Here is a 70,000-nt window from a genome sequence, read left to right on the forward strand (position 1 = left end):
AAAGGGAATTAATGCATATGCTTAGTCCTGGGGAAGTTGGGAGACTAAAGGTTTTAAAATTGGCTTAATTAATCAAAGCTCAGTCAGGATTTAATTTTGTCCATGAAAATTGTCTGAAAGAGGTTTTTAATAGAGCTGGTTTAAAAAAAAAGTACAGTTCAGTGGTTTTGTAGAACTGCTCCGTATCTCCGCTGGATTTCAGGGACTCTTTGGGAGAATCAGTAAGATTTTGATGGAGAGTCTGTTTAAAATTTTGTAGAACAAAGTTTGTGTGAAGTGTGTGATCTCCTTGCTAAGTGGAATTACAAAAAAAAAAAAAAAAAAAACTTTTCAAACAGGTTTCTCAAACACATCATCTGTCAATTGCTGTGTTCATACTTTACTGCCAATTGGACACAATACAGTTAAAGAGACTAATGTCTTACACTATTTGTTTAAAAAAATTGAAACGTACAATTCCAATTATTTTTTAAATAAGTAAACGTGCATCTTGCATCTTAATTTAGCTTTATAAAGTATCGACATTATAAAAAAAAAAAAAATATTACAATTGTCAAACTACATGAGGAATTCATGAAATGAGTCTAGAATAATCCAGATGGGGAACATTGAGCACATAAAAGACATTCAAGAACTGTCAAACACAGACTGAATGGAGTAGGGCTTATAAGGACAGGATAATTGGGGAAACACAGATGCAGGGAATAACTAAAGTGTCACGTGACACTAAAGCCCAGAGAAATGTCTGGATAGTTGCATCTTTTCATCTTAGGAATAAATTACATTAAAGTATATCATAATAAAAAAAAATGTCTCACAATAATATGGTTTTATTTTATTTTTAATCAGATAAATGCATCATTGGTTGTCATAAAAAACTGACTGATCCCAAGCTTTTCAACGGCAGTGTCCATATACATACAACAAATTAAAAAAGAGAAAATATGAGAGGAGAAAGAAAGAAACTGTGTTTATTTGTTGATATTAATGTCTGTCTAGGAAAAAAAAACTAGCTGATAAAATGGTATAAGCTAATGTTTCATCAACAAGAAAACAAAAACCGGCTGATATTTCCCCACTAAGCGATTGAGATGAAAATGTCAGTGGAGTCGTGATGGTGACTGTGGTTATTTTCATCGTAACAGGTCAAGCGCTCAACTGGGCTCTTTATTCACCCGGAGGCACCTTGTGTTTCTTTATGGGTTCAGTGGTTTGGAGAAGAAAACACCCAGCGAGTGTTTGGCATTTACAGACTGCATTCAGTGCGATTGGTCTGGGCACATACGGCAGGACAGGTGGGGTGGGAGTGGGAGCTGACCTTTCAGATGCATGGAGGGTGTAGTTATTGCACATTATATAGTCTGTAGGTTGCTATTTGTCAACTTTCAAAGCTTGTGGGCAACACAAAAGCATAACGTCCTTGTTTCTACAGCTAAAGTGAAGAAACACGTACTCATAGTGTCCACAAACTCACAAATGGCTGCTGGGAACATCGGTAAAGACCCAGCTGGGCTCCATCTTATCTTGCATTCTTTCCATTCATCTTAATGTATAATATTACATGTGTATTTGGAATCTGTGCCTATTACAAATAATTTCTAAGGACATATGACAGGGTAATCAATGTGTATCACAGCATGTAGAGTATCTCATTTCCTGCACGGAGAGACAAACTGATGAATTAATTGGGTTGAGAAAATGATTTTTAAAATGTATGGTACACTGGGGGATTGTTACTGCAGTTATGGATTTTTTTAATCTATAAATCGCGGCTGCTGAAAAAAAAAAAAAATTATATATATTTTTTTTTTTTTCAACTCTCAAGTCCTTAGGTTTTCCTTTGTTCGGATCAGAATGGTTTCGGAAAATATATATATATATTTTATTTATTTTTGTCCAAAGCTACTATAGTCTAAACTAAAATAAACACATACTTCTTTGTTAGGAAGAGAGGAATGGAAAGACAAAACATGGCAAAGACTACAGGATATAAGGTTTTATGTGTGACCACCAGACCTGCGGCTCTGAAGGGTTATTAAACTCCCAAACTGACATCTAGATTGTGTCTCTGGTGATTCTCTCATTGATCTGGCCGATTTAAGTGTATTCGAGACCCATTCCCAACTGGCCACAAAACTGGATGGAGGACACACTGTTCCTTTAGTTTGAATGCTCCGTTCTAGATTAAAAATTTTAATTCTGTAAATAAATCAGCTACTCAACTTCATGTCACCCCAAATAATGGAAGCAAGTGGTGACCAGTGGCTTTGAAGCTCGAAAAAGAACAAGAAAGCACCATAGTTCACAGTAGTTCAACGTGAGTTTTACATTGTTCCAAAGCTTCTGAAGCTATACAATGTTCAATACTAAAATTTAGTTCATTTTCATTGATACTTTCTTTTTATCTAGAAACTATACTATTAAGCTTTTCTGAACTATGTTTTATAGGATTATAGACAACACTGAGTACAGGATCCACTGTGACATTAACATGAACTTTCATATTTGGTGTACTTTAATAACTGATGAATTATGTATTGGACTTTTCTAAATGGTACAGTAGAGGCTCCTTTCCCATAAACCTGAGAAAACTTTAATGCTGTTAGATTACCGTGTTCTCTCTCTCTCTCTCTCTGTGCGTGTGTCTAATTTGGTTGTTTTTTCTAAACTCTCAAAGACATAATGATTAATTTCAGTCATTGTCTCTTGTCTGCCAGCCCTCCAGGGTCAGAGGAACGGTAAACATCCATTTAGCGATCTCCCCAGCACTCTGTGAAAACAGGGACATTTGATAATGTTTGTGCTGAAAGAGCGTGGGAGTGTTTTGTTGTTTTCAAGTACTAGCCATTTGGAGACTTAAAGCTGCTTTCCAGCATCCTGTACTGTAGGTTTTTATTGTTATTTATTTTCAAAATAACGTCTTTTTCTCTGCTTTGGGAAACCGGATTGTCAGCAGTCATTTCGTCGGATGGCTTGTTCCTCCCAACTTTATAAGCAATTTCAGACACTTTTTTTTTTTTTCAGAACTGCAGTACTTTATCCCCATGATGCACCAAACAGGAAGCCGACGGCTATCTGCAATGTTCTAATTTTTATTTAATTTATTTGTCATTTTTTTTGGGGCACTCCCAACACTGGAATTCTGGGAATGGTTGAACATATTATTTATGTGTTTGTCTTTCTTTTCTTTCTTTCTTTCTTATGTAATGTATATGTCGTCTTTATATGTTGTGTTTTTTATGTAATTGTAAGCATTTCATTCAGTACAACACTATATTAACGAAGTGTGGCGGTGTTGCAATCTGCACCATGGTACTACCACAGTACTTTTCTATAAGGCTGCTCTCTTTTAATCTCTCGTTCAAAGCACAAACCTCAATCGCTCCGTCGAGACCCAAGCTCATAGACCTGTGGTTACAAAACCAATTACCAGCAAACACTGTTCCCACGAGCCACTACAGTAAACTCCAGAGAAGACCAGACACAAACCAGCTGGAGAAGACAAGAAGGTTTGAATCCGTTCATATAAAGGAGGAGACATTCACACAGGAGATCAATAAATCACTGATCGAGTGTGGAGGGGAAGTTCATTTTCAAAGTTGCTCTCTGCTGTATTGCTGTAAGACTCACTTTATTTAATAGTAATGGCAATTGCAGCCTTACACCAAGACAGGTCATTATATTTTGTCTTGCATCAACTAACCACAAACAGACATGCTGTAAACAGTATCACCAAATGCAGAACAAACTGCTGACCCTTTTTTTTTTTTTTTTTTTTTTTTTAATATATTGTTATTTGTTAGATTTGTTTGTTAAATGTGATATGTGTTGGCAGAGGGCAATGATTTGAAAAAATGAAGTAAGCTTGAGGAGAGAAAGAGAGGGTGACAGAGAGACAGAATAGCATGGGGTTGAAGTACTGTATAGGGTGATTTGTATTTAGCTGTCACTCAGGTGGGTTTTATGGGTCTAGTACTTTCTATCACTGTTTGGATGACAGTCACACCCTATCAATCTCTTCAAGACTCTCTCCGCTCTTTCTGTCACTGCCTGTGTGTGTGTGTCTGTGTATTTATGGTCAAGGGAAAATGCAGACGCATCATGTTTCAGACTGATGGAGCAAGTGCAACCGTTTTGTAAAGTAACACCTACTTTTTAACAATGACCAAACAGTTCCTGATGGATAAAAACGAAGACCTGGGTCCCTTTGTCTCATTTAATGTCCTGTTTCACTTAAATGTACACTATTTCTCGATTTCAACTGATCTTAATTTTGATGAAACAATATTGATTATGGATCCAGCTGTAGCTCCACCCCTTTTCAGCACAGTGCTTGTTGTCTTCTGTCTTCCGTTTGCACTTACACCGCATGAAGGTAAGATCTTTGTGGCTTTTGAAACACACTCCACCACCTTTGGATTTACCGGCCTATACTGTCCTGTCCATCATTAAAACAGAGAAGTTATCAGACGGCGTTACAGCAATGTCTGAGACCGAGGTTGTAAGCCATGTTTCAGAAAAAGGATGTTACAGTCCTTAATGTCCCGTTTGAAACTTGTCCTGGCTTTAAGAACATCTGTCTTAGAGTGTACTCACACTAGGCACGGTTGCCATGAACCGGGCCCGAGTACGATTGTCCCCCCTCCCCACTCCCCCTCTGGCCTGCACTCACATATAGGGTTTCAGCATTCGTGCCGGAGCACGCTTGCGTCATTATGGTGCGACGGTTTCGGGATAAACAGGAAGAGTGGCGCTCTCTGAACACAATGGAGTCCATCGCTCTGTTTTCTTTGTGGATAATTTTGTGTCGTTTGGTCCACAGCCCTCTCACAGCCTGTTGTTAAACAGATGTGTCGCCTTAGTGGCGCGAAAATTTTCACGTTACCGTGCTGCTCGTATGAGGATGTTTGCAAGGTACCAGCTGAAGTGCAGCAAGGACTTTGCAGTTTTTAGTTTTTATGCCTTTTGCACCTCTGCCGTAGACCAAAGCGTCCCTTTCCCTGCCATGTTGGTTTTGGAGCATCGCAAAACAGTGACGCAACGCGTCCTTTTCCGTGCTCCAGCACGGTTAGCGCTCACTCTGCATGCGAACCGCGCCCGAGTCCAACTGAACCGTGCCCTGGCCCACCTCTTCCAAGCGGGCCAGGGCCGGCCAATCGAGCCGCGCCCGGGCACGGTACGGAGCACTCACACTAGTCAAACGAACCGCGCTTTGGTGGTCAAACGCACTCGGGCACGGTTCAAACTGGCTAGTGTGAGTACACCCTTATTTTCCAGAGATTGGACATTGGCGAGCAGAATGCTTGGCAGAGGAGGGCTGTATGCTCTTTTCCTCAGTCTCTTGTGAATACCAGCATGTTTCCTGCAGTGTTTATTGATCCATTGCCTCGGTGGGTTATTGTTCACCTCGGCGTTCCGGAGAATCTCAGATGTTTACGAAAGGGTCAGGGGATAAAGTGTCCTGAAACAAGTTAGTGGTGCGGTGTCCAATGTCCAAAAGTGTTCCTTTGTTGTAAGTGATGAGTGCAGATGATAAGTGTGCAAGAAGAGAGAGCAAAGTAAAGTACAAAAGTAAATAAAAGCACAATGTAAGTGTAGCGACCTGGATGACGTCCAAACCCAGCAGCGCCATCTTGACAAACAAAAGGGGGTCATCAGAAAATCATATTTCTTATGACACCAATGCACATACAATGCTAAATTTTGTTACCTCTACAATAAGTAAGCAAATTGCTCTTTGACAGCAATGCTATTGAGCTACTGCTCTAAGGCTACACACTTGTTTTGTGCTGCATAAGGTTTAAATCCAAATGAATCAGTGCTGAATTGAAATTGGAATTGAATCAAATTGCAAACTCATGAATCAAAATCAAATTAAATTGTGAAATGTGTGTCATTACTAGTAAATGTGGCATGAGTGAAAGAGCAGAGACCCGTGGAGAGTGGTGCAGAAGTTGTCTGGCTCAGGAAACTGTTGTTTTAGAATTCATCTGCAATATTTTTCAGGATGGAAGATTCCTGCCAGCTGTGAGGAGGAAACTGCTGGATTTTTGGCAGACACATGATAAACACAAACACACATTCAACCAGCGTGGAGTAATAAATATTCAGACTTTGAGAAGTATTAGATCAGACATTTATACTAAGTTTCTCTGAAGCAAAGCAATGGCTGAATGCATGAACAACAATCAGACAAGTGTGCTGTAAGAAAGGAATCATTTTAATCCAGTCAAATTGTTCCAGATCAGGTTCTTTCTTGCAAAATACAGTAAAAACTAAATAATTTATTTATTTGATAAAATTATATTTATATTATTAATATATTTGTTATACCGATTATTATTTATCTTTTATGTTTTGTAAATTATATTTTTATTTAACTTTATTTTTTGTTTTTATAAATTTATTGATTGTGTGTGTGTGTGTGTGTGTGTGTGTGTGTGTGTGTGTGTGTGTGTGTGTGTGTGTGTGCTCTTGTTTTTGTGACATATCAGGACACAACTCTGTATAATGACATGGGTATGACACAGGTATTACAAGGAGAGGGTGACTTATGGGGACATAACCCATGACCCCATTTTTCAAAACGCTTATAAATCATACAGAATGTGTTTTTTTGAGAGGGTAAAAATGCACAAAGTTTCCTGTGAGGTGTAGGGTTGGTGTAGAGCCATAGAATATACAGTTTGTAAAGTATAAAAATCATTACGCCTATGGGATGTCCCCACTTTTCACTAAAATAAAAGTGTTTGTGTGTGTGTGTGTGTGTGTGTGTTTAGAAGGTGGATCCTTTCCCAACATGGAGATTCAAAAACGGCAGAAAAGCAATTTCAACACTCGCAGCCTCTTTTTGCAGCTGTGTGTGTGTGTGTGTGTGTGTGTTTGTGTGTGAGTGAGTGCCAGTAATTGCTAATGTGGAGTAAAGACAAGCAACAGATCATGAATGATATTATGAGAGAGACTCAAATATTTTGGATACTTTGCTTGAGTCACCGTTTTAAAAGCATCAGATGGAAGTCTGGATGAAGTGTAGAGACAGTCTGAGAATGCTGAAGAAGACATTATATCAACAGCCTGTGAGCATCTGTCTTGAATGTTCATATACGGGTGTCTTTAATCACAGTTTTGTATAAGTAATAATATTTCTTTAAATTTTAAAAATATTTTGTATATATTATTATTAATATTGTGTATTATTTATGTTATTTAACTGTATAATTTTTTATTTTTTATTTATTTTTACTTTTATATTCTGATCATTAGCAATAATTTTTTTATCATTTTATATTTATAATGAGGACTTTAAGACTTTTTTGTTTTAAGAATCTTAATTTGTTTGTTTCCCTTGAGAAATAGAGAGAGAGAGTCATAGGAAATGATTTGTCTGTTTGTGATGTATGTGTGTGATGTTTAGCAGGTGCTAATGTGTATCTGTAGTCGCTTGTGAGACATCCGTATGCTCGCCTCAGTCTATTCACCAATTAAAACAGGCTGTGTGTGATGTTAAAACAGCTGAGTGTAGAGATGGACCACTTTGACGAAGCAATGAGGAGGAAGGGGGGGGGGGGGGGGGTTGGGCAGTGGGTAAATTTCGAGGCTGTGCATGTTCACTCAGGTGTGTATTCCTCAAAGACAGAGAGGCCAGAAACGCACGGTAGCCAATCAGAGCATTTGAAATGAATGGGCTTCCATTGCAAAGGGCACTTTCTCATGAAGCTATTGAACAACGTCAGTCAGCCTCTTTTTTGACTCTTTCATCAAACTGTGTGTGTGTGCGAGCTTCATTTCTGAAAGTGGCAGATCAATTCACTAGCCAAGTACACACAGCAGGGAAAATGGCTGTTTGGAATGATTTTATTTTTTTTTAACTTGGTTTTCCTTCTCTCTCTTTTGCAGCTCCGTCCATAGTTCCCATAATGCATCAAGTCAGTTCGACGATGAAAAGCATCACATTGTCATGGCCACAGCCTGAACAGCCCAATGGAATTATTCTCGATTACGAGCTACGCTACTATGAGAAGGTAAGACATGCGGGTGTACTGGACTTCTTCCTCAAGGTTTTTCAAATGCTCTTGACATGTCGAGTTTAATTTGAACACTTTTAATGCAGGATGTAATTGGGTCAAATGGAAGAAATTGCAATTCAAAGGTCCAATTCATTGTAGAATTGATTCATTTCATTAAACTAGCAGAAGGTAACTTTGTTTTTGGCAACTAGGAAATGAAGGGACATCTCGCAGATCCCGTTGTGATGTCATCATGAGGAAGTGCGGTACAGTGGGTTGCTAGGTGACAGCATTGACCGGCGGATGGTGGGCTTTAGTTGTTTTGCCGACCGGTTCTTGCAGAGAGATGCTGAAACACAAGACCCTCTCACAACTATTACACTTAATGATTCCAGAGCCTCCCCTACCGCCGCCACACACACACACACAGGCTCCACAGACATCACCCCTTTTAGAGACATCATGGCAGAGCATGATGGACAAACTAAATAACGCACATCTCGTCAGCAGTTATGCCCATATTCCCCGTCTGATGTTCCTTTGAAATGTTGCCATCATATACCGTATATCTCCACCTGGCTGTCTGGCATCATGTACTCGCCAAGGTCTGATAAAAACACTTTCACACACTATATTTTCCAGCCCTCCATACATATACAGACAGAATTGTATATTCAAAGCTGTCTGTACATTATGAAGGGCTTTAGTAATTTTCCACACACTGCTGTTATACAAACTAATTCAAATGACAGCCTTTACATCAGCTTTTCTATAGTGCATTAGAAAAGTGTTGATAAGAAGTCAGGTTTGAAGTAATGTGAAGTGAAGTAATCTGTTACTAATTATTAAAATGTTGATTATTTTAGATTGTTGGATCGTTTTACTAATTTATTAGACTGAACAGTCATACAGTACTCATTACTTATGTTCATGACATAAAACAAAAGTTACCTGCTGTTGCTGTACTTCAGTCTCTGTGCATTAGTTTACTCTTGCTGTCAAATACATGGACAGATTGTTCGATTCTTATATTGAGATTTTTGTAAGGGGAAAAAGTGGATTTTAAATTCTGATTGGACACTTAATTTAATTTAATTTAATTTAATTTAATTTAATTTAATTTAATTTAATTTAATTTAATTTAATTTAATTTAATTTAATTTAATTTAATTTAATATTATTTTTCCACACAAATAATCCAGACCTCAGTGTTATGAATATAAAGTTTGTATTTGAAATATTAATATTTTGTAACATTATAAATGTTTTACCGTCACTTTGATCAATTAAATGTGTCCTTGCTGAAAAAAAAGGTTGTATATATAATGAAAGTGAATTACAATCATTGTGATATTCACTTAATTTTATATCACCAACAAAATTATTGTAAATATTTGATGAATACTCAATATATCACGGAGCCTCAACCTCAATTATCAGTCAAATCAAAGAAAGCACTGTCATTTTTAACAAATCATTTATATATATATATATATATATATATATATATATATATATATATATATATATATATATATATATATATATATATATATATATATAATTTTTTTAATTTTTTAATTTATTTTTTATTTTTGGAGGGGCTTCTGTATCTCACCTTTTGCTGAGACACTCATCGGAGCATCCCGACTTTTTTAAATTTTTAAATTTAGCATTGTTAATTGAAAGCATATTTTGCTAGTTGCTCCACCCAAATCTGACTTCTGCACTGACTTTTTTCTGTTTCATGTAGTGACTGAAGTCTGCAAACACTGAACTGCTTATTTCTCTGGAGGACAAATCTTTGACTATTGTCTTTTCTGCAATGATGTTTGGCGAGATAAATGAGCTGCGTTATGAAAATTGGTTTAATCAAAAGCTTGGGGAATAATAATATCTATATCCGGGATAATTCTCTCCTCTCGACAATAGTTTACTCAAATGCAAATAGCACAAGTGCAGCACTTATTTCCTTATAAATATGCATGTTGTATAATCATATGCTGATTTATAAAACGGGAAAGAAGGAAAAAGGTACTTCAGAATCAGACACTGTACAGGAAATATCATTTATTCAGCTGTCTTCTGGGCATGAAAACATGATGTGGAAAGCGTGTTACAATGCAAGTTTGCAGTGCTTCAACCTCATCTGTTTTTTAACAGCTTGTAATTATAATTTAATGTGTGTTTCACAAATATATTTGAAAAATTGGTTTTATAACAGGTTTTTAAAAGGTTGTTTACATGGTTTTGATTTGTAGAGTGTGTAAAGAAACGGAATGATGGAGGAAAAGTGTTCAGACTGCTGCCGCAAAGTTGCAATGTTTATCTTGTTATGGTTTGCATGATAACAGGCCACGCCCACTCCACAGCTCAATGAACCAATCAGTGACCAGTTAAACTTGAAAATCCATATACACTTTTTTGCAAATTATGTTTGGTGAAGTTAATGGTACAGAAATGACACTGCAGCTGTAAAACTATAAAACCACAGTTAAAAAAAAAAGAAGAAAGAAATGGAATGTGGTCATCTGTCAGATTATAAATAATGAAAGAGAGCACCTGGTGAAGGAGTCATACGTGTGAATACATTACACTAGCTCGAGTCGATCTCCTTGCACTGTATCCGTCATGAGGAGATCAGCGCGATTCCGCCTGAGGGTCTTTTTACGGTTCGCTTGACAGCAGGACTGGCAGGTGCTTATTCTCTAAGCCATCGTGACAACCCGAGTTCCTTTTTCAGGCATTAGATCAAATTCAGTGGCTAAGTCAGCACAAATGTAAAAATGCGGTGGTGCGTGGGCACGCTGCAGGAGAGAACTGTGGGTAAGATTTGAGGTTTCAGCCCTGACTGAAGCCATCCCGCCATGCAAACGAGTTCCACAGCTGTACATCTGATTATGTTTTACCGCGTCAGAAAGGCACTCTGACTCCTGTTTCAGCAACCGTGTTTTACGGTTATTAGAATCGAATTATTCTTATTATTGTTATAATTAACAACAACAGCAGCGAAGAAGAAGAACAACATTGTATGATTCCAGTGAGATAACAGTAAACATTAATTATAATACTGTTTTTCCTTGCCACCCAATAATCCAACGTTAATCTAAATCCAAAAGCAAAACCTTTGGGAACCACCAGTTTAAAACAAAACTCTTCACTGTAACCGTGTCTTGCTGTACTTTCTCACAAGTCCCTGGAGGGGTTTCTGTATCTCACCTTTTGCTGAGACACTCATCGGAGCATCCCGACTTCCTTCGAAAGAGCTGCAGGCTGCCACAACATGGCTGTCAATTACCAGCAGAAGCTGTCACTTCCAGTAACGCAGAAGGCTGTGCTGCATCTCTCGTACTGGCTGAGATAACTGCCTGGACCCTTATAGATGTAGTGGTAGTTTTCTGGGACAAGGGTTCAGGAGTTTCTAACCTCAATCATCAAGGCTAATGGAGAACCGCCGAAGCTCTGGCCCCGTGCCGCCACACTTCCTGTGCTCTCCTTAATGCTGTAGTGTGCTCCGGTAAAATGAAGTCTGTGAGGTCTAAAATCAGCCACAGTGAACTCTTAAGACCCTGTCCGGCATTTACAAACAGATATGGGATGGGAAGTTGCATCTCATAAAAATGCGGGGTGCATCCGAGCAGTGCCATTAGTTGAATGTGACCGGGCTATTAAAATCATCGCTTGCATAAAACACTCTCTAAAAGCCTCTAGGAAAAGACGTTTCCACTATCGCCATGGTACCCTTCTAATGCTTTAAGATCAGGCACCTGCATGCTCTTACATCTGACCCAGTTCATCTGTGCTGCGATCTGAAAGCTGAGGGTCACAGCTAACCCATGTGCAACCATCAGCTTTAGCCCTTCAGTGCTAGCTTCTGTGTCTCTTAAACTCACACGACCTGGCAGCTACTACACTCAAAAAATGGCGTAGAAACAGTTTTCACCTAGTATTTACTAGTAGAGTTCACATTTTTCACAGTGTAGTTGTTTATTAGGGTCTTTTTTTGTGTAAAAGACATTTATACAAATAAATTCTTGGTGCATTTTTTTTATAATTTGTTCATGAATCTATTGTTATTGCTATAAGTGTGTGTGCGTGTGTGTGTTTGTGTGTGAGAGAGAGAGAGAGAGAGAATATTTATGTATATGTCATAAATTAACACAATCATGATAAATGATTCCCTGATATATTGATGTTTAAAGTTTAGGTATGTAATATATTGTAATCCACTCCCCACCTCTCGCAAATTAAAATTCAAATAATTTTTGAATAATTCTTTATTGGCCTGACTGTAAAAAATACAGTATAGCAAAAGCTTGGAATATATGTGGAGAAACAGAATAATAACAATAAAAGGTTCCCCACCTCTCGCTCTCTCTATCGCTCTCTCTTTCTCTTTTTCTCTGATCTCTGTGTCTCAGAGTTTCATGACACAGAAGATAACTTGCATTTAAAAGGTCAGGGCCTTTTTTAATTGCAATAAGAGTCTGCACGTGTGTGTGTGTGTGTGTGTGTTTGGTTACAGACATGTGTGTGTGTGTGTGTGTGTTTTAGCCCAGAGGTAGAGGATTATGAGTCATCTCATGTTGGCATCTATAAAAATACATTATGCTTCATTCAGAATGTCTCTGTTAACATACAAACATTAGTTTTCATAAACAATACTACAATATTACATTTCTCTAATAGAATGCTTCATAATAACAAGCCCACACATGGTAAAATCATAATCCATAAAAGCCCACGTATGCTGTTTGATCTCTGCCTACAGCGCTCTGCATTTCTCCTGTGTTTGCTGCCACTTTTCCATTCTCTCTCTCTCTCTCTCTCTCTCTCTCTCTCTCTCTCTCTCTCTCTCTCTCTCTATCTGCAGACACTCTGTCTACACTGAGAGCGAGCAACACGTACAGCTACATCCCTCCTAGTTCTACCACACACTTTGTCAACAGATTTGTTGATTTATAATGTAAGTGAGCTAGTCATGACAAAACTAGACTGCTCTCAAGGTACTTTACAAATGATTATTTGACTCAACAAAACTAGAATGCGCCCATTATAATCAACAAGTAATTCATTACAGTGGTCTTGTTTTGTCTCAACAGAATTACTTCCATTTAATATTAGAGTAATGAATGAATTTTTTGATAATACCAGGTAACTTCATTTAATGACTAAAACAGTTTTTGTTTGTTTAAAATTGATTTGTGATCTCGTCAGCATATAAATAATTATAATCGGAGTGATTACAATTATCATTTAAGTGTTTTTTTATTTTTTTATTTAAAGGTTATCCAGTTTGTAATGGGTTATTTATTTATTTCTGGAACAAATTATTTTTAACAATGCCCCTGTGTTTTTATTGTTTTTTATTGTGGAGGGTGTTTGTTGATCTTTTGCTCACATTTAGCTCACTTTCGTCTGTCGAAATGATCTCATGTATCTCACTTTGCAGGCTGAAGAAGGATTACTGGCTCGCAGCTCCACAGTTTCTCTCTCTCTTTCCTGTAGAACAACACTGCTGCAGATTAATAGCACACTAGCTCACTTTAGATGAGCAAAGATGGTTATATAACAGGCTGTATAGTAATGCAATTTAGCATATTAGAATGCACTTCTCTAGTTCTACTACTCGATTAAATTGAGCATTCTTGTCCCCCTTGCACAGGTGTAAGAAATTTTGATAACTCCCCTCCCATTCACTTCTTCCTTTTGCGTGTTTGCAGCTAAATATTTCTCTGAAGCTGTTAGTATTATGCGGCGTGCGTAGCAGGACGTGAAAGCCAGATGTCAGTACGAAAGCAATACTGTTATTAAAAAGATATGAAACCGTACACAAGGCCAATACAAGGTTTTGTTTCAGCTGAATGAATTCAATCTCGGCGATCTCTCCATGCTGCACTGAATGCAAAGTTGAACTCATAGCTTAACACATACAGTACCATCTCATAAGACTTCAAAGATTCTCAAAAACTGTGTTCTGGGTAACCAATGAGGTCTGTAATACCTATCTGATAGCATTTCCATTCGCTCAGCTTGCACAGGATTCCCCAGAAATATGCTTAGTAATTGTGTAGTTTAAAATCTGTTGTTATTTTTTAACTTTTAAAAAAATAACAAAAAATAATAATAATAATAATACAAAAAAATCATGTAAATAAAATTAGTGTAATTTGTATGTTTTATTTTTCAATTTATATAAATATGATCATATTTTACCCCTTTAGAAGATGCTAGTTCTCATGTATAATGATAGAAAATGTTTGTTAGACTTGTGAATGTGAGACACGTACAATATAAAGTATTCAAAACAGGTAAGTTGATATATTTGGAGTAAAGTTGAATTGAACTGATGCATCAGTCATACAGCTCTCCGGACCGCGCTCCCCATGACGAGCTCGACACACTGCCACAGAAACAAGAATGAGATGCATTCTGATATATCTGTGGCATTAAACTCCGTTAGTGAGGGCTTGTTTAAAATATTGCACATATATAGGCCGTTCAGATTATTTGTTAAATTGCAATGAAATACCTTATATCTGCAGACTATGTAGTTTGTGGATGAATAATTTGTAACGGCCAAAACTATGTATTTTGTATGCATCACATTAAAGTGCGGTGTGCATGAAAATAATAACAAGGCGGCAGAGCAAACATATCATCCATAGTGGTTCTCTATGTCATCACCACATAGTGTGCGTTATAAGTTAAGTGATCAGTCTTTAAGAGAAGGACTATGTGAGAACCACTATGGATGATAAGTTAACTCTGCTGCCTTGTTATTATTTTGTCTTTATTTTATTTTTTAATGTCAAGAAAGAGTTAATCTCTCATGTATGAGAAGAGCGTGTTGTCGTGTAGCAGCCATTAAATGTGTCGGACACCAACTCCTCATTTTCTATCGTATTCATTTCATTTCAAGGGCACCTCAGTCATGGTATTGAAGGTGGAGAGGGCGCTGTACATTCAGACCCCCACCTACAATCCCCATCTGGTATGAGACTCAAACCCACAACACTTGGGTTACGAGTCCAACTCTTTTAACATTAGGCCACGACTTCCCTGCAAAGGAGTTTCCCTTTAAAGGAAACCTTCTGGACAAATACTAAGAGACCATTTCTGAAATGACTAATGAACCAGTTCTTTTTAGTAAATCAAAAACTTGTTTGATTTAAAAAATATGTATGTTTTATTAACCTAAACATACAACATGACTAGTTTAGCTTGATTACTGAAGCAAATCACAACCGTTAATAATTTATTAAATCGTTTTAATCGTTCAAAAAAAACAAAAAAAGATAAACACTGCCTTATGTAATGTACAGTGCTGTAAAAAATATTTTTCAAAGCCGGAAATAAAACAAATATTACTTTGTTCAATCTTCTTCTTCTTGAAAAAAAAAAATATTTAAAAAAATAAATATAAAAATAAGTTATTTACAAAAAAATATATTTTTTATATTAAAAGAAAATTAATTCCACGTTAACGTTTCATAGTAAATCCCAAACCAATTTTTTATTTAGTGATCATGTTAGCAGAAAAATTATGTCTTGATAAATGCCCATATAAATCAAAATTAAAAACATAATCGAATCAGTGAATCAGCCTTAAAGCAATTATATTATCTATAAGTAATCTTCCCTAGTCTTTGTGTTTCTTAGGTCTTAACAGCTGGTGTTGGCATCCTGCAAGCAGAGGTAGCATGTGCCACCCGATTGGGGGAAGTGGCGCTTTGCCACGGCCAGCCATGCCATGTTCACTGAAGGATGTTTGAGATGGCGTGTGTGTATGAGGTTCATGGTCCATTAACAGAAGGACTGATTTGACACCAGCCTCATCCCCCTGTTTGTGTGATCATTTGTGTAAGTGTGTGTGTGTGTGTGTGTGTAAGACATGCGACTCCCTTCAGCAGGACAGATTGCTTTGCTGGTCTATGGCGGTGACACCTGCCTCTTGCCAAAACAGATCCACTGCTCACTGAGGACCTGCTGAGAACCATGTCTGTCTGCCCTGGCAGCCCCTCCTATTGGCTGCCTGCCACAAGCCCCGCCTACTTTCCACACCCTCTTGAAGTGGTAGAGTTTGGGAGGGACTTCCCATAATCCCCATTTGACTGACAGCGGGAGAAGGCCACTCCCAGCGGGGCATTCACTGCCGGGGGAACAGTAGCCAGATCAACATAGAAAGTCAAGTGGCACACAGGCAAACACTGGCTCTGTTCAGAATAGCACAATAATCTTTTTGAAGTATGCAAAGAAGATACATTTTCTTATATGTGTAACACCTGTAAAAGCTTTTTTTTTTCTGTGGCCCCAAAAACATTCTTCGCTCAAAAAAAAAAAAAAAAAAAAATTATAATAATTTTAAGAACTCTTTGCTGAAAGTGTCTGTGGCGATCCAAGTATGGTTGTTACATGGCATCACTGCAAAAACTCCTGTTTGGAACCTTGCAGTATGCGATAAGTGGTATGCTAGTATTTCGAACATTTTTCAGTTCCTCTCAAAATAAATTATTTGGGCATAATCAAATATAGGCTTGAGAAGGTGAGAAATCACACACAGAATCTGAGAGTTGTTTTATTATTTAATTATTTTTAAATCGTGTTAATTTGTGTCACTCAGCACCGTGCTTATTTAATCTCCAGAACAGTGTTTCTGACAGGTTTTAATACAGATTCTGATCTGTGTGCTACGCAAGGACAGTTGTAAAGTATGTAAATTACCTTTCATTACTTAATAAACCCCCAGAGGTAATGGGAGATGCAAATTAAGTTCAAAACACTTTTTTGAGTAACGGTTTAAGCTTTTAAAGGTCTAGTTCACCCAAAGGAATCTTATAATTCAGCAAATAATTTTATGAATTGAAGTATGTTCCTCACACAAATGTATCATAAGACTTAAGAAAACATAAAAGCCATATAATATATAGCATCAAAAGTCATGTGGGCTACTTTTATGGTTTGACAGCATCCATATTTTTCACTTTAATGGTTTTGAAAATTCTAGTGTGAATAATCCTTTCACAAATAAATAAATAAAAAATAAGTAGATATTTGGAACAGCATAAATGTGCTTTATAAATTAAAATTACTTACTTACTTACTTACTTACATAAGGGTGGCACATCCAAGATGTAGAGGAGATTGTCAGAAGAGATTTGGAACAATTTAGCATCCATCACTTTTTCAGCAATGGATCCTCAGTAGTGAATGGGTGCCGTCAGAATATTGTTTGTCTGATGCTCTAAATGACACTCGCTGTGTTTATTTATTTATGGCCAAGTGGTGTGGTCATGATCATGTGTTTGTAAACGTCCTTCATAATTTATTTCTCAGAGCACTAGTGCTCGTCACGCTTGTTTTATGGCTGAGGTGATGTCAGGTGCAGACTCTCTTCATCTCCGCACAATCACCACCACAAGGATGACATATATTTAGACATACCGTCTTGTTTTGTAAATTACAGACAACATGCCAAACCCTCTTGCCCCTTTGCATGTCACTCATGCACGATCTGAACCTGAATTATTAATACCACTGATATTTTTTTCCGTGATTATTATTATTATTATTATGTTGCAGTTGTTAAGAAACAGATTTTGCCTCCGGCCATCACAGTAGGGGTTTTCATGTGTAGCGTGGGCTTTCAGCGTCGTGCTGCTGTGAATTTCGATGAGACCTTGAAAACTAAATTGATTGTTGTAGCAAGTCTGTCTCTTCTCCGTCTGAGACTTTACTATACCTGTCTCATTTTTGGTACTTTTTGCTTTTGCTCACAACACAAACACTGAACAAAGACTGTGATAAAACAGAGACAAAACTAATGGGACATACAACATATATATAGACAATAAAAGTAGTCAGGCATGCAATGTAGGGACAAACTGTAAATATGTAAATACTTAAGTCCTTTGTATTTATACATGTACCTGTGTATATGTAATTTATTTATGCAATTTATATATATATATATATATATATATATATATATATATATATATATATATATATATATATATATATATATATATATATATATATATATATATATATAGGATAGTATATGTGTTATATTCATCTAGTATATTTTAGGATAGTAGATATTTAGATAATAATTTAGGAAAGTTAAAGCGATTGCTGTGTTTGGTCCAGTGTTATTACTTGCCAGTGTATTATACTGTGTTTTATAGTTTGAACAGACACTTAGGTGACAGACATTATGGCATCAATTTAAACATGCAAATCTTATTTGTTGCAGTTTATAACCGACTACACTTGAAATGAATATGAATCTAATTTCAGTTTCACACTCAAGGCTTCAGTCCTTGTTTTATTTATCTTTTCATTGTCTTTTTGTTTATCATGGCACATTTTCATGTAAGCCGAGTGATGAGTGCAAACTAAAATCCAATGAAAGCACATCAGTTCTGCTCAGAGACGTTAACTGACAGGCGAATTAGTAGTGCCTTTTTTTTCTGCATTTCTCAAAGTATTCTTACCTTACATCTCTTACAAATTAAAAGAAAGCTTTCTGCTTTCTTACTTTTTGAAGTACAAAGGAGGCCAGGTTTTAAAGTTTGACATGAAACAACTTATAAATTATAAACAACAATACATTTTACCTGCGTAATGTGATTTGTATAAAAAAAAAAAGAAAAAAAAAGAAAAGGTAAACAGGAAATCAATGGGAAAAAATCTAATTCTGACATCTGATTGTATCTATCAGAAACTGAGTGGATCTTGAAAAGTATAAAGAAAGTCATTTTGACGCCATGCTGAACTAAAAGCTCCTTTGTTAAAACAACTGGATCAAAGTTTTGACCTTGAAATACCAATTAAACTTCTAAAAAGGTGAATGGCTTGTTTCTTTCCCACATTTTCCCCCAAAATGTCTATTCTGGGAGAAAAGTGCGTTTTAATGGGTATGAAATTCAGCAAAAAAGGGTGGATTGTTTTACGGCAATAACAAATACAGGAGTACAGTTATTCTCCGTAATTATAACAGTGATATATTTACTACAGTGAATTTTACATAATGCACAAAACTACTTATAGTTGCTTTTTCATTTTTATTGCTAACTGCACTGTAACATATTAAATAGAAACCTTTAAATGTTAATAGGAATTTTTGACAGAAATGAAAAGGTGTGTTATTTCTTTTTTTTAAAGAAGGTGAATTATTAAGCCACTTATAGTCTACCACTTTCTCTCTACACACATTTTCTCTCTCTGAGTTGGTGAGGTGTTGGAGTTTAGAAAGAGAGATCTCATCAGGAACACATTAATGTCTCGTCTGCTCTTAAATGTCCTTTCTGATGGCATCAGTCCTCGTCTGGTCTGCGGCTCTTCAAAGAGCCTCATTTCACTAAAGATTTTTTTTCCTCCCCAAAAAAGGAAAGTGTTTTTGCTTTACGGCCCCATTTAATGGAGGTCTCAGTTAAAGTTTGTTTAAATATCAACTTGGTCTCAAATGTTTATACTTTAGCTTACATTGCTTGGTTTTGAAAGACTTGTGATTCTGGACTTTTAGGTGAATCTGAGCACAGTTTCAGACATCTTTTTAGATCTCTTCTAAGGAGATAAGTTTGCCATTTCTTTCCACTCTCTGAATTATCTGATGAACTTAAGCAAAGGATGATAGAGAAATTTGGTCTCACTGTAGGAGAAACAATTGAGATATTAATAAGCTCTCCTCTGTGATTATATATATATATATATATATATATATATATATATATATATATATATATATATATATATATATACATATATATATATTAAAATGGAGGTCTGTAGTGTAATTTGTAATAAAAATAAAAAAACTCCCCCAAATCTCTCTCTGTCTGGCAGGAGCTGTCTGAGGTGAACTCCACGCAGGTGAGGAGTCAGAAGAACACTGCTCTTGTGGATGGATTACGGCCAGGCACCATGTACGTGATGCAGGTTCGCGCCAGGACGGTTGCCGGATTCGGCAAATACAGCAGCAAAATGTGCTTCCAAACCCTCACAGATGGTACGAACCCCCACGCCAACGCCTGCCTGTGTTTTGTGTGTGTGTGTGTGTGGAGACACTCTTTGGAACTGGGTGATCTCATTCATTGATTTATTTAGACATATATTATTTTGAAATAAATGCTTCACTATTTCATTTTTATGCTTAGTAGATTTAGTAGATCTATCTATCTATCTATCTATCTATCTATTGTTCTATCTATCTATCTATTGTTCTATCTATTGTTCTATCTTACTTTTTTATCATGCTTTGTTGTCTTATTCGTTCCTCCCAGCCAGCTTTCTCATTCTTTCAAACACTCTTCTGTTTTTTTTAAGGTTTTTTTTGTCTGTTTGTTGTGTCTTTGGGCTCATTTCATTCATTAGTGGCACACAAACAAAATAAAAAGTTCTGTTTTCGAAAATTTTCAGAAAGTTTCAAACTTTAAAATGTACAACAAGAAACATCTCTCTTGTTCTCTCTCTCTCTCTCTCTCTCTCTCTCTCTCTCTCTCTCTCTCTCGTAAACACACACACACACACACACACACACAACCCTACCCCTAACCCTAACCCTCACAGGAAACCTCAACAATTTACGATTTATAAGTGTTTTGAAAAATGGGGACATGGGTTATGTCCTCATAAGTCACCCTCTCCTTGTAATACCTGTGTCATACCCGTGTCATTATACAGAGTTGTGTCCTGATATGTCACAAAAACATGCCCACACACACACACACACACACACACACACACATAACATCTGTCTCTCTCATGTTTTTGATTAATGGCTCTGTGTCTGTTGGCTAGCACGTCCTGCCTGATGACTGTGCCAGGGATACACACACACACACACACACACACACACATACATTCCAGGGGGACTGGACTCTACAGGACAGAAAGACATCCGCCAGGCAGCTGGCTATTTCCCTGGGCTTCACACACAAACACACACACTTTACCTGTCCAGCTCTCTTGCACATTCATTTTTTTATGCTTCATCTTTTACACAACCCTCCTTGTCTTTGCTGTCACACTGGTGTAAATATAACTGAACTGCACTGGCAAACTGGGACAGACGTACAAAGAGACCCTGTTAGTAGATGGTGTGTTACATCCTTCTATACTATTATTCATGCATTTGTGCTTTAGAGCTGCATTTATGCATGTTATCCAAAGTGATTTGCATTGCATTCAAGGTATGTGCATTTCAGTTAATGCATTCTCTAAGAATCAATCCCATAACATTGGCATTGCTAGCACCATGCTTTACTGTTTGAGCTACAAGATATTTAGAATATTCCTAAAACACACAAATCAGCTATGTAGTGAAATCGCATATTCAAGAATGCTTGTAACAAACTTGCAAATTAGACATATAAATACACACAATCATAATATGCACGGCTGAATTTTGTGTTTGTTTCATGCATTTGTGTGTGATTTGATGATTAATTTGTATGTTTCAGTTTTTTTATGTTTTTAATTTTTTGTTGCATTCATGTTACATGTTTGTTTGCTGAGTGTGTGTGTGATACATGTTATGTTTGCGGTCTATTTAAATGCATAAATAAAGTTTATGTAATGTATGTATTTGTTGTTTGATGTATATGTTTATGTTTTGTTGACTGCAGTTGTGTTATTTACATGATTGTGTGTTTCAGTTTTGGATGTTGGTTGCGTGTGTGTGGGTGTGGGTGTGTGTGTGTGTTTCTGCATAGCTGATTTGCATATTTGTTGAATGCATCTGGGTGTGGTTGGCATGATTGATTGTTGCATATTTGCTGGGTGCATGTATTTTCATGGCATACACAAATATGTTTAATATGTGTTTGTGCACGTTTGATTTGTATGTATATGTATGTAATTGTATTTTGTTAATTTTGCTTGCGATTTGCACAAATGATTTGTCTTTCAATTTTGTTTGTTTGCATGTTACATGCATGTTCTGCAAGTTTTTTATGTTTGTTTTAGGGGTGCACTAATCACGATCGGCCAATCGTTTTGCGCATCTCATCAGTAAAGCCGGCTCTCTAATCAGCGGTAAATTCCCTCAGGTGCGTGATTTCACATAGAGCAGCTATTAATACACAGAGCCATTGTTAACTGAGAAGCTGAGCAAATCCACGTTCATTTTCAGCGTTTATTTGCACATCTTCTCAGTTAACAACGGCTCTGTGTAGTAACAGCTGCTCTATGTGAAATATACGTTAATGTTATACATGCACTCATCAAACAGACATGCACGCTTATACTGTACATACTCTTCATCATGCAGTGTTGAAATGTAGTATTGACTAACACAAATTAAATGGGAAATACAGACAGAGCACAATTATGTCACATTGATGAAGACAAAACTCAGTGTGTTTGTGTGTGTGTGTGTGCAGACATAACTGTGCCGTCATACTCACTAAAGTAATTAGTGCCCGCGTTTGCTCTGCGCCAGCTAACGGGTACATCCACTGGCATTCTGCCATGGCACGACATTCGTTATGACAATTAGCACCATTCACGGGGGAGAGAAGTCCACCTCATGCACACATACACCTTCTCTAGAAGCACAACACATGATGTCCCTGGAGTCAGCCTCTCTCTCTCATTTTGACAGTCAGGTTTAATGACGAAGAAATGATTCTGTTAAATGAGGTGTGTTTAAGCCCGGTACACACACAGACTGCTCTACTTCCTGTTGGCTGATATGGATTAAGCCAGCATACTAAAAATTACCATGAATGTGTCAAGATTTAAAAGATTTTTTAAAATCTTTTATCTAGTGTGCTATGACACACATATATCCACACATATGTAACCTTCTACTAAATATTCATTCACAAAATGTGCACATTATGTGTGGAAATTGTGAATTAAAATGAATCGTGCCTGGTCCCACTGGTTTAAATTCTATACTAATGTGCACTTGAAGTCCAGGGGCCCATTTCACTAAGGAGGTTTAACCAACTCTGAGTTTAAACTTGATCTCTGAGTTGACTTACCCTGAGATGGGAAACTCTGAGTTTTCGGTTACAGAACAGCTGAAATGAGTTGGTTTAATCAACCCTAAATTGACTGGCTCTGAGTTAAGCGCGTGCACCACAACTATAAAAAACAATTATCAATGGAGAACCGATATTACGATTCACCATGGCAACAATGTTACATGTGATGGGAAAAAATGAGAAGGAAAAAAAAAAACACTTCGTAAGAAGAGCATTTTTCCAGCGTGAAAGAAACTCTGGGTTTATTGAAGAAAACCTGCTCCTGACCAGGTTAGGGTTATAGAGTAAGTTACCATGGTAACTGACTCTGAGTATAAGTTAGCTCTCTTTAAGAAACGGGCTTGACTTAGCCTGCTTTCTTGGGTTTGACAAACCTCCCATTCTGAAACAGAAAACCTAGAGTTTCCCTCATTTCAGGGTTAATATACTCAGAGTTTTCCCTTAACCTCCTTTGTGAAACGGGCCCCAGTTGGGACACTCTGTGCTTATTATCTTATGCTGTTTCTTATGAGTTAAATACCCACATTAGAAAAACACAATACAATCAAGAAAACCATGAATGCATCCAATAAACATGCAACATATAAAAAATGTGACGGCGACTGTTCAAAAGTTAGGGGTTGGTAAGATTTATTTTCATTATTATTATTATTATTATTATTATTATTATTATTATTATTATTATTATAATTATTATTATTATTATTATTATTATAATACTGTGAAGTATTATTAATTTAAAATAACTATTTTAATATATTGTAAAATGTAGTGGTAGAATGAAACATTCAAGAAACATTGAATTGAAAACGGTTGTGTTGCCTGATATTTTTGTGGAAACTGTGAACCCTTTTTCAAGATTCTTTGATGAATAAAAAGTTAAAAAGATAGGAATTCATTACAACAATGTAAATGTCTTTACCATTACTTTTGATCAATTGAATGCATCTTTTCTGAGTAACAAAACAAAAAATGTGTTTTTTTTATTTTTTTTTTTATTAATACAATACGTTTACCTAGAACACAATGAAGTCATAAGTAACCACCAATTTGTTTTGTTTTTTAGTTTTTCTTTAGTTTGTCAGTCGAGTAATGATGTATATCAGTCTTTTTCGCTCATGTTGCCTCTAGTTTCTTCCTCCCGGCTAGCTTTCTCAGACACACTTTCTCTCTAATTCTTCTATGCTTTATGTTGCTAGTCACGCTTTTTCAGTTTGTATTTTAGTTTGCAATTTAGCTGCTTAAAATGATGAGTAACTTGTAGCTTAACATGCTAGGATCTCAAAGTAGCTTCCTCAAACCACACTAATGTTTGTTTGGGAGCATTTGGGAGCATTAATGTTTGTTTATTTGAACATCGATAAAGACCATTCCATCCTCTTCTTTGTTGTTTTTAGACTGTGACGGCAAGATTAGCAGTGCTGATGAGCCACACACATCACTCACACACACTTCACTAGTTGCTGTCATTCCACTGTGTACCTTAAGTGTTTTTCCTTCCCTCCTTTCATTCTGTCGGTCTTTTTCAATCGCTCTTTCTCAGTTGACAACTGTCAGCGCTAGGCATGAGTATTACCTGACCACCGTGATTCAGCGCTTCCTTTTGTATCATTGTATCACTCTGCTATCTCTCTCTTCCATTTCATTCAAAGCTCACACCTCCTCACAGTTCTTAAATCTCTATTCTTCCCTTTTTCTGTACATCTTTGTATTTCCCTGAATGGCTTCTCTTGAAATGTTTTGTTTACGTTCTTTCATCCCATTTCATCTCTATAGGCAGCGGCCATTTCAGTTATTTTTGTAGCCTAATGCATCCTGTCTCTCTCTGTCTAGACGAGTATAAATCAGAGCTGAGGGAGCAGTTGCCGCTGATTGCGGGCTCAGCCGCGGCTGGAGTGGTCTTCATTGTGTCTCTGGTGGCCATATCCATAGTCTGTAGCAGGTGAGTTCACTATTATGGAGCCAGAAGGATGACTGCTGCATGTGCTCGCAAGGACAAAAATCCTCGAACTAGTTCAAACCAGCTGAACCTGTACATGGTTCTTCCTTTTACTTAAAGTGCATGAGAAATGTTATATTTCAATTTATCTGCAATGGAGCCATCTACAAATATGTATCAATAATTTGGTCAGTGATACAGTCAGAAATCAGATATGTAAACATTCTAAAATGTGTATTATGAATAATTAATAAATACTATCCTATTCATAAGTATGAGGTCTGTAAGACAGTAGAACAGTAATATTGAGAAATATTATTCTATTTTAAAATAACTGTGCTCTGTTTTTATATATTTTGAAAATGTTTAGGTTTAGGATGGTAAAGCTGAATATTCAGCAGTTTTCAGTCACGATCCTATAGGAATCATTCTATTGATTTTGTGTCCAAGAAACATTTCTTATTATTATCAATGTTCAAAACAATTGTGGGTGGCTCAATATTTTTATAAAAAAAATAAAAAAAAATAATAATAATTTGCAATGATTTTTTTTTTTTAAAGAACATTTATTTTAAATTGAAGTCTTTTGTTACCATTATAAATGTCTTTACTGCCACTTTTGCTCCTGGTTGAATAAAAGCATAAAAAAATAATAATAATATAAAAACTTTTGAACAGTAGTGTTTGTATTTTTAATATGAAACATTTAAGTACTTAAATAACATTTTCAATATTTTGTTATATATTGATTATAATCATATTTAATTTAATTGTAAAAAAAAAAAAATATATAATAATAAATACAAAATTTGCATTGTAAACATTTCATACTTAATTCCATACAACATATCAGCATGTTTTTATTTATTCTTTATTTTTTTATTTCCAGTGATAGCCACTAACTCTCCTCAAAGCACAAGCTCATGCTGATAAATTGGTCTTTATCTGAGTTGGTTCTTTGCTGTAGAGTAACATTAATAATGTGTGAGGTGATGCAACTCCTGCAAACAGTAAGCAATTCAAGCTTTTAATCCAAAAATAAAAGGAATTGGATCTCAAAAAACCCTTTACAAACCGCCAGACAACTATATCCAAACAAACCAGACAAAAAGTATTGTCTCCAGACTTTACTTTTGGTCAGACAGAAATTTAGATCATAAAGCCTTTGAACGTCTTTTTCTACTATTGTGGTATCAACTATTGAATACCCAACACACACATACACACACACACACACACAGACACACACAAAACAAAACAAACTGTGACTGAACATGTCAATCATACAATCTCTTTCTAATTGTGTAGCACGAATAAGCTGCAATTTGGACCAGACTTTCCTGAAACGCACAATACATACAATAATTCGAACTCTGCTCCATTATATTTCAGCCAACCGAGCAATTCCAGATTCATTTAATAACTATAATACTTTGTTTTTTTCCTCTCCCCTCTTTCCCTAAAGGAAACGAGCTTACAATAAGGAGGCCGTGTACAGTGACAAACTCCAGCACTACAGCACCGGAAGAGGTTAGCAAACCCCTTTTACCATTGAGAACATTGATGCTGTTTTACGCTCGTCTCTGCCTCTTCCTCTGGGGCAAACCCGTCCAGAAATGGGTTTTTAAATATGAGAGAGTGCAAACAGATAGGAAAACAAGGGGAGAGATGTGAGGTTACAATAAACGCTGCGGGATGCGGTGTAACGGAGGAAAAGAATGAAAGATCGCTCGAGGCCTATGCACTTTTTAGAAGCTGACACTCAAACGTATGCATCCCATAGCCCTGTGTGAAGCTTCAGGCTCATTAGGAAGTGAGAACTCTCTCTCTCTCTCTCTCTCTCTCTCTGTCTCCTTGTAAGCAACCACTGAGGATTCAGTGGGCGATCTGCGAAGCTAAATTTAATTAACATAAGTGCAGACGAAAAAGTAAACAAATTGTGTGACAGCCAGACTCGCACATCAGACAGACAATTTAGAAAGAAGAAAAGAGAACAGAGACTGTGAGAACATGATCTTGTTGTCGGGAGAAATATTTGGATAATTACTGTATCTGAATTTATTCAGTCTTGAATGTCAATGCATATGAGCTAAAACAAAGCGAAGGGCACTCCACTATGAATATAATTGGTGAAAATGTCACAGACATCCTTGGGTTTCCCAACATTAGCATTCTTAAAACTTTTTTAAAGGAAGCGTGGAGTTGGTGTCTGCATAAAGAAGTTAACTTCATCAGGACTTCCAAACTTATTCCAGCAGGACATAAAAGAATTAGATAAGCCCCAATGTTTTGCTCAGATTCCCCTTTTTGTCCGTTGTATCACAGCTATTTGTGTACGCTTATTCTGCTGAGTCACAACCAGTGCTGTGTGCTAGTCAGTAAGCTGGAACCTGGTTAGAAATGAAACTCCCACCTATCTCTCTCTCTCTAATGAGCACCCTAAGGAGCTGAAAGACTTAAATCACTGTGAATGGAGAAAAATGAATGCTGGACATAAAATGGAAATATGGTTTTGTGTAAAATATTGATTTAAAGCGTAATAGAACCTTGCAGTAGTGAGGCAGCCGTAATGTGACAGGTCATAATGGAGTACGCTTCATAAGGCATGGCTTTTTAATGTCGCGTGGGGGGGGTGGGGGTCTCTCACCTAAGAGATCAGTGAGATGCAACTAATCTGATCTAAATATGCTTACACAGTGTCAGAGACTGCGCATTAGAGCACAAATGGGCTGATATTCTCAACGCTTCTTAACCTGAGACAGATTCTTTTATGTATCAGGGTGCATCAGAGACGGCTGTTCTTTCAAAGCTCAGAAACAATGCGAAGGGCCAGGGGTCACACGTTCACAAAGAAAGATTAATGAGATTCAAAATAAGAGGAGATCGTGGATGGGAAAGACTACCATAAACTAATGACCTGGAGTTTATATAGCATATTAATTCAGTGATGATTCTATTGAAACTATTTATTTAAATAGCTGCTCAGTATAATATAAAGTGCTTAACACATCATCTCAAAAAAAAAAAAAAAAAAAAGAGAACTATAAAAAAATTTAAATGTTTGTAATAGATGCAGTAGATCGATAGGATATACATATTCTAAATTATTCAATAAATATTAATAACTGTAAGGATGGATGGATGGAAAAGTAATTTTATTTTAAGTTCTGTAGATTTCTGAGACATGGTGGGATGTTGTCTATTAATAGATAATCAGAAACAATGGTCTACTTGAGCCCAAGACCAGACCAAGTGTTTTTCCTCAGGGGCTTGGCTCTGTATCACAGGGTTTTTGACTCCTGCACTTAGTGTCCTGCTGCCCTAGGTGGAAGTGATGCATTCTGGGCTCTATCGGAGTTCTCTTTCTCCTGCGGGACTGGGGTTCAGTGGAGTGGCAGAGCAGTTGGTGTTCCAGGCACGCACGGATCAAGTGGCTATGAAATATTAACATATATTTTTTTTATTTCCCTTTCTCAGCCATAAGAAATGAGTGGGCTGTTACATTGCATTACTCCAGAGGACAAGGGGAGATAAACTGTTTGGCATTTGGGATATTGACGAGGAAAGCTGCATTTCTAAATTAATGCACTCTGTAGGTTAGTGCACATGTGTTTGAAGTTAATAATTCAGCAGACAGGCATGACTTTTTTCACGTTAAAGGGTTCATATCATATAGATTCCTTTTATCATTTTTCCCCTGATGTCCACTTAAAATGTTAGTAAAGCTTTGAAATGGCTAGGGGCCTTGTTAAAAATAAACTTCAACCCTTCTTTTATAATGCCAGCATCCTTCTGAAGGATCTGCAGAGCTGTAGATGCTACACACTGAAGAACATCACAACATTTTACAAACACTTGTTAATTGTGATGGTTTAAGTTATAGTAACATATTTTATGTTTCTTCCTCTGTTTTCTGGTCACTTATTAGGCATTGTTGACATTCAAATGTGATTGAATATGTGAATGTTTTTGCTTTTCTGATGTCAGAAGTTCAAAGATTTCAGAATGAGCCTTTTTTCTTTTTTCTTTGCAGTGTAAATGATATCAATAAATATTGTGTATTTTAAAGTGATTATTTATTTATGTATTTTTTGTTAGTGGATCAAGCTCAACAGATATATGCTATAAATATAATATATTATATTAATTCATTTAAAAATGAAAAAAATAAATCTAGTTATTTTATTGGTTGGTTGGATGGATGGATGGATATACTATAAATATTCTAAATGAATAAATAAATATAAATCATTTTAATTATCATTTAATGTTACCCATGTTTTAATAGTGGATCGAGCTTGTTTATTAAAATAAATGAATAAATAAAATAAATAAGGGGTATTTGATTTCTCTAGATAGGGCTTAATTAAAGTTAACTTGAGACAATAATAATGAGACATTTTCGAGTTAATATTAGGTCAAAAATAATGTTGGATGTGGCTTGATTTTACAGTATCTATTGAGATTTGATGGTCAATTTACTTATTAGTATAATGGTTTTCCAGCTCACATTGCAACAAAAGAAAAGCTGAATATTAATTTCAGCAGTCATTTCAGAAGTTACTATATATTGATGAAAGATCATGCAAAACAAAACAAAAAATTCTTTATAATAATATGCATCGTCAATTCATGCATAATATCTATTTTTTGGATTTATAAGGGCAGTAAATCAGGTGAATTTGGATCCATTTCACACTGTTGTCTGGATTCGGTAAAGTGAATGCCGGATGGGTTATTATTATAGTGGCAGAAGACTTGAATGTCTCTTGGCCTTCCTGTCACGCTGGGTGACATACCCTGATCTCTCCACCCTCCTGCGTCCGAGTCAGCACTCACCTCTTCTGAAGCAGACGTTAGTGTCTTTCAGTGTGATTGCATCAGCTTCCACATCTACTTTTGGGTGTCTTTCTTATTGGGCAGCCGAAATGAACACCTCCTTTTACTGCTCATTTAATGTTTGGTTTATTTGTGTGGGTTGCTGGTTCTTTCTGATTCTCTGAGATTACTTTCTGCATCCTTTCTTCCTCACACACACACATACTGATGTTTACGCATGAAGTTTCATCTTCTGCCATGAGGAGCAGTTTGATAGCGTGTCTGCGTTATCTGTTTATGAGGTCCTGTGGGGGATAAAGGCAGAAGATTTGATTCGGCTCTACTGGAGAAGCAGAGAGAGAGAGAGAGAGAGAGAGAGAGAGAGAGAGAGTTTCACTGCAACTGTCTTGTGTTGCCACTGATGTTTAATGATGACATAGTCACCAACAATGAATTTAAAGGGGGAAAAAAGTTAGAAAATAAATACTGTAAAGGCTAGCAATAGAAGTTAGTTTTATTTCTAGACTTTGTAGATTAAAGTCTCTGATTTCATTTCCACTTAACAATTGCACAACAATAGAACATACATAAAATACAAACAATAATGCTTACAGTATAATACAGTATAAGTATTGTTTTAAGTGTTTTATTAAGTGCATGTATAGAAAACAGTGTTGTTGATTATTCTGTCATTATGTCATTCTGATCTTAATATTAAGACTTTCATTTTTCCATCAAAAACAATAGGAGATTTTGGATTATCTTTTTCATTATAATTAAATTTAAAGTGTACTGAAATTTGCAAGTGGAATCAATGAATCATAAAATAGTCCTTATTATTTTGTGGACTACTTTTAGTGCTTCACTTACATTCATCACTGATTTAATACTATATTTAAGAACTCAGAACCATTAACTGAATGTTGAATGTCATGAAAATCATTTGGACTTAGTATTTAAATCAGTTCACTACCCTATTTATTTCAGTGCTTTTATGAGAAACTACTGATGTCATCAGCATCAGGCGTTGGATGCAGTAATCATTTTTATATTTCAGTAAAAAAAAAAAAAACATTGTTTTAGATTTGCCTATTTTTTTTACCACTCATATTAGATTTGTTTATTTACTGCTTCAATAAATGCATTAAAACAGAAATGGTTTATAATAACACACTTAGACTTGACCTGCTTTCGGTTAGGTCATAAAATAGATTTGCCATAATGCTTTTACAGCTGCATTAAAATGAAAACTGTTAACACCATGCAAAAGCTATTTCAGAGCATTTTAGCGATTTGTGGAATTTGGTTGTGTTCCAGAACTCACTTTGAGGCCAGATCTGTCCAACTGCCACACACCCATGGGCTGCCCGACCCTGCCAGGCTCTCCGGGGATGAAAATCTACATCGACCCTTTCACCTATGAAGATCCCAATGAAGCCGTCAGGGAATTCGCCAAGGAAATAGATGTCTCCACTGTCAAGATTGAAGAAGTTATTGGGGCAGGTGTGTTGCTTGTTTATTGCTGATTTTTGTTAATGCATGTGTAACAGGTTTAAAACTTTATGGGCAAAAGCTTGAAAATAAACAGCAGTTCTAAAAAGACCGTAAAAAGTCACAAACATTACACAGCCATTTCTCTGAGACAGTTTTGAAGCACATCTACAGTAACTCTCTACATTTGCTCACAAACTCAAGTAGGACTCACGACACAGCTCCCTGAGGGTCTGTGCCCTTCTCCTCGTCTTCTTGGCGAGCCGCGGTGGAGACGCGGTATGACTCAGTCTGCTCTGCGTCAGACAGCTCAAGTTAATCCACTGATGCACCACATATGGATTTCACACAGATCATAATAAATACTCTCAACCTTTTAGCACTAAAACTCCAGTCAAAGTTGACAAAGTTTCTCTTTATTCTATCCTTTACTATTTTTGCTTATTTTATCTTGAGCTGTATTGATTTTAGAAGACTTCTGGGGCCATACAGATATAATCAAGTTTGGTTTTGCTCTAAAGTTGCTTCTAGTGAAGTTATAGTAAGTATAGTAAGCATGCGTTATGCAGCCTGGGGTTTGATGACATACTGAAGGTCAGAATGACTCGTTCCTGAATTATATCCTCTTTACTTGATCTGCAGTTTCGTGTAAACAGCCCAGATCCTTAACTGTTAAGCTACAGTATCTGAACTGTTTTAATAAGTATTAGTTTATGTTTTGTACTCTAGGGTTAACAGTAGTCCAGACCTAAGATGACACCACTGGTTGAACTGTGCTTAGGAAGTTGCCTTTGTGTTTGCCAGAATAGTTTTATAGAAGTCTGCCTATAAATAACTTAGTCTAAATACTGAATAAACTGGAAAAGATCCACACGTGAGCTCTACTACACAAATTCTAAGCTTTGATGCTGATAATCAAACTCTGGGACTTTTAGGGCTTTAGTAGTTTCTGTTTGCTTTAGAAGATATCAGATTACACTTGTATTGGCCAATAATAATAATTATTATTATTACCTATTAGAATCCATAGAATCCAAAACATCTGAGTATGCTTGCACTAGTTCACACTACTTCAGAAAACACTGAATCACTGAAACCATTGTTTGCAGTTGATATGGTCTTCTTCAAAGATGGTGAGAAAAAATTCAATCCAATTTGCGTCAATTTTTTTGATTCACTGTTCCTTCTACACCTCTAGGCAGATCATAGACATTTGTGTCTATCAAATTGTGAAGTTTGAATCTACTATCTTTTGGTTCTGAGCTTGGATCTTTCACCACTGCCATTCTATCCCCCCATTTAATTTCCAAACCGTTTCAGGAACCCTAATAGCTTCACTCATTAACAAGACATGACATAGCACTGGAGAGATTCAGAGATTCCCTCTGTACTGTAGCTGATGTTCAGCAGTAGAAGCTTCATTGTTTTTCGATGGGTTTAATGGTGTTTCACACGTTCCTCCTCTTTGTGTGCCCCAGGTGAGTTCGGGGAGGTGTATAAAGGTAGACTGAAACTGCCTGGAAAACGAGAGATCTACGTTGCTATCAAAACACTGAAAGCAGGCTATTCTGAGAAGCAGAGGCGCGACTTCCTGTCCGAGGCATCAATCATGGGGCAGTTTGACCACCCCAACATCATCCGCCTGGAGGGTGTGGTCACCAAGAGCCGACCTGTCATGATCGTCACAGAGTTTATGGAGAACGGGGCACTTGACTCTTTCCTTAGGGTAAGTGCAACATCCAAAACAAGCACCCTCTGTGTCTCTTCTCTCACTGTCTGTTTCATACTTTCACTCTGGTGTGGAGAAATACACTGCTTAATCAATGTTTTTTTTTTTTTTTTTTTTTTTTTTTTTTCAATCTCATGGATTGGTTCTTCCTGGCTTTGATCTGGTGCCACAATAAAGGGTCTCTTTGAAGTTGGTTTAGAAATCCACCACATCTGAGTAGCGTCGCCATCGATCCCCCCCCCCCCCCTGTTTGTTATCGTGCATTCAGTTCAAATCTTTCACTTGTGCAAAATGGCGGCTGTGTACAGAGGTTTCGAAGGAACTGAAAGGTCTCCCACTGTGTGCAGTTTTTAGTCAGCTACTGGTGAAGAGTGTTAAACACAAATGGTGCACAAAAAGGAAAATCAATGTCTCTTTTTATCCACAAGATATTTATTTAATTGGTGCTGCTGTTTATCTCAGATTTTTGAAGGGTCTGTCTGTGTATGAAATTATTTTATTAATTAACTTGTTTTCTAAAAGATTATAGCTCACTGATGTTTGATTTCACGCTAATTGCAAAGACAGTCTACTGCAACTGGAGCAAGTGTACAGTGGAGATCCAGCCACAGTTTTAGAAGGACCTCCAGACTCTGGGCCATTTCACACTAGAGCTTCTGATGTGGATGTGAGTCTGTGGGAAGTCAGCTTTTGATTCATTAGGCTGGTGTGAATGTTGGTGTGAACTCAAGCGTGGTTCTTTGATGTTCATCCAAGAAAACCCCTTAAGAATAGGGGGTGTGGATCATGTGGTTCATATGTTTCATACACCCCACAGGAACTTGAATGACAATCCATCATTTTATCGTTCTCTCTGTTCTTTTCTCTATATATCACATCTATAATTGTTTTGAAACATTTAAATTTGAATTTGGAATTTTAAAAGCACTCACAATTTAGTTGTGAATGGCGCACAACTTTAACCCTAAAATCTGATTTGAGTCATAGGAATATTGTTCCAGAAGCAGTGTCGTGTATTCTGAAGCGAGTCCCGCTTTGACAAATCATGTTAAGCTTTTCGAAATAGATGGTTATATTTTTCATTAACCACATACTGCACAACCAAAAGTTATTTATCACTAAACACAAGGAGCTCTTTTGGTTGAGGTTGAGCTTTGATGTGTTGCTGAACATCATGTGATATCTGTGTTTTTTTTTTTTTTTTTTTTTTTTTTTGTGACAGCAAAATGATGGGCAGTTCACAGTGATCCAGCTGGTGGGGATGTTAAGGGGAATTGCTGCAGGCATGAAGTACCTGTCGGAGATGAATTACGTCCACCGAGACCTGGCTGCCCGCAACATCCTGGTCAACAGCAACCTCGTCTGCAAGGTGTCGGACTTCGGCCTGTCCCGTTATCTGCAGGAAGACACCTCTGACCCCACCTACACCAGCTCACTGGTAAGACTTCAGTGTTGCTTGAGAAAATTAAAATGGCAGGTATCGACCATTTGTAATTGCCCCTCATTTCCTCAAGCTTTGGTTTTATTTTCTCATTCTTGTCCACCTTGTCTTTTATTCCCCAAAATGCCTCCAGAAAGAAACAGTGCATTGTCTCCCTGACAAGACATGATCATTTCCTGGAAAAGCTGCATTTAAATTCTGTATGTGATTGAACGCAGCCAAGTGACTGGACTTCCAATAGCCTGCCTCCCAAATGGAGCGCTCAGACTTCAGGAATTCTCTATTATGTATCATTAATAAGCATCCAGGGCATCATTAGCCCTCCTGTGCTGCGCATCTTTAATATTAATATGAAATACTATTTTCTCCTGTCTCCTTAAAGACTCTCTATTCAGAGCACTGTGATATTTTTGGTGGCGTGGATTCGTCGCGCTAGTAATTATCTGGGCTTATCTGACCCTGTTATGATTTCTGTGTTCAGGCTGGTTTCAGACAGAGGGACAGTCGAACTTTTAGCAGGGTCAGCCATTTCCTCCGCACTGGAGAGAAACGGCCCTGGTTTACATCCTTGTTTTAAATTCATTTCAGTCTTCTCATAGAAATGTCCCATGCATGTTAAGAACACAATTTCATCTTTTACACTCTGGTGGTGAGCAGAGACGTGAGGAGGATGATAAAGAGATGAGATGACAGACAGGGAATATTTAGCTAACGTTTTGTCTCTTAAAATGCGTAAAAGCTCATTAAGCCCCAAAGACAGGCGCTATTCACAAACAGGATGTCCCGTGGTGACTGCTGATTGACAGGAATATGTGTCAAAGGTGTGAACAGGGGTGTGATACTGATGTATGATGTGACATCGCTGTATTTCTCACTGATAGAGTTAGAATTTAATTACCCCCTGGGTTTTTGCAATTCATGTTCAATTTTTAGCTTTTCACAGCCTGTGTTTATTAGCCCCATCCATCCATTCATCCATCCATACATCCATCCGTCTGTCTATCTGTCTTTCCATAGAAGAATAAAAAAATTGAATGCCCAAATATCTGAGTCACATTTAGTCTGGACACACAGTACAGCCAGATTACCATCTAGACTGTGAGATATTTGTAAGTATGTCTGCCCATTCGTCTGTCTGTCACTCTGACATTTTTCTTTTAAAAGGTGTTTTAAGTTGATTTATGTACAGTGTCTCACTTGAAGATAACAATATTGTACTAAAATTCAAACTTTACCCATAGAGTTTCTCACCTGAAACTGGAGGGTTCTTGGGCCTGGTAGAGATCTAGAAATATAGAGAAGGAATTGAAATTGAAAGGGAAGAAATAAAGAAATGTCCCTTACTTTCCCATCATGACACAGATTTCCCTCTTGCTGTCAGCATGACAAGTGCAATGGCTGGAAATGGAAAATAAATCTATTTACACTGAGGTGGGATCTGAATGTGTGACACCCCCTCGCCCTGCCACCCTCCTCTTTGTCACTTTCTGTTTCCCTCTTCCTCTTCTTCTTCCTCTCCCATCCAGAGTTGTGATTTGGCATGCTGGAGTGTGGAATGTGACATGCACATTCTCTCTTTCATCTGTTTACTCATCATTTCAATTCCTTCAGTGTCTTCAGATTTGTAATCTCAGCTCTGGTTGTTGAAGTCTGATGTCCTGTAGCATCTTGTTCAATTATATAGCATGTTCAGCCAGACTTTTACCAGTCGGTGTCAACACTGGTCAACATTATGACTTATTCTGCCAAAGAACTGTCAGTTAAACTAGTTCACATTGCCCTAACTTGGTTTGTTAGGGTAGTGTGAATTATCATGAGACATGAAGAATCCATCTGACCATCATGCAGTTGTCTGGTTTTGTTGGATCAGTGTTAACAACACAGCTCCTATACTGTTCATGCAGATCAGGCAGAGCCAAGTTCATGGGTTCAGTTCCCAAGGAATCCATGGAGTGATAAGAATGAGGAATTCTAGAACTGATTAATTATAATGTCAAATTGAATGAACATAAGAATGCTGTGTGTATGTGTGTGTGTGTGTGTCTCGTGTGTCACAGGTAGCTAAGCCAGTATAAACCCATCAGTTATTACATTCCCCGTCTGTGTGTGTCGGTTCTCTGTGCGGTGCAGAGATGAACATGTGTGCTCTTTTACGCCTAATCTTTCCTGATCTCACAAGAGCTTGCCATGAGCAATCCTAATAGTCTACAACAGCATTTAGGAGAAAAAACCTCAAGTTCAGTATCAAAGAGTCAGTTTCATTCTGAATGAAAGCTGATTTATTCTTTAATTGATGCCAAGCAAGAAGGGTTGTGTCTAAAACAGAGTAACACTAGATTTTATGTTCTTCTGAAGAAAATGAATGATTTTTGCCCGAAAATCATAAAATAGGGTGCTCTGGGGACTTGTATTTTATCCAATTTAAACGCTTAGAATTATAAATTCACAACTCTCCTCAACGGGGGTGTTTTTATAGGACAAGTGGTGAGGTCAGGTTATACATGCTAACCTTAAACAAGTATGTTTCTATGTTTTTTTTTTTAATAAGTATGAGCAATAATAGTAGTGTTGTCTGACTTTTAGTACGTAATTTGGACTGCAACATTTATCATAGTTTATTTCAATGAAATTTTAAATTCAGTCTCAATTTCATGGGTTTACACAACCTTGACCCTTTCCTCTGTGGTAAAATGTGAGCATATTGGTTAGCAAGTTACTGCGGGTATCAGGCAGTGGAGCAGTATAAGCAACACTGTCCCACACCGCCGTCCTCAGCTGTCATTATTTAAACATGCCATCTGACCTTTGACCTGCAGTGACCATGTGACTTGGAAACCTCACACAGTGGCATACAAGCACTCTTTCCTTTAAAGCACAAAGACCTCTCAAAGGAAAAGAAAGAGTGTTCGAGTCAAGAAAAAAAAAGAATACTTAACTTGGTAATGAAAGACAAGGTCATAATCTAATATTAAAAATACCGGACAGGTAGTTTGGGTGAAAGGATGATAAAGGATAAGGTGAACGTGGTTTAATTTGTGCGGTTCTCGTCGGGCGTCTGGGTGGTGGCAGGGCGGTACAGGACCGGAAAGGGGACATGAAATGTTAGCGTTGCATGGCGAGCATGCTGCTATCTGAACCACCTCCCAAATGTATGATTTGCCTGCTGATGATAATACAGCACAAATTGGACTGTTGTCCAATGTTTTCAAATGCTTGTGAAGTGACTCAGAACAGTTCTGGTGATGTTGTTTATGTCCGCATTGAGACGGCAGATGCTGAAATTACTGCAAGCGTCAGGTGCTTCAGTCTATGTAGTAAACAAACCCGCACGTCTCTGCCATACGTTCATTCATTCATTTACACAGAGATGCGCAGAACATGCAGGATCCATATTTCAACCAACTTTTGCGGCTTAACATTTACAGATACTGGTCCATGTGGAGATTTGATTCATTTATGCTTTGACAAATTCAGTGACTGTCCATATTAAAATGAAAGTTTCATTTTCATGACTGGATTTTGAGATTCCGTATGTGCTTCGCGGAAATCATAGCGCTGTATTCGTCAAGAATCGGGTTGACCGGGTAGTCGTAACACCGGTACTTAAAGAAATGACATTACATTTTCATTTTTTTAGTACCGACTTACAATACTTACTTTTAGTACAATACTTGTATGTAATGTAGTGATAGATAGACAGACAGACAAACAGAGAGTCTCTTGTCTCTTTCTGTCTTTCTAATATGCACAGTTTTTCAGATCTAAACATATGCCATTGTCGTCATGTCTCGTGCAGGCACATTTCTGATGCAGATTGTTTGTGTTTTGAACCTTCGATTGTTGTTTCCTGTGCGCATGTGCCGCTCTGAGAGACAGATCTTCATTGTTCTGTCAGTCTGCAGCTCGTATCGGAAATAGTGAGAGACAGTGTCGCATCAGAGAAGTATATGGATCTATACCTATAAATGCTGAATGAATGATAAACCACATTACTGTATTTGCCAAGACGTCATGTTTCAGTGATTCAGCAGTTTTGATTTTATTTTATTATTTTCCACCCCATTTTTAGAACCACACTTCAAACAAGCCATTATAGGTGTAAGACATAGCCATTTCTGCATTAACCATTGCTAGTTCAGTTCTGTATGTTATATCACACTACATGGTCTCAATGTAAAAGTAATGAGCCTCTTGTCACAGATAGAAGTCAATGGAGGTGACCTGTATGCCACTGGTCTATGTCATATGTATGTTCATTCCATCTTGTATTAGAATCGATGAAGATGAAATTGAGTCTTTCAGGTCACTGAACACAAAGGTCAGGGGAAAATCCAAGCAGAAAGGGTCATCAGATGCCTCATTTGTTATATATTTTTCACTTGATAAGAAAGAAGAAAGCTTTTTTTTTCCCCTCTGAAGTTCTTAATAATGTTGTTCATCAGGGTGGGCTAAATTGTTGAATCCACCTATGAGATCTAAACATGGGCAGTCATATGTTATTGTGCTTTTTGTGTCATGGTGCTCCTTGTTGAGAAATGCCCAGCTTTCTGCCTGACAGACTTCTGAGGTCCTAAACACAAAGCCTGCAAGTCATAACCTTGGCGACTTCTGGATGACCCATTTTTGCAGCTTAGTTTCAGTTAATGATCTTGGGCGGGCTGGAATTTTTTTTTTTTTTTGTGTGTGTATTTATTGTACTGTGTTTACACTACGTCAAACTCTTTTATATCGAAAGAGCAAAGAAAATCTGATTTTGATGTGATGGTATGACCTCTTTAAGATTATTGGTCTTTTTAAATCTATGACTAATAATACTGACTCAGGGCTGCAGAATTATTACAGGAATATTGAAAGTGAATATTGAGTTCATATACAAGGATGGTGTGCTTGTTTTCAAGCCCTTTCATCTTTAAATTATGTTAAACCAAACGAGTAAAATCTAACAAGAAAGAACCTAAAAAGATCCTTCTCCTATTTTCTTCTTTTTAAGCCAAACACTGACCCACAGCAGATGCAATTGGTTGCAAAAATATAGTGTTAGATAAGAAAAAGAGAATGGATGGAGGGGACTTGAGAGGGAACTGATAGGTTAAAGAGGTGGAAGGGTGGAATTGAAAGAGTGACGCAAACTCCCAGCAGGCATCTGTCCTTCCCTGACCACGGTTTCGTCACTGTTTCCACACCAAACTTAATAAAAACTGGACAGAGGAAGAGGTCTGAGATTATGTGATCTTGTTTTAGTTTGTTGTCCTTTAATTTACCGAAATGTTTTCATTTCTCTCCATAAGTACTCTGACCAGCTACAGTGTTGCGTTTAAAAAGAGAAAGCCCCGCCCACAAGCAGTGACATCATTCACATTCATCTGAGGATGAATTAGTTTTCCCTGATACATTGTGCAGTGTAGCCCTTTGTTCAGTATTTTATTATTTATTTGCCTCTTCTGCAGCTCACAGAAATATTTCCTGTATATATATATATATATATATATATATATATATATATATATATATATATATATTTTTTTTTTTTTTTTTTTTTTTTTTTTAATTATTCCGAAACTTCATTAAACTTTTATTTAGAGAGTGTAAATCTGGTGGGTGCTGGAATGTTCCCTAAACTTACATTAAAGAAGCAAACCAAGTTGTTTCTAAAAACCGGAATGCGTACAATAAACATAGCATTGTAACTTGGTAAAAACCAATACCCTAGCACCGATCCTTGTCAGACAGTTTTGCACATTTTCTTCAGAAAATGTAAAAGTATTAGTAGTTTATTATTGAGATTAAGCACACTTCCAGAATGACAATATGCTGCTCAGCTTTTCTGCATTTTAGTTTTCATCTGGTTGACGTCAGAGGCAGGACTGAACTAATTGACATCATTAGACTGGAACATGAAGCATGTGGATCTCAAACCAGTTCTGTGTGTGTTTTGTCATTGTTTGTGTGGGTGTGTATGTGAGGTGAATCTTAAAACAAACCGCCGTCAATTTTAATCAGTGAGACACAAATCCAGCCTTAGGTAGTCCAATTACAGACAGACACGCTCCACGGACGAGACTAGGCCTTCCTCACAAACACACACACACACTTAGACTATTGTGTGTGTGCACTGAAAGAAGGGGAAAGAGGCTTTTATGGTGTTTTGTAAAGCTAAAGTAATTTAATTCATGCTGAATTTTAAAAAATGCAAATGTGGTTCATTGTTTGCAAATATTTATAGTTGCAATGGATGTAGAACTCAGAGAGACGATATGTTCCTGTTGTTAATTTGCTTTGTTCAAACAGCATATTTCCCAGTTGTCCATGTGAAAGTGCGATATTTTGATGTTGAATGGTTATGTGCACATAAATTAGGCACATGAATCCTTATGGCCAAAATGAATCCATATGACAGCATCCTATCACTCATATCGCACCAATCTGACCTGACATTTTTGTTTGTTTCCTCAGGGTGGAAAGATCCCTGTGAGATGGACTTCGCCAGAAGCCATCGCATACAGGAAGTTCACTTCTGCTAGTGACGTCTGGAGTTACGGTATCGTCATGTGGGAGGTGATGTCTTTCGGCGAGAGGCCCTACTGGGACATGAGCAACCAAGATGTAAGTCTCTTTTTTTTATACTAAACAGTGTTAAAAGTCTATTACTTGCTTTTAGTCACGCCAGGCCTGAATCTTAAACTGAGTAAAATACTAATTAAAACATATCATATCTTATATCATATCTTCATAAGTATGATATATAATATATAATTTATAAGGATAATAATAACTGTTATCATGATTGTTGTTATTATTATTATTATTACTATTAAATAATTAATCATTTAATTTAATACATATATTGTAAAAGTTGTATATAGAATAGAATAGAATAGAATAGAATAGAATAGAATAGAATAGTTTTGGGGTGGTACCTTTTCAAAAGGTACAGATTTGTCACATTTACCCTTAGTGGGTCATATTATTACCTTAAAGGTACATATCAGGACCTAAATGAGCAGAGCTGGGTAGATTACTTAAGAATTATAATCAGTTACTGATTACAGATTACATGACAAAATTTGTAGTTAGTAATATAATCTCTTTGATTACACATTTTTGGTAACGTAATCGGATTACTTTTTGGACTAACCCTTATTTGATACCACATATATTGAATTAGCCTAATCTTGTACTATTTTGACATATACAAAGAAAAAATGTATTCCACAAAATATATTCAATTCACCAACAGGAGGAACAATAGATTCTTTTTCAAGTGCAATGTATGGACAGTTAATACTTACAAAATACTAACACTAATGTATTTAATGTAATTAAAGGCTGTGTTCCTCTCAAGTTTCCATTATCTTGTTGATGATTTATTGTGAGCGCGATTCTGACACCCCTCCCCGTCTCCGCTGGGAAAACTCAAAGAATCAAAAATGTATATATGCGGCAAGTTTAATAGGAAGAAATATTAAACATTAAAAAAAGGAAATTTAGGAGAATCAATGAATTGTGAACTTATTACCATTGTGTAAATAAAATGTCATCATGTAATTCGTTAAAAAAGTAACTGTAGTCTGATTACAAGTATTTTAAAAAGTTGATTACTCTAATTACAAGTACTTAATTTTTGGAATCTGATCACGTAATCCAGATTACATGTACTCCATTACTACCCAGCTCTGTAAATGAGATATTTCAGTAACTTTTTAAAGGGTACCCCCCCACTGACATCTTTTTTCTGATAGTGCAAGGCTCTCTGCATGATTAACTATAAAGCACCAAACACCCTTTGGCTTTATCCCTGAATTCCTTTGCAATGAGTCTCATTTCCTGTCAATCTCTTCGGCTCTAAGGCTTACTACTTTGAGTCTTACTGTCTTTCGTACTGAATCTACATTACCTGCCTCAGAGTCTTTCTTCATTCAAATCTCCCAGCATCTGTGTTTCAGAGGAGACAAACATTTTTCCTGTTCGAATTTTGAATACAGCAGACTCATTCTAGGCTCTGGGGATTTTCAGAAAATCCTGCCAATGAAAACATAAATTCCCCAATCCTTTTAGCATCCTATTAACACATCAGAGATGCAGAACGAACCCTGAGGACATTGTGACTGTAATGACCGCCAAACTCACAACTGTAAAAAAAACAATTTGAGCATTCAGAGATTCAGTACGTTCAAATCAAAGAAAACAAATAAAATAAATTAATTATTATGTTTCTACTTTCTGTACATTCTCTGTATTTACTTTCTTTTCTCAAAGATAGTCTCTATGGCTCAAAAGGGCTTTTGCCTGTCATGCATGGAAATTCTGTTGTTAAATATTCATGAAAACCATCTTATGAAGGACTAAGACTGTAAACTTGTCTGATTCTGTTAACATCTCATGACATGCACCAAAAAGACAAACAAAGCAATAGTGCTCCCAAATCATACTCTCTGACACTGAAGAACAACCAACGGTGAAGTTGGTGATGGTAAAGTTTCTTCAACTTATCACACACTTAATTATCTGAATCTTGTGTTTTTAATGATCATCCAATCCCAAATTGCCATAAAAAGATCATATCAGTGTAATGAAACTGCAGGACATCTGCAGTGGTCAGTGCCCACATCTCAGCACGGTCCTGTGGAATCCATTTAGGAGAAAAGCGGCAGCTGTGGAGGGAGCAGGAAATATATATTGATCCTCAAATATTTGGATTCATGTTTGTGCGAACCAGAGCTCTAGAATGGCGTGCAGAGGATAGACAGTGTTTGTTTGTTCATTTGATCTTTGCTTGTGTCAGAGAGAATCAGAGAGATGTATGGGAAGAGAAGAAGTCCAGTGTTTGAGGAGGGTAGGAAGACAGATCATGTTTAATGATTAATGATGCTCATGGGTCGTTTGTGTGTTATGTTGCAATGTCTATGCAACATAACTGATATATGTGGCAATCATTGTGTAATAAGACAATATTGTGTGCTTGATCTTTTTTTATGATATGGTTATGGTATTATTTAGTTCTTATTATTGAGGCACTCAAAACCAGTTTCTCACAGTGCATTTCCTTTATTGACAAAAATTATGTTTTAATATATTCAGTAAGACATTTACCAAATATATTCATGGAGCATGATCTTTACTTAATATTCCTAATGATTTTTTACATAAAAGAAAAATCAATTATTTTGATCCATACAGTGTACTGTATTTTTGACTATTACTAAATATATACCCCAGTGACTTAAGACTAGTTTTGTGGTCCAGTGTCACACTTGGACATTTTAGGTACTATTATGTACTTTTACTAATATTTACCTTTAATGTATTTACATGTACCATTTAGGGGTAAAAAGGTACAAAGATGTACATTTTAGCATTTGTTAGGGGACCATCCCTATTATATATACTGATATACTGATATACTGCTTCCCCCAACAATGACAACATAGCAATTAATGGCAATAACATGTGTTTGTATTTGTGTGTGTAGGTGATCAACGCTATAGAGCAGGATTACAGGCTGCCGCCCCCCATGGATTGTCCCACTGCTCTCCACCAGCTGATGCTCGACTGCTGGCAGAAAGATCGGAACACTCGGCCGCGCTTCACGGATATCGTCAGTACGTTTGACAAACTCATCCGCAATCCCACCAGCCTTAAAGCAGTTGCCAGTATACCCACTATGTGAGTCAAACAAACTTATTATTCACACAATTTGTTTTCATACTATGGTGGAAACCTTTATTTATGCTTACAAGTCTGGGGGCTTTTTAAAATAATAATAATATTTTTATTCAGCAAGGACTTTTACATTGTTACAAAATATTAGGGGTGCTCCGATCACGATCGGACGATCGTTATGCGCATCTCGTCAGTAAAGCCGGTTCTCTAATCAGCGGTAAATTCCCTCAGGTGCGTGATTTCACATAGAGCAGCTTCTAATACACGGAGCCGTTGTTAACTGAGAAGATGCGCAAATCCACGTTAATTTTCAGCATTTATTTGCGCATCTTCTCAATTAACAACGACTCGTGTAGTAACAGCTGCTCTATGTGAAATCACGCACCTGAGGGAATTTACCGCAGATTAGAGAACCGGCTTTACTGACGAGATGCGCATTAACGATTGGCCGATCATGATCGGAGCAGCCCTAAAAAATATTTATAAAAAAAAAAAAGAAGAAAGAAAGTTATTTAGCTAACCCTTTTCATCAAAGAATCCAGAAAAAAAAAAATCACGGTTAACATAAAAATGTTAAGCACCACAAATGTTTCCAACTTTGATAATATTAAGAAATTTATCTTGAGCAGAAAGATTTCTGAATGATCATGTGACACTGAAGACTGGAGTTATTTTAATGAAAATTCAGTTTTGCATCACAAGAGTAAATTACATTTTACAATGTATTAAAACAGTTCACAAACCCTAAAAATTTGTTTTCATATTAAATAAGACATTATTAAGTACACTCATGAAGCTGTTTTCTTTGTAGAAAAAATACAAGGTAACCATGACACCCAAGGTTTCCCGTTCATCTCACTCTCTGTTTCTCTCTCCTCCTTCAGTCCGTCCCAACCGTTGTTGGACAGGTCCATCCCAGACTTCACCACCTTTAGTTCTGTAGAGGATTGGCTGGCTGCTGTCAAGATGTCTCAATACAGAGACAACTTCCTCAACTCTGGCTTCACATCCCTACAGCTGGTCACCCAGATGACTTCAGAGTGAGTGTGAACTCTTAAGTGTCTTTTCTTAATTTCTCAACGTTGGGGTTTCATTACTGCAAATAAAGGTCTTAAAAATCCATGTTGGCTTTAGTTGGTCAAGCCAGTCCAAGCCATAGTGTGGTTCTATCCAGGCTGACCAACATGACCAGGCCAAACATGGGCTCACCATCTGATTAACCAACTAATAAAACACCTTCTAGTTTCTATATAAGTTTGTCATCCATGTTTATTAACTCCATCAACAGGTTATGCAACTACTCAACCACCTAATTGCAACCTTATTTCTTGAAATTGTGACTTTTGACCTCACAATTACAACTTTATTTCCTGTTTAAATCACTTAGTTTCCTGATTCCTGAGTTGAAAACAGACTTTCATATGTCACACTGTTAACAACATCCGTTTCAAAAATCATTATGTTTACAACAATTATGTGACTTATTCAGCCGTCCTGTCATATTATTGGTTTATTTTAGATGATGTCTAATGCTTGGTGAGTTGGTTTGTTGTGTCTGTCTGAAGGGGGATTAAAGCTGGTTTCAGATTTCCAGACAGTCATTGATTACAGAATGCCAAGCGGCCAGATATCTCAGCAAACTTTTTTAATATAGATTTATGAACCATACATAAGGACTAGCCTGAATCGCTAAGGTATGTGCGTATGTGTTTTGACTTGTTTGAGTCGCTATCGAACAGGTGGATATGCTGTTGATGATGTTTAATACATGTCTCCTGGTGTTTTGTTCGTGGTGGGAAGCGTCCTGTGAGGTGTAGCGTCTCTGACGCTCTGATTAATGCAGCCGGCGCTCACAGAGAGGGTCTGCGCTTAATTAGCACCATAAGTAAGAGCCCATGCATAAACAGGAAGTTAAATGCAAGCAGCTTTCATGTGTTAATACTTTTTGCTCTCACATCTATAAACCTGTAGGGGCTCTGAGCTGTTTCTCTTTCTCTCTGTGTTGTTTGAATGGTTTGTATATTGATAGTACAGGTTGTTCAAAGGCTCATCTCAAAGGATAGTGGAATAAATTGAGTGTTTGTTTCAGAGTTCCCATTTTCTCTTTGTAATTTAAAGGAGGTAGCAAAACAGTCACAGAAAATCAGATGTTGTAACTGACATGTCTCGAAAAATAAATGGATTTAAAGCAAAATGTCAAATTTCAGCCATATTTAGTTGAGATGTGAATGTAGTCTGAGCATCAAACCAATGTGCAGTGAAAACAGCAGTTTCTTGGAAAAGTAATGTTAAAGTATGTTACAAATGACAATTAAGAAGGAGTGATGCAAATGTATATTATATAGCTATTTAGTGTTTGCTTTGGAGTTATGTGCCATGGTTGTATACTGCATTTAAATGCGTGTCCAGTATTAACTGTAGTTATACAATAATCTTGTGTTCACAGGGACCTGCTGAGGATAGGTGTGACTCTAGCCGGCCATCAGAAGAAAATCCTCAACAGCATTCAGTCCATGCACCTGCAGATGTCCCAGTGTCAGACGGGCACAGAGCTGGCATGACTACAGGGGGCGCCGGACGACGGGCTGGGCAGCTTGCGTGAGAATTACCAGCGGGTGAGCCCAATCCCATCGGAGCGCGCCAGAATAGAGACTATCATCCTGATCTGAGAATGTGTTTCAGGAGAAAAACCATTATCCCATATCCAACAGACCAGGTCGGAACAGGACTGCTGAGACTCACGTCAACTGTTAACCTGTCGGCTGTTTGTCTCTTTGGGCTACATTTACAGGGAAAAACTGAAGAAGCAGACGTTTGTCCTCTTCAAGTCATTAATCCTGTTTTAGTTACTTTCGCGTTGCTTATGAAAAAATCACAATGACTATTCAGATTCTGAGACGTCTACAACGTTTTCTACAAGGTTCTTTCATACTTCTTTATTTCCACTATAAACCTTCAATCATCACTGCTTCCTACTTACACTACCTGTCGATCTCGGTATGGATGACGTTGCCAGAGGACATCCTGTATGCCTGCGTCCCATTCCTAGGCCATACAAGCATAAATGATGTATATCTTTAAATAAAAACGAGTATATCTTCAGAGTAAACCTTCATATTGAAGGTGAAGTGTAACGGACCTGTATGTAAATACCCTCTTCTTCCGTTTGCATTTTTGGCAATGTTGGACCAGAACCACCGATTCTGCAGGACACGAACTCACTTACGTCAGCGTGACGCCACGAGAACAATCTGGGATGAACTCTGACTCTGTCAATGTTGTGTAAATATCAGTTAGTTGTGTATAAAATAGCATCAAAAAGATATACTTTAGGTGAAAAAAGCTACGCATTCAGGCCACTGAACAGTGTTTGTTGTAGGTGTCTCCAAGCTGATGAGCACTTACATGTACAGCTTTTCTTTCTTCTACTTCTTCTAGTCGTTCTTGTTAGTTTCGTGTCAGAGTGTTTGAATGCGTCGACTAGCGTTGGGAGGGTGCATAGTCACCGCCTAAACTAGCTAGTACACTTAAATGTAGTTCCACTGTTAATAAGCTGTACTAATGTTGGTCTTACAGGGTCTTTAAAACCGCTAATCTGTTTGCAAGTACATGTTTACATGATAAGTGAATGGAAAGGTAAAGGACAGGAAACGAAGAGACTTGCAAACCCGCTGCCCTTTATCACTTTTATCAGGCCGAGTCACACTTTCAGCTCCAGATGTTTCTGGATGACATTGCTAAATGCGGTACATGTTCTTTCATGTCATCAGCTCTCCATTTATTTGTGTGTGTATCTGGATTGAACATCTGTGTGACCCTTTATGAACAGATGCCTAATGCCACCCCATTGAGCACATTCTACTTAAGCAGTCAGTGAAGCACTGGGAAACACACACACACACACACACACACAGGCTTTTGATGGCTTTGGGCTGTTACTTTTTGGTTGCCATGAAGAGATAGCATCAGCTTACTGACGATGATCATAATAATAATATAGGTAACATTATACAGAAAGTTATTATGGTGTGTTATTATGTTATTATGGTGCGTTCAAGTCCTCCTGGGAAGTTTGTATGCAGGAGGTGGGAAGTCGTGCTTATGACGGCATGTGCGTTCAAGTCACTTTCGTCGGAGAAAGATGGTGGGTACTTTCTCTTAATTAAAAACACAAAAATACAGCAATGTTCTTAAACTCTTGTTCTAGAAAATTAAGAACAAAGAAATGTGCATTAGGTATACTTCGTTTTTTAATGTTTTAAATTATTTTATGAATCCGCTGCCAACTTTGTTACAATTTGCATTGTTGTATTATAATTCCATCATATTATGCGTCGTCGATTAACTTACTGCGCTGTAAATAGAAAAGCCTGACAATATCACAGCTAAATACCTATATTCCGCCATGTTAATCACTGACACGCCCCCAACTCGTACAGATCGGGGCTTAAAGAAAATCCCGAAAATCCACGATATTGTGGTGGCGTTCATGTGCATTCAACTCGGAAATACGAACTAAACGAGATGACTTGAACGCACCATTAGTTAATGCATTATGGATGAACTAACATTTAACAATACTTCTTGAAAAAAATTATTCATCTAGGTCAATGTTCATTTTTGAAAATACAAAACATTTAAAGATTTCGGGTTGTTAGAATAGATATGAACATTGAATGAACATGAATTTACAATAAACCTTAGTGTGTTAAAAATCTAATTTATATATATATATATATATGTATGTATGAACAAATGTTAATGAATTAAACATTGTAAAGTGTTACAAATAATATTAATATTGTAACTATAGCATAAAATGTAGCTAAAAGTGCTTAAAAAAATCAGAATATTGTTTTAAAAGAAACAGCAAGATGCAAAAAAAAGCAACAAACTAGAAGTAAAAAAAAAAAAGTTAATTTGAATGTTAAAAGTAATACATCAAATGCATTCGATACATAAAATACTCAAAAGCCAACTTAAAAATAATTAAGTCAACCAAACAAATAAATCATTTTGAATGATTGCGAGCTTGTCTAATCATTGTATGCTGCGAATATTGTTGGCTTTTATGATAAAATTCCTCATTTGTAAGTTTATTTGGACAAAGGTGTATTGTATGAATAAATATAAATGTAATTGGTAAAAAGTTCCAGATTTGAGGATCATAATGGCTAAAAGCAGCTCCACAGGATCTCCTAAAGTCTAGCATTAAAGAACCCCAATGCGGGATTTGAAACATTAGCAGTTGTACCATTAATTTGCCTGCTGTGAATCGTATGTGTGTGTAATGAATAAGCTGCTACATTGTCTGTAAGTTATTGAGACTCATGGTTTATGGTTATTCTCTACAAGCAACACACATACACACAGATATACACCAGGTGTATCACCTAATTGGCTACAATGAATTTCACCATGGCAACCAAAGAGTGCATTGGCTCTTTGTTAAGGAAGACACTTTTACAGCTTCTGCCAAGAGGTTTCTTTTTTGCACGGTTGCACACACTCCTTGCCTGCATTCCACTGAAGAAAATGAATCTGTTCCTTCATACGACGGCGGTAGAGATAATGTCTGGCTCTTACACAAGCGTTAGCACTAGATAAGGATGTCTTCCCCTGCGCAAAGGACCAGAGGCAGCTCAATTAATGATCACATAGTATCCTCACCATGGCTTGCGTCCAGCTCGTTCGCAGTTAGGCGTAACCAAGCTGTCCCGCGTCCTGCCGTATGGCCCAGCTGAAAAATGGCTGACTTGCTCTCATCGCTGTGGACACTCTGGGGAGGGTGGAGCATGCTGGGATACCTGCAGGTACAGCACACAGACTGAGGAGAGTGATGAATGAGTGGGAGTGAGACAGAGACTGAAAGAGAAAGCGTGAGCGAGAGACAGTAGAGTGCAGGATAGGGAAAGAAATGAGAAGAAATGGGGAATAAAGAAAGAAGAAAGTGACAGACATTAGAGATTGAAGTTTTAAGTCAGCATGAAATTAAAATGTGACACTATTTGAGTTCTAACTGTTTCTTTCCACTTCTCCCTCCAACCACGTGAATTATTCTCTATTCTTTTCACAGTCTAATCATGGTGGTTAAAATTAAGTCCCATCATCGTATCCTGTTTCATTTATAATTACTGCATATTGAAGTGCAATGGGTTGCAAATGACATTTCATGTTGACTGTAAGAGAGAGGGCTTAAAGTACAATAGTGGTTGAGCAATATGGTTTTTTGAAAATATCTAGAACAGGATAGAGTTGTTTGTTATTTTTTTTATAATGTATATTATCCATAATTTATTGGCTTAATATAATATAATTACACTTGATATTGGCGTCTCCCTAATATATACAGCAATTCAACAGTTTTGGGGTCATATTTTTGAAGAAATTAATAGTGTTATTTAGCAAGGATGCTTTTAAATGATCAAAAGTGACAGTAAAGACTAGTTTATACAAATATACATTTGTCGAAGAATCTTGTGAAAAAAAAATATTTTAGCATGGATAAGAAAAATCATTGAGCAGCAAAGCAGCATATTAAATTCTAAAGGATATTTATTTCTAAATGATCCCTAGACACTCAAGAATGTTAAATGAATATTTCAAATGGTAAATAGAAAATGACTTTTAATTATAATATTTATTCACAATGGAATGTTCTTTTACAGTTTTTTTTTTTTTTCAAACAAATTTAGCTTTGTTGAGCAGAAGATACTTCTTTAAAAATAAATACATGAATAGATAAAAGTCATATACAGACCAGACACTTGTCCAGTTAAAAACGTTACATTTTGTAACTGATCTGCCATTTCTCAGTCATGTGTACACGCTAAATTAATAATCTTAATATCTATACTGGCCCAATAATGGCAGCACTTCACCATCTGCATAGACAGACTGAAGCTTAATCATAATTTAACACACACGTACAACCATTACAGATGTAGTATATGATTTATATTTGAATATGTACATGAACGCTATTATTTCTAATGCGAATGTGTCTCTTTTAAACTCTAATTTTGCACATGTCGAACAATTGAATCAATGATAATCTTAATCTCTTGCGAGGGTATCCTCCTCCTCTCGGAGGTTTGAGGGAACAGGCAGGGAGTGAGAGGATGAAAGGGAATGATTTGAGTCTAATTTTATCGCTCTTTGCCTGGAGTGTCGACACATTGCGGAGGCTGGTGCGCGTTTGGCAGTGGATCAGCGGCGATGCTGCCTGTTACCGTGCCAACTGAAGTCTGAGCGGTGCATGTGTTCACTAGCGCGGCTCAGGCTTCACAAGCGCAACCAAAAAGCAAGTTTGGAACAAACAAAAGCGTCGTCTGACATCGCCTGTAGGAACAAGCTTATGTGTTGTATTGTTCTTTTTGCTTTCGCGCGCTTCAAATGACACATTCATGTTAAAATGATAGAGCATTATTTTGGCAACCGAGATTGAAAGCCAGAGAGTCAAAGGGTTCAAGAAACTGTTGATATTACTAGCATGGCATGGATACTGGCTCACACTGTTTTGTAGATACCGAACGAAGGAAAGCCCCCCCACCCCACCCCACCTCACCGAGGCTGTATAGTTAACTCTCGTTTCGTGTGATGAGTATGTCAGAATTTGAAACTGTAACTTTATGAGAACTATTGTACTGAAATGCACTCAATAAAGACCTTGGAAAAGCTGAATTTAGGCGAGTGATATGTTCGTCCTTAGAGCGTTCTTTATAATGAGGCACAGCCGTTGGTCAAATGTAAAGTGCCCGGGAGATGAAATTGTCGGTTCACTTAAGGGCCTTTCATACATTTCAGGAACCTTTTCATAGTACCAGGCATAATTGTGGAACTACCCACTTTTGGGTGTTTTTGCACCACAGGAACTAGAGGAGATATTAGTACCAGACTGCCTTTTTCGAGAACCAAATTAGCTCCTACTCCGGAGCAGAGTCTAACCAGCACAACTGGTACTAACAGTGATGTAAGTAGACATTGACGGGCCAGACTCATTTGAAAAGCCCTCACCCGCCATGATTTGAAACGCTGTGTAACTTATTCCACAAGTATGATGAACAGCGATAAATATACGGACGCTGACGTGCAGACACTTGGAGCAAATGTAGCCCTTCCAGTTGTCATTGGAGGTTCTAAATCCTCCTTTCCGTTATTTCAATTGCTTTACGTATACTACAACATTCCATGTCCATTATTGTGAAACCCGTGGGAACATGATATGACATGGCCACGAGATATTAATAAGTGGCAACGTCATATTAACTTGTGGGAATGTCATGTTATGTTGTGGCCACGAGATCATTTTGTCGAGGTAACAACATCCTTATGTTGTGGCCTCGAGATGCTATGTTGAGGGAATGACATCCATTTCTCGTGGCCACGACTTCTTTTGTTGAGGGAACAACATATTTTTCTCATGGCCACGAGTTTAATGTGTAAAAAACCCCGTTACCATAGCAACCCAGGATTATCAATAATGGATAAAACATTTTTTATTAACATTAAACATTTAATTTAATATTTGTATATTATTGTTATTATTACATTAACTTATTAGGTATATAAATAAATAAATATATATATATATATATATATATATATATATATATATATATATATATATATATATATATATATATATATATATATATATATATATATATATATATAATTTATTTTTTAAGATGTCATGGCCACGAGAAATGGATGTTGTTCCCTCAAAAAAAAAAACATCTCAAGGATACGACATAAGGATGTCGTTCCCACAAGTAAATATGACATTCCCACGAATTTATATCTCATGGCCACGACATTTTATCACGTTCCCATGAGTTATTATGTTGTGGCCATGACAAAACTAAGTGAACCAACCATGTCATCTCCCGGGCACCAAACAAACGTGCCGCCACTCCACTGCTGTTGTAAAAAGGAGCTCTGTGTGTGTGTTTGCAAAAGTTGTATAAGGTAAGAATTAAAGGGGTCATATGACATGGCAGTCTTAACTTTGATAAAGAATATCTCTTTGGATTTGAGACTTTAGTCTTTGCAACTTTACAGATCTTCTTCATGCTCCAAGAGCTTGTAACACTCCAAAGAGAAAGGAAATATTTATATCGCATCATATGACCCCTTTAAAGTCTTTTCTTTACTCCAATTTTATGTTTTCCTTCAACATCTGACTTTTTTTCTGCACAAATGCTAAAACTGCTTTTTATATTACGTGTGGTGTTTCTGTGACTGTCTAAAACTCGTGAATGTGAGGTATGCCATTGACTGTCTGTTGCTAATCATCTAGTATATCTACTGTTAGTATATAACAACAACACCACATCCTTTTACACAATGAGAGCTCAGCACTGCAGAAGCTTTGGAGCAGGGTTTCATAACTCCGGTGCAAACCCTTTTTCAGAATTACAAGTGTGAACCGTTCTAATGCTCGGGGTTAAGTACGGAGTTTAGAAAGACATAACCCAGGTTTTGTAAATGTCAATTATGCCACAATAATGAAAAGATCAGTTTACAGTCAGTTTTTTTTCATCAACTGAACCATCTCCAGGTGTGCTGACCTCTTTCCCAGCATCGCAAATTCTCTTTCATCTTCGTTCTCAGGGCATTCATTAAAGATGTGTTTATTCCTCTCTTCCTTTTATTTCATTATCTGGTGGGATAGAGCCCCGTATGGAACATGACACTTCATTTCTCAGAGAGGTCTTCCTAATGGAAAAGACAGATGCAAGGTCACTGAGACTGCATAATTGCAACTCTACAAGAGCATTAATTGACAGTTATGCATTTTTAATGGCTATTTATATGGCTAATTCTCCACATGGCTCAATCTCCCGTACATTTGTTTAAATTGGTATGTTATCTTTATTGATATAATTAAAGTGGAGGGAGTTGTGTTTGTGAGGGCTGGGAGAGAATACATAAGATACTCACAGACCGATAATTAATGGCTTTGGAGAGTGTTTGTGAGTGTGTGTGTTTTCTGGAGAGACTTGACTTGTAATGTCTCCTTTATTGATTCAGTGGAGCAGATAAAACCTCTGTATTTGTGAATAAAAACTAACCGATTCTATGAACGGGTCCACAAAACACCCTGTGGATCACAAGGACTGATAAACACGTATTTTCATGAGACTTTCAGAGGTGTTAATTCAGTTTGTTTTATTAAGTTTGGCCTGGGCCAAATTATAGATATGAATACAGTGTAGCACATTTATATTGCATATTATACGGAGTGTACAATATACATTACATTATATACAGTATACAACACGAAAGAATGTCATTCCAATCATTCAAGTAGGAAAGAGCCAATGAAAGTAATTTTTTACCCTTTTTATACATCATTTTTGTACCATTAAGTATTTTGTAATCTTGAAAATGTACTCTCCTTCAGCATCCAAGATGTAGATGAGTTCATCAGAACAGATTTGGAGAAATGAAGCATTTCATGACTTGCTCATCTTTGGATCCTCTGCCGTGAATGGTTGCCGTCAGCTACTTCAAACCTTTGCTTCTGGCAAAAATGCCAATACATAATGCATAATAATGCTTTCTCCAGGGAAAATGTCCATCCCCTGTTGCCCTCTCACATTCAAACCACCGATATATTTGTCCAGATGTGTTTTGGACTGTTTGCCAAATTTCTCTCCTGATTCAAACAAGATGACTTTTTCACTGGAGAAATCAGTATTATTGATAGAGGACTCATGTTTTAGCTCGCAGCAATGGATTGAAGTCAAAAACATATTGCTTTTATGATGGATTTGTTTATTATGAGCATGCATCTTTTCACTTTACAAGATGTTAATTGATGGACTGGAGTCACGCGGATTGCTTGTGGATTATTGTGATGTTTTATCAGCTGTCTGAACTCTCATTCTGATGGCACCCATTCACTCCATAGGTGTGCAAGTGATGTAATGTTAAATTTACCCAAACCTGTTCCGATGAAGAAACAAACTCTTCTACATGTTGGATGGCCTGAGGGTGAGAAAATGTTCTTCAAATTTTCATTTTTCGGGTGAACTATTCCTTCAGGCAATTGCTGAATATGCTCAAAAACCAACAACAGAATATAATTGCACAGGCAAAGAAGATGTGCAATGTGTTTTACTATAAAGCAAGCTTGAAACAGCATTATTGGTAAGTAGTGAATGTGATGTGTGTAGAGAAATGATTGCATGCAAATACCTTTTAAGAAGTGTTTTAGTTTCATAGCACCAGCTTTCCAAGTCATTTCTCAGGATGCATTTTAAACATCCACCGGGAAGCTGTGTGTATCTTGTGCAGGGCCAGTAGACAGCTTAACTCTGCCTGAGTTCTGCGCTGCATTAGGTTTTTCAGTGGAAATAAACTGCATGCCTCTGCATCCCAATAGGGGTTTAGAGAAACTTATTTCAGGATTTTGTTAAGAATTCATAAAGTCATATGGCTGTGTAAAGGTCATCTGAATGCTGTTCCTCTAAATGCATTCATATCATGCACCGATATGAAATGTGACTGAACAGGTAGCCCACTTTTGCGGGGTTGTTTAAATAAACAACTAATGTTTCCTAGTATTTTGAATGCAAATTTAGTATTTATATACCAAAAGTTCTTGAACACATTCCATGCACGTAATTTACCACAGAGGGCATGGATAACAAGTGTACATGTTACTGATATTCAAAAATAAATGCCTGAAACTTCCTATTTCCAACTTATAAAGTCATGATTATGAACTCATTACATTCTTTTATGTTAAAAATAAAAGTGGACAGTGGTTTGTGAATGTAGCTAAGCCTAAATAATTTGATCGGGAGCATCCCTCCTGTGACCCATGATTTGTCTGTATGTGTGTGCCAGTGAGCAATGGACATTCATAATAATAAAAACTGCGTTAATGCTCGATAAAAATAATTGTCGGCGTTAATCAGTTGTCGCGTTAACGGGATAATAGCAAGTTAACTTAGCCCTAATTATTTATAACTGTGCTTTTAATGTCTTGTGATTTAGTCACCAATAAAATGATTCAGAGTACTGTTCTGTAAGTCAGCCACAGTTTATGACTATTTTGCATAACGAAAACAATATTCTGGTACAAATTGTTTATTCAGCCAGAAAATAAAAGCTCAATTAAAGCCTCAGTATTCCATTTGGCTCAATATAGGAAACATTTTTTTTAGGAGAAAACAGTGTTGAATTTGGTTCATTACATTTAATTGTATACTTCGGGCAAATTTCACAGACGTAAACAAAGCAGAATATACAGAACTGTCAAGGCAATTTGCTGTTTTTAAGAAACTAGCCTGGACATCTGTGGTTTTCCACAGTGCTTTTATTAAGAGACTGTGCCATGAACCTTGCAAACCGTGACAAACAGTGCTATCCTGTATGTTATCTTCATGAAATCTAATTTTAATGGCCTTTACTTCAAACTTTTAAACAAACTTATGAGATGAACTTAGCTATATTTCATGCACATTGACTACAGAAAACCAAAAGGGAATTTTTTTTTTAAATACTATGTTTTGAAGTACATACTGTTTCCACTTGTGTGGAACACAAACTTCTCTCCATCTTACATGCAGAGATACAATGTTGCACGTTTGTAACAGTGTGCATATATATATATATATATATATATATATATATATATATATATATATATAATATATATATATATATATATATATACACAGCACAGACCAAAAGTTTGGACGCACCTTTTCATTCAAAGAGTTTTCTTTATTTTCATGGCTATGAAAATTGTAGATTCACACTGAAGGCATCAAAACTATGAATTAACACGTGGAATTATACATGGAATTATATACATAACAAAAAAGTGTGAAACAACTGAAAATCTGTCATATTCTAGGTTCTTCAAAGTAGCCTTCTTTTGCTTTGACTACTGCTTTGCACACTCTTGGCATTCTCTTGATGAGCTTCAAGAGGTAGTCACCTGAAATGGTCTTCAACAGTCTTGAAGGAGTTCCCCGAGAGATACTTAGCACTTGTTGGCCCTTTTGCCTTCTGTCTGCGGTCCAGCTCACCCCTAAACCATCTCGATTGGGTTCAGGTCCGGTGACTGTGGAGGCCAGGTCATCTGGCGCAGCACCCCATCACTCTCCTTCTTGGTCAAATAGCCCCTGATGCCTTCAGTGTGACTCTACAATTTTCATAGTCATGAAAATAAAGAAAACTCTTTGAATGAGAAGGTGTGTCCAAACTTTTGGTCTGTACTGTATGTGTGTGTGTGTGTGTGTGTGTGTGTGTGTGTTTGATGCATTTGATCAGTATACATTTGCTTTGTAATTATCTGAGGATCTGTACAGTACTAAACCTATAAACTGTTCACTGTAGAGGTCTGTCTTTCTCTCTCTCTTTAAATATTCACAGCGCAATCACCCGTCGAAGAGGATTGCATCTCAGCATGCCATCACCAAAGTGATAGAGATTGATAGAATGAAAACATAAGTGAGACAAAGAAAGAGTAAAAATGCACAGACAACACGGATTGATTTAAAAGGAAAGAACAAACAAACAAAGAAGAAAATGATGAAACACAGGAAAGGCCACATCTAATAGATGTTCTGATGGATGGGGCCGTCTGTCTGTCCAGGGCCCATTGTTCATCTCAGTGAAATTCTGGCTTCTGTGCTCTGATTGGCCACAGCGGGTGATGCGTAATAAGCAGGTAGAAGCCTCTCATCAGAATCCACATCGCGTCTCTTTTGTCCTCCTTGAGCCCCTGTAGCTCAGAGGCAGTCTGGGATATTGTGGCAAGGTGACATGTTTACCGTGGCCCCTGATATATCCAGTTGGTTTTTAACAGCCTTGAAGGGTATTATTAATAGCAATATGCAGAGTGTTTGGCAGGAGGCTATTTGAATATGGATGTGTTTTGGAGTGCTGGGTTTAATGTGGCTTTAAAATGCTTCTACTATCCCGGCGAGCTTCTCCCCGCAGCTCACGTACATCTGCTGGATCTGGCCCAACTCCAACACTAATGTGTTTCAGTGAACTCGACGAGAGTTTGTGCATGTGTGCGTGTGAGACAGACTCGAGTAGGTGGAAGCCTGTAGGTGTATTGGATGTGGTACACATTTGTGTAATTCTACAGAGATATACAATCCCGATTCCAAAAAAGATGGGACACCGTACAAAATGTGAATAAAAACAGAATGCAATGATATGGAAGTCTCAAATTGTTATAATTTATTCAGAATACAACATAGATGACATATCGAAATGTTTAAACTGAGAAAATGTATAATTTAAAGGGGAAAATAAGTTGATTTTAAATTTCATGTCATCAACACATCTCAAAAAAGTTGGGACAAGGCCATGTTTACCACTGTGTGGCATCCACTCTTTTTAAAACAGTCTGCAAACGTCTGGGGACTGAGGAGACAAGTTGCGGAAGTTTAGGAATAGGAATGTTGTCCCATTCTTGTCTAATACAGGCTTCTAGTTGCTCAACTGTCTTAGGTCTTCTTTGTCGCATCTTCCTCTTTATGATGATGCGCCAAATGTTGTCTATGGGTGAAAGATCTGGACTGCAGGCTGGCCATTTCAGTACCTGGATCCTTCTTCTACGCAGCCATGATGTTGTAATTGATGCAGTATGTGGTCTGGCTTTGTCATTTTAGAAAATGCAAGGTCTTCCCTGAAAGAGACGATGTCTGGATGGTAGCATATATGTTGTTCTGGAACTTGGATATACCTTTCAGCATTGATGGTGCCTTTCCAGATGTGTAAACTGCTCTCATGTAACCCCATACCATCATCCATCCAGGATGGTTTTCCGGCCTTGACCCTTACACTCAGAGATTGTTCCAGATTCTCTGAATCTTTGGATGATATTATGCACTGTAGGTGATGATAACAATTTTTCTCGGATAATCTCCTATTTGATATTGCTCCACTATTTTGCGCCGCAGCATTGGGGGAATTGGTGATCCTCTGCCCATCTTGACTACTGAGAGACACTGCCACTCTGAGAGGCTCTTTTTATACTCAATCATGTTGCCAATTGTCCTAATAAGTTGCAAATTGGTCCTCCAGCTGTTCCTTATAGGTACATTTAACTTTTCCGGCCTCTTATTGCTACCTGTCCCAACTTTTTGGGAATGTGTAGCTCTCATGAAATCATGACATTTCAAAATGTCTCACTTTCAACATTTTATATGTTATCTATATTCTATTGTGAATAAATTAAGTTTCTGAGATAAATTATTCAATTCCTTTTTTACTCGCATTTTGTACAGTATCCCAACTTTTTGAAATCGGGGGTTGTACAAAAACATATACAGTATGCACAATAACATTTTATACATCAGAAAACTAAAATGAGGTACAAAATGATTCTTGGACAGCCTCACCAAGAGAAACCAACTCATCTTGTCAGAAATTTTAATTCACAGTAAATTGTCGCAATTTAATTAATATGTCTAAAAATGCACTTTTGTCTGTTTACTTCCCACTGTTGACTAATTGTGTGCAGTGTGTCTGTATTGTGTATCTGTATTCGTGCAGCATCATGCAGTTTGAGTGTATAATTGTGTGAGGGTGTGTTTACCGTAGGCCACTTCACTCCTGAGTTTGTTGCCTCCTGCCTGAAACCTCATCATGATTTTAATCATCAGACTGCAACTCCATAATTATCTGTCCCAGCATGCACATGACTGCAAGTGTAGTCTGTTTCGGTACCCAGTGTCGCTAGAGAAACAGGGCAGCCACTCTGACCTTCACTTCCTGTTTGTTTGTTTTCCTCACTGCTTATTTGCTGTGGCTTAAGTGATTACTACACCTCCTGAAATTAGAGAATAGGCCAGATTTATCCAGCCAAATCCCATTTAATCTTGTTCAGTCAGTGGATTAGCACAGATTCATATGATGTAGCTGTTCACATAGAATTGAAGATCCCATGTTTACAGTGATGATCGAGCCGATTACTCTAAACAATGCTGGTTTATAATATCCAAGATGCAACTTATGTAAGCGAGGTTCATATCTAATATACAGTAAATTGTAGAACCGAGTGATACTTACATCATATAGGCCTATACATTTATATAATACGTACATAATAAGCATCACCCAGTGTATGGATTGCCTGGGGATAGAGGGGATTTTCTAATATCTGCTTTTAATATCCTCCATTCAGATTTTCATTTTATCTTGTGTTACAGATTTTTTTCATGTTTGCTACAATACAACACACACACACACACACACACACACACACACACACACACACACACACACACACACACACACACACACAAACAAACACACTCATCTGGAAAATTGAAATGAAATACAATACAATAATACAATACAATAATACAAATACAGTTTACAAATACAATACAAATTGAAATGAAATACAATAATACAATACAACACACACACACTCACTCACTCACTCATCTGGAAAATTTAAATGAATGTCTTAAGTATTCTTAGTTGAAACTTTAAAAACAAAAAACTAACACAGTAACATGGACCAGGGACACAAAACATAGCATACACAGGAAACATACACCAGGAATATAGACACTGACCCAGGCAAAAAAATAAAAAATAAAATTCGATTGACTCTAATACAGGGAAACTCAGTCTGGGTATCATGACCCCTACCCAATGCATTTTAAATAAAACATTTTAACGTACGGAAGATACCTTGCAGAAATGTCAATGAACATTTCTGTTTGAATCAAAGGAATCATTGAATCAAAGCTTTGAATCAACTGTCAGATTTTGAACTGTTCCACAATGTTTTGATTGAAGTTTGCATCAAGTTAAAAATCAATTACTTATGTGTTTCTTGGGAAAAATCACAAAAATAAACAGATATCCAATGGTGTATGAAGAGTCCACATCCTTTCAACTCGAGAGCTAAAACTCTAAACCTGGGTGAATGAGATTTGGGCTCTCACAGGATTTGATGAAATTTAATTATGATGCGTATAATTACTAAAGCAATCTTCTGTGAGGTAGAAATAATCATTTCAGGGGAGAAGTTGGCACTTGCAGGTCGGCAATGTAATTTACTGCCGAATAAAGCTGAAAGAGTTCGGCCATTTTTTGCTGTTGTCTCCTGGGGAATATGGTGACAGTTGGCACAGCGTGGCCTGTCGTTTGTCATTGAGAAAATAAGTGATTACAGAGAGACAAAGCCGATGCGACAGCTTTCTGATTCCAGCGCCGACACACATGAAACAGTCCTGATTAAAAATCAGCCTGCACTTTACATCAGGTGACGTAAAGAATGAGGCGGCAGTGTGCGACGTACGCCCAGCGATCGTTTAGCAGTAAACAAGAGCCTGAGGGATTATCTCAGTTTGCAAACCGCATGAAAAGTGGCCAAATATTTGGCTCCCAGCACATGGATTTGAGCTTTTTTAATAATGAACAAATGAGCACTTCTTTGACTGTCGAAGCATTATCATCTGTTTATTTGTTTGTCAGTCTGCCAGTGCAAACAACAAGGGACTTTTCGTATTGATTACTTTTTAATAGAAAGCCTTGTGCCTTCACCCTCTGCTGAGCAGAAAAAACTGATTTGGCATGGTTGAACGTCAAACCAAACCAGGGTGGGAGAGAAGTCAACTATGATGGGCAAGGGATCAAGGTCTCTAATTGGCAGATCTCCCCGGGCGGTGAGGAGGGGGGCCATCTCGCACACAGACCCCCGACTTCTGGTAATCCCGCACTGTGTGTGCTCCCGTCGTCCCGGCTTCCTTTCTGTTTCTTCTCCAAAAATCAATAAAATATTTTCCCACAGAAAATGAGGTGGAAAATGTGAGAGATGAGGGCCTTCCTCAGCTTAGCTAATTAGACCTCAACAAAAGACTCCTTTGTTTTTACTTTTTCCTTTACAAGGCAAGCCAAGGTTAGACGTACACCTCTCAACTGTCGGCCCTCATTGAGACCTCTGCAGTGATGTTCTCCCAACTCCGCTCACTGACATCATCGCAAAGATGGAACCGTGAGGTTAGAGCCCTCTAGTAACCTGACTGTTGGCCACTTGGCCGCTCGGAACAATCGCACTTTGTCCTTCCAAATCCCTGCATATGTTATGTGCTTCAGCCAGCTTCATCAGCTATGTAAAAGCAGTCTGGAAATGCATGGAAATTCATACTGGTCTTTTCAGCAAGGCTCTAGTGTCTCCTTCAGGCGGTGGATCTGAGTGACTCTTTAGATCTGCTCAGGGACAAAGTCATCAGCATGTCACTGAACAATGCTGAAGAAAAGGAGATCTGTTGAAAATCTGGAGAAACCAGCACAGCTCTCTCTCTCTCTCTCACACACACACACACACACACACACATGTATATATATATATATATATATATATATATATATATATATATATATATATATATATATATATATATATATATATATATATATATACTGTATATAAACAACAATTAAATATCTATTGCTATTATTATTTTAATTATTACCATTGAATCAAATTATAACAATGAACTTTATCAATAAAGAAATAACACTATAATGTTATTAAAATGCTATTTAAGAATTCATATCATCATTATAACAACAACAATATTAATAGTAGTAATAGTAATAATAATAATTATTATATAACAACAGTACATTCTTTTATACAGCAGAACAGATGCAATACTTTTGACTTTTTCTTTTCTTTTCTCTTTTTTCTTGCTTTCAACCACAGAGCTAGAGCATAAAACCATAAGGCTATTATTTAGGGGGAAACCGCAGAGAAAATTCTCTTTTGATGACAACAGATTTGTTAGTCATTCTTTTATATAGTTTAATTGTATATTATAAATTATTTTCATGTATTAATTGTATATGTATATTTTGTGTACTCTAGACAATAGAAAAACATTTGAATGTGTAACTGAAAGGATTAGTTGCAGCCAGGAGACTGAGAAAGAGGATGGAATGAATCAGAGCAGCGGTCTGAACTGTAATGGGATATGTCAGCCTTCTGTCCACTGTAAGCTAAAGAGGGTTAAAGTCCAACATTCATCAGCCTGCAGCAACAGCTCACAGCTTTTTTTCTTCTCTCAGGCGGTGAGGCAGTCTCTGGTTCATTCCCTCAGAGAACTTAATCCAGACCTGTCACTCAGGTGCTAAAGATCTCACCATTTCACTCATTTACTTTCTAGTGTTGTGCTCAGCTGCTGTTATACCAGCCACTGTTTGACGCATCCAGGCCTGAGAGTGCAGCAGATGGCCCACAACATCTTCAACCTGACACCACATCCTAACCAGGTATGACACGATAAAATCACTCATTTTCTCCAAATACATGCAGAGATATCTAGCATTCCATTCATTTCATTCTACTTTAATGAAATATTTGCTAAGCACTATTTCTAAATAAAAACTATATATATATATATATATATATATATATATATATATACTGCATATATTAATAAGCATAATAATCATATTCTAGTGATTTCTGAAGGATCTGAATTCAGGAGGATTTCTTAAGGATAACTTTGCCTTATAAAATATATTAAAATAGAAAACAGTTATTTGACAGAAATTGAGTCATATTATTCCAAGCTTTAGACTGATTATATACCATATTGACAGGGTCCCCCTGATTTTGCCAAGTAAGACATGTTCCTGGATTAACATCTTTTGATGATCCTTGATCAACATTTTTGTCCAAAAATATAGACTTACCTAACCCTACCCACAATTTATTCCTAAAACCAGTGGGAAATGATAGCTGATTAACAATGGCTTAATATATCAATTCTGATTGTTTGATTGGAATGTTGAACTTGGAATGTTGGAATGTTGAAAAATTGGAATGTTGAACTTGGTGAAATGACGCTCACCGTGCAGACAGACTGAAGACAGGCAGATGATGAAGTTCAAAATTGTAATGGTTTGGAACACAGAGAGATCATGGACTAATTCACAAACTCTGGTTGTATTTGTGGTGGCTGCTGAATCTACTCTTTGTAGGCTCTGTAAAGTTATTTCCTTCCTTCCCCTATTTCCACATCACTAACTGTTAAAGGTCAAACATTTAATGTGTGTGACTAAATCTAATAACCTGTTTACTGTGTTATTATTTGACGACGGGTGCTCTTCCGTGTGTGGCTCTTTCAGACAGACAGTGTGGGTGCTGTGATGGGGGGCATGCTCTTTGACTCGCCTGCTGATCTAAAACAGAGGTGCCCAGCTCCTGTTTTGCGTGATGGCTTTTGACAGGTGGGGGTCCACTGTTTATTATTCTGCTCTTCTTCTTCTCCCACACAGATCTGTGTCTCAGTGGAGGAATGGAAGAAACTGTCACAGAAGAGACTGCTGTCTCCGCTCTTGGCAGCCTGATTGTTTTTCCACTGGAAAAATGTGACCAGCTGCAGAGTGTTGTAAAGACAGACAATTAAACAGACGACATGGGAGATCTATATTCAGTTGTTCTTCTTGAACTATCAGTGTCTTCGTGTTTAAACACAGCATAGGGTTGCTAGTTGTAGTCCATAGTTACTAGAGAAGAGTCAACCAAACATCTTGGTTTTTGGTGGTTGTTTTTGTACTGTGCATTCAAAACATCTGGAAAGAGAATTAACACTTAGCATACTACATATAGCACATACTTGTTTAAAAAGCCCTTTATTTCATTGCATACTCTGTAGTATTTCAATTATCTTTTTTGATAACTATTTGAAAATCTGAAATCTGAGGCTGCCAAAAAAATCTAAATACTGAGAAAATGGCCTTTGAAGTTGTCCGAATGAATTTTTAGCAATGCATATTACTAATCAAAAATTCAGTTTTGATATATTTACTGTAGGAAATTTACAAAATACCTCAATGGAACATGCTCTTAATATCCAAATGATTTTTGACATAAAAGAAAATTTTGACCCATACCATGTTTTTTTGACTATTGCTAAAAATAAACTCCAGCGACTTAAGACTGGTTTTTCCATAGAAGGAAGCTGCCTGTGTAGGCTTGGATCACAGCCGTAGAATGTGAGCTCAGGAAGCGATGGAGACAGACGGGAAGCCAGCACAACACGGGACTCAAATGCTTTATGATTACTTCAGCTCAACAGCTCTATGTTGATATGTAGGAATGTCCCAAACCCTTAAAACCTTCCTCTCTCTCTCTTTCTCCCTCTGGATCTTCATTAGAACTGATGAAAGGCACGCTCCATTTCAGCCGAGGAGTCAGCGTTCTCTACAACTGCATTCAGTTTCTCTTCTGTTTCTGTGCTTCAGAAGAGATCATGAATTTTTAATGTGCCCAAAGGGCCCTTTCTGATCTTTCTCAGTTTCAGGTCTGTGACGTTTTACAAATGAGGGGCTTTTCTCCCTTCTTCCACTCTGTCCCCCTCTTCCCTTCGGGTTGTGTCAAGGATTATAATACCATCATGCTCTCACAGACGTACTATAACAACTCCTACAATGTTTTAACACCTAAATATAATTCTGTTTCTCCAAACATAGAAATAGTAAAGTAAATGTTGTCTTTTGATATTAAATAAATCTACTAAATAGAAAAGAAACTTATTTTTTAAATAACTTGGGTTACTTGGGGAAGAAAAGTAATCAGATTACAAAAATTTCACCCCAAACACTATTAAAGGTATAGTTTGGCCACAAATGAAAATTCTGTCGAGAAATTGTATCACTGATACAATTAAGCTTAATTCAAATGAAATTTCAAACGGATTTAAAGGGCTGGACAACAGGGTAAAATAAAATAAAACATGTAAACCCTTGAATCTGACTATTTTCTCAAATGGAAATCTGTGCTGTGATGCATACTATGTGTTTCAATAGATTTTGCATCATAAAAATATTTGTATGTCTATTTACATCTTAGTAGTGGATCACGCTAAATATTTACTAAATGTTTGCTTTAAAAGCTCTTCAGAAAAATATATACTAATGTTTAGGGTTCATATATATATATTAGATATAGATTCATTTTGATTGACAAATTAGTGCACATAAACATACCTGCTGCTTGTTAAAATGCGCCTCTTATTCAATTGATTCTGTAATTGTCTTTGGTTTTCTAATGTCTTCCATTTTAAAATGTTTCTTCACAGATAAGAGGATTGTCAGGAAAGGAAAACATCAAAGAGAATGTGGTGGAGAGTTTGATGTTGGAGAAAAAATGTAAATAAATAAATAAATATTGTAAACAGACAGCAAAGCAAAGGACGAAGTTGTGTTTTAGTCCTCGGACTGAGCATGATCTCACAGGAGCAGTGGTGTATAAAGAACCTAAAAGTCATACTCAAGTAAAAGTACAGATATTTTACCAGAAAAATTACTTTGGTAGATGCTGAAGTCACCTTTTAGAATATTACTTGAGTAAAAATCCTAAAGTATGTGATATTTATTGTACTTAAGTGCGAAAAGTTTTTTTTTTTTTTAAATCTTAAATGTACATAAGTGTTGAAAGTAAAAGTACAAGTAAATGCAAAATGGAAAAGAAGCAAATATATATATGAAATGTTCATACACACAGCTTGAGAAGCAGGATTGTGTTCAGTTTTAACTATGTCTTCCATTTTGTATTTTTGTGTAAGAATAGGCAGCGCTTCATCTGTTACTTAGTGTCTTTCATTCCAACATAAGAAAGAATTTCTGGAATCTGTATCTGAAATATCATTTAGCTTACAGTTTAATGCATTTCAGTGGGGATATGGATGAATTTAACCTGCAGTTACAGATGCATAAATGGGCTTAATGTTTTGTTTTCAACAAATCATTTAAAACATGAAAAAAGTCAAAATATGAAATTAATGTTAATGTTAATGAGTGGGTCATTGAGATTCAACCGATTCATTCAAATGGCTGATTCATTCAGAAACAAAGCATTTGACCATGTTAATGAGTGAATCACTGAATCATTTAATCAACAGATTAGTTCAGAAAGCTGATTCGTACAAGAATTAAACATTGTCCATTGCTCAGAGATGCAAAACAGGACTGTGATCTTTGTTTGGAACTATTTTCGTTTGCAAAATTTTGCAAAAACTAGCAATATTATGTCTCCTTGATAACGTCAGATTGCACATCATTACAACAACACTTATCACACACCCCAGCCTCGACTTGAGTGGGTATATAAAAACTCAAGAAAACAAATACTCCCAAAAAATACTTAAGTAGTGTAATGAAGTATTTTTACTTTTTACATTACATCACTGCACAGGATCACATGCATCGATGAACACACACCTGGACTGCCTCAACCTCCTGACCCTGCCAAGCATGCACCTGTCATCCAAGAGAGAGAGAGGCAGGACACAAGCAACGAGCTGTTCACAGCAGATAAAAGGCAACAGATATGAGCATGTCTCTTCAACCCTGAACTTTGGGTAATCATGATGTTTTTCCCATCACAGGAGAATCACGCTTGACCCAGCAGTGCTCAGCTGACATGGAAGACAACCTGAGCCTCTTCTCAGCCAGGTCATGAACTGGGGGCTTGAACCGACACCTGTGTCATAGACTGGTGTGCTGTGTCATGACTGTCAGTGTCAAACCAGTAAGCTCCTGCTAACTTAGATGATGAGTTTGCAGTCACAGGTGCAAAATAATAATACCATCATGAGACATTTTTATGCTCACCGAGGCTGAGTTTATTTGATCAAAAAATTCTGTAAAAACTGTCATATTGAATTCAAATTCAAAGCTGAATTTTCAGCATCATCACTGCAGTTTTCAGTGCCACACGATTCTATATCACATGATTATATATATATGATGAATAGAAAGCTAAAATCTTTATAGAATGATGGGAAAAAGTTTGAGTCATTTCACTGAGTCAGTTTCTCTGCTTTGCTTTTGGAAACAAAATGGTAATCTGAAGGGGCAAAAAAGCACATTCAACTTTAAAGCATTTTTGATGACAGCATGTGTCTTTCTCAGACCTTTTGGTTTGCACAATGACTGTCCATCCAACAGTTGATTGATTTGGAGGTTTATTCTCTGAGCAAGCAAAGCAGCTTGAAAATCAAAGGCTTGTGGACAATGATTTGGACTTTGAACTTTCTTCATAGTGACAATGACCAAAGTCACATCAGGCCTTGAACACATCTAGATTTAGAAATCATGCATATGTATATGAAAACAAAAGCCAAATCAGTTCATACAAATCCATCTATGCGCTGGCTGAAAATACACATTTACATTGCTCTCACATGAGCATCTCTTGCCTTAGCATGTTACCAATGCCATAAACGCATGCACCAGATGTGGTAGGTGATGGTATTTTGGTACAGTTGATTTGGGGGATAATCCAATGGTTTACAGATTGCTCAGATGCCATGTGGCTCTGCATATTGACGACATATTAGTACAATAAATACAAAATGATGGGCTGGTGAAGCTGCATGTGGTGCAAGGAGTGGTTAACAACTTGCCATCCAGCAGTGCCTTGTTGAAGTTGCGATAATTCGCCCATGCAGAATCTTAACAAGCCGCTATTAACAAACACAAGCTGTTTACTCTCCGTCAAGTCAAAAGAGGCGTGTTTAATATTTCCTTTAATTAATGTAAACGGAGTTGGGACGAATATAACACACTAAGTGAGCCAGTGCTGAACTCTACCCGTTTTACTTGGCGTCATCCATCAAAGGGATCTGTTAAGACAGGTTCAATATGAAAACAGGATGTGGATATCAGAGCACCGGTGTGTGTGATGAAAGACATCAGTCAGGGAGGACGACAGAGGTGTCACACATCAAACCAACGTGTCAGTTTTATGAGGGGGTGTTTATACTTTTGAAGTCAGATGCATACGATCGATCTGTTGCATAGGTCCCCAGAGGCGACGCAAAAACATGGCTGATGTTTATCATTCACAATGTGCAGCGTAGGTGTTGATGCAAAATCAAAGAATTCTGTTTAATTAAACACATGGATTCCAAGTTTGAATACAGAAACACCCAAGCCTGTGAGGTTTTAATGATGTTGTAATGAAGTGGTTTTCAAACTTGAGTGGGTGGTAGGGTTGGGTGGGGGCTATTTTGAGTAGTAACAAATTAAAACAAATGTGCTAATAATTATGTATAGTGTTTCCATTTGCATACATTAAAACATAAAAGCCAATTAAATTACCCACATATCCTGGTCCTTGTCATTAAAACCCTTGATATATATATATATATATATATATATATATATTTATTTATTTATTTATTTATTTATTTATTTATTTTTTTTTTTTTTATCACAGTTTGAATAACTGTCTTATTCAATATTTACCAGGTTGAAACAAGATCTATCAGCTTGCCATCCATCTGATAATCCAAAACTGGACCAGCCAATGAGCAGGAATCATCCTGCTCTCTGATTGGATGAGACAGCCATGATGGATGAGTGAGGTCAGTATGGTAATACTCATCTAGTTCAGCTAACACAATTCCATGGTACCTGAGTGCTTTAAAAAAATACAACAGTGGGTAGATGGATACATATGTTATTCTTTATTTTATGTTTGACTGATTGTGTTTTGTGGTTAATTAAAATGAGGGGGATGAGTTGATGCATGAATGTTTCCATACTTCCGAGGTTTGATAAAAGTTGAGGTTGATTTTGTGGTGAGTCAAACTTTGATCTATAAGGGGGCATAACAGCTAATTTAAGCACTCATATGAAATAGAACTCAATATGTAATATCAGAAGCTTCAGTGACATAATCCCACTTCTGTTAAATGGAAAATCTTCCACCTCCACGAGGCACATGAAAACAGAACCTAATTTCTGACTGAATTCTGTGCTCGCAGAGGGAAATATTAGTCTACATATAAGGGCAGATGTCCCTTTCTTGCTGTCAACCTGCTGTCTGTTTTATGTTCTGATGTAAATGAGTCATCACTCCTAAACTCTAATATTTCCTGAAAAAAAAAAATAATAATCCCAGCC

At 37.1% G+C, this 70,000-nt stretch overlaps 1 protein-coding gene across 1 annotated transcript; it reads left to right on the forward strand.

The window, feature by feature from the left end:
* Positions 1–7,883: 7,883 nt before the first annotated feature.
* On the forward strand, positions 7,884–48,739 carry LOC113086806 (ephrin type-B receptor 1-like; the record flags this gene model as incomplete). Its single annotated transcript, XM_026255502.1, has 11 exons — positions 7,884–8,021; positions 19,857–20,019; positions 24,836–24,944; positions 26,407–26,471; positions 31,077–31,262; positions 32,729–32,976; positions 34,202–34,417; positions 40,874–41,023; positions 43,890–44,083; positions 44,965–45,120; positions 46,527–48,739. Coding segments are annotated over 11 exons (1,740 nt in total), but the record flags the coding sequence as incomplete, so codon positions are not given.
* Positions 48,740–70,000: the final 21,261 nt, after the last annotated feature.

This window comes from Carassius auratus, unplaced genomic scaffold (genome assembly GCF_003368295.1).
Source record: "Carassius auratus strain Wakin unplaced genomic scaffold, ASM336829v1 scaf_tig00044030, whole genome shotgun sequence".
In the NCBI taxonomy this organism is placed as follows: domain Eukaryota; kingdom Metazoa; phylum Chordata; class Actinopteri; order Cypriniformes; family Cyprinidae; genus Carassius; species Carassius auratus.